At 36.4% G+C, this 60,948-nt stretch overlaps 3 protein-coding genes across 9 annotated transcripts in view; 2 read left to right on the top strand and 1 right to left on the bottom strand.

Annotated features, from left to right (window-relative positions):
• Window positions 1–1,205: 1,205 nt before the first annotated feature.
• Window positions 1,206–58,573, top strand: LOC306856858 (guanine nucleotide exchange factor DBS-like). Of its 3 annotated transcripts, none has more exons than XM_079396369.1 (29): window positions 1,206–1,465; window positions 12,126–12,209; window positions 17,039–17,153; window positions 17,315–17,405; window positions 18,658–18,771; window positions 19,729–19,845; window positions 19,980–20,129; window positions 20,412–20,536; window positions 22,191–22,305; window positions 22,423–22,542; window positions 23,863–24,054; window positions 25,020–25,211; window positions 25,866–26,043; window positions 27,163–27,269; window positions 28,025–28,113; window positions 38,137–38,203; window positions 39,374–39,489; window positions 40,640–40,709; window positions 40,806–40,898; window positions 41,223–41,315; window positions 41,501–41,626; window positions 41,761–41,982; window positions 42,473–42,565; window positions 42,852–42,930; window positions 43,343–43,397; window positions 44,464–44,561; window positions 50,339–50,454; window positions 51,863–51,978; window positions 57,156–58,573. In XM_079396369.1, coding segments are annotated over exons 1-29 (3,150 nt in total). In that variant the 5' UTR covers window positions 1,206–1,449; the 3' UTR covers window positions 57,157–58,573. The 3 variants fall into 3 exon arrangements, with proteins under 3 accessions (XP_079252495.1, XP_079252494.1, XP_079252496.1); XM_079396368.1 differs by having other exon boundaries at window positions 18,658–18,777; XM_079396370.1 differs by lacking the exons at window positions 50,339–50,454; window positions 51,863–51,978; window positions 57,156–58,573 and adding exons at window positions 48,579–48,696; window positions 49,988–50,078 and having other exon boundaries at window positions 18,658–18,777.
• Window positions 32,227–37,459, bottom strand: LOC306856859 (lactosylceramide 1,3-N-acetyl-beta-D-glucosaminyltransferase A-like). 2 transcript variants are annotated; one of them, XM_079396371.1, is made up of 2 exons: window positions 36,448–36,535; window positions 32,227–34,778 (listed from the first exon to the last, which is right to left on the bottom strand). In XM_079396371.1, the coding sequence occupies exon 2, from the start codon at window positions 34,538–34,540 to the stop codon at window positions 33,401–33,403; it is 1,140 nt and encodes a 379-aa protein (XP_079252497.1). In that variant the 5' UTR covers window positions 34,541–34,778; window positions 36,448–36,535; the 3' UTR covers window positions 32,227–33,400. The 2 variants fall into 2 exon arrangements, with proteins under 2 accessions (XP_079252497.1, XP_079252498.1); XM_079396372.1 differs by lacking the exon at window positions 36,448–36,535 and adding an exon at window positions 37,386–37,459 and having other exon boundaries at window positions 32,233–34,778.
• Window positions 58,574–60,067: 1,494 nt separating the features above from the next.
• Window positions 60,068–60,948, top strand: part of LOC306857181 (protein ECT2-like) — a 32,314-nt gene continuing 31,433 nt past the window's right edge. For 3 of the 4 annotated variants that reach the window (XM_079396960.1, XM_079396962.1, XM_079396961.1), the window contains exons 1-2: window positions 60,068–60,362; window positions 60,778–60,948. The exon at window positions 60,778–60,948 is cut by the window's right edge and continues 19 nt beyond it. In XM_079396960.1, coding sequence (XP_079253086.1) covers window positions 60,835–60,948 — 114 coding nt within the window. In that variant the 5' untranslated portion in view covers window positions 60,068–60,362; window positions 60,778–60,834. The remainder of the gene's footprint in view (window positions 60,363–60,777) is intronic. The other variant, XM_079396959.1, reaches the window with a different exon arrangement.

Below are 60,948 nucleotides of genomic sequence, written 5' to 3'. Positions count from 1 at the left end.
TAAAACATGAAAAAATTAAGGGGTATGAATACTTTCACAAGGCACTGTAATTATATAATATTGACATTTGTATATATTAATTATTAATATTTTGTATTATTATCATTCATTGTAATAATAATTATTAATAATATTTATATATTGTTTATTATTATGTTATTATTGTTGTTAATAATAATAATAATAATAATAATAATAATAATAAAATCAATAATAATAATACAAATTAAAACTATAGCAAGTCAATTAAGGAAAATTATACCAATAAAGTTATTAATGCTATAATATAAAAATCAGTAAGTGTATAACAACCATAATAATAATAAAAAATAAAACTATGGCTTGTCAATAAATGAAAATTACCCCAATAAAATGTTATAATATAAAAGTCGATAAATGTATAACAACAGCAACAACAACAACAACAATAATAATAATAATTGTTATTATTATAATTAATATTATTATTAATAAATTAATAATTTCTAATTATTATTATTGTTGTTAGTAAGATCATAAAATCATGTAAAGTCAATAGAATAAAATTAATTATGAATGCTATAATATCAAATTATATGTATGATATATGTATTAAATAATAATAATAATAATTTTCAAAAACATTAAAAAAAAAAAATTCACTGACCTCCTAGCACCAAAGATCACGAGAATGTTCAAGCAGTTATTGGATGTGACCATGCTGCTTGAGTGTACCTTATTGAAAAACAATTCTTACAATGAATCATTTTAAACAATAATTTTCTCAATTCAAGGACATTTTATATATGCTTACAAATGGGCTTATTTTCAAGTGCCAGACTGACTGTGATTTCCAGAGATCCAGATGGTTCCCAAGTAAAAGAGTGCCTTATTTTACATGCACAAGGCTTTCCATCCACAGGAATGTCTGATGTTATCCATGAAATATTAGCTCACTTACAAACGAGCTCTCAGACATCCATTAAATCACAGTGAGTTGGTTTCCTACTTCTCAATTTAGCACATTACATTTGTTTTCCACTGTGAAAGTGACTGAAAAAAGTAGAGTCCTCAGGTTTAGACTTAACAGTCAGTGCCACATGATGCCGTGTGAGGGTTACGGGGAGGGGTTTATGTGTGTGTGTGTGTGTGTGTGCGAGTGTAGCAGGGCTCTGTTTTGGGGTGGAGAGGGGAAAAGGAATCTGTGTGTTTGTGAGAACTTCTTCCTGACGTGCTTTAACCACAGAGCGCTGCGCAGTGATGAATGTCTCGCTGGGAGAGAGAGGAAGAGGAAACTACTGGTGCTTCTGGCATTCTCAGAGATATTTGTAGAAAGCATGTCAGTGTGTTACCTGCGCTTCAGAGGCACTGGTACCTCTCGTAACGTCTTGTTAGACACCCAGGAGTGATTGAGTTTGCAGGTCACTACGGCTCTTGGGACCTCTTGCGCGGCGCGGGACCGTCGGCACAATGGGTTCAGTTATGTGTAAGTCTGCGTTCTGTCTTTTAAAGCAGATTTTAACAGCATTTGTGCCTGAGGAAGACCTTTGTGTTTCTCGTTCTCTGTATTTCTGAGAATGATATATGGAGTCATTTCTGAGAGAGTTACAGCTCTGTTGGCTTTGGTCGGAAGCTATGAGGTGTTTCTGGAGGGCAAAAAGAGGTTTATGGGCTTAATAATGATTCGACACACAGCAATGTGACCAGAAAAATGTGCCAGTAGTTAACTTATAAGAAGATTTTTCTCTATTCCTCATATAAGCGTGTGGCTTCAGAAGATTTGAGTCACACAGATAATTTGTATGGCATTTTATGGCGTATTTTTGTCATTTGGAGCTTGACAGTCCCAGTCCTCATTTATATCCATAATATGGAATAACCTCCTTGAATAAACAATAACAGACTTTTCATTTTTGCATGAACTTCATCTATTTAAAAGCTTCTGACTTTCACCGCTTGACACACACACACAGTCAATCAAAAGCACTATATGCTGCAGCCAGGAAGTCTCTGGGGCAGTATGAATTATTATGATGCAGAAAGTTGTAAAGAAGTTGTACATTTCTCTGTAATTATTTGTGAAATTTACTAGCAATTTATTTTTTACTAGCAAGTGATATTTGCTTCAAAGTGAATCTTACACCAGATTTTTCACTTCTTCAGTGAAGATTTCGGTGAGTTCAGTTTTCACAGAATATATCTTTAGAGAATTGAGTTTTTTTCTTGCCCTATTAGAAAACATTTTAAAATAGATTAGATTAGATTAGATTACATAGAGTCTAAATGTTTGTTGTGTTAAGAATTTTGAAATGTAAGAAGTTGTAAGAATATGTGTTGAATATTATTTATTTACTTATTTAATCACACAGCTGTATATCATATAACATTGTGCAGATATCTGCTAAATTTTAATAAATATTTTTAAAATATATTAAATATTTATTTTGTATTCATTTTATATTTATTTTAATTCTAAAAAATAAACACATTTATAAAAATAAATAAATATAATTATTACAATACACTCTCCAAAAAATAAAAGAGCAAAAATTGTACATTTAGGGACGCGACAGCTTATCACTGGGGCCTTACACAGACAACTTTGTACATATACCTAATCTAAGGTACTAATACGCACCTTTTAGGGATAGATGAAGTACACTGTAGTACACGGTATAGTATGTTCTGGTTTAGATAAGTAAGGCTGTGTGTTTAGGATGTTATGTACTGGCAGCTCTGAGGGAGAGACAGTGCTCTCAGGTGGAGGTGTGTGTGTAAGTATATCCACCACAGGAGAAGTGTACTAGAATAGTTTTCTTAATCCAGAGACAGCAACGCTTCTGTCCACTTGCTCTGATCTCTCCTTCCTCTTCTGTGACCTTCGTCCAGCGAGCCGTAGTGAGGCAGGTTGGAGTATTGTGGGTTTGTGCTGCAGTATGGACGGCGATCGGACCGTCCCGTCCCACTGCTCGGTATGTGGACAGCACTCACGGGGAGCATCCTTTTCCTTGGTCCGCATCTCAGCTGGAGAAATGGAGTCCTATCATCGTTTGCTGGGAATGTGTCTGGAAACCGAATTAGCATCGAGGAGAAGTATGTCTTCCTCATACGTCCTCACCTTCCTCTTTCACTTTGGTTTGCTTCTGATGCAACTATAGCTAAAACATACTTCAGCGTTATTGCAGTGGGATCTGGAGAAGTGTGATGTTTTAGTGTGATGTGTGTGTGTGTGTGTGTGTGAGAGAGAGCTGCGGTGTTAACTGTCAGACGCTCTTAAAGAGGATTAAATGGCTGGGTCAGATTGCCTGCTTCATTCATCATTGTGGCTAATTTGCTTCTGAAAAGAGAAATGCCAGAGCAAGTTTGATAATATATATATATATTTTAATTGTTTTTGTATATTCATCTTTTTTGTGTGCATAAAAGAGGAACTGTAAATGATGTGGAGGTCAGCAATCAGACTGTTTCTATCAGACATGAAAGAGGACAATGAAATGATAGCACAAAGTCAAAGAAAATGTTTTTATTTTATATTTTTGATTTGAGATATTTATGGTAATTTTATTACTAAAATTTATAACACGCACACAAACGCACGCACAAGAATGACACACACATACACACACACACACACACACACACTAAACCAAGATTACCGTATGCTGCAGAGAGTCTCTAGGGGCAGTATGAATTATGATGATGCAGAGGATACTAAGTATGCACTGCAAAAGTCAATTTCTTATTATCAGTAATATTTTCCACCAGAAACATTATAACATCCTTAAAACAATCATGCAAAAATTGCATGCTGGAAATAAGTTGTAAACTCCTTTGTAGCTATTTGTGATATTTACTAGCGAGTTAAATTTATTTCAAAGTAAATCTAACACCATTTTTATCAGTGAAGTTAAATGTTTATTTTTATTTATATTAATTGTATTGAACACATTATGATTATGATTATATTATTTTGATTATTATGAACCATAACAAAATAAAAAAACATATAACACACACACAATTTTATATTAGTACATTATGATTATATGTATGTTATATCATTATTTTGTGAAAAATAATTAATCAAAAATAATACAAAAATTATATCATTATATTGATTATTAACTGATAGAAAAAATATATTTTTACTTTATATTTTTATGTGTTTTATTCTATTAATTATATTTTAGTTTTTATATAATTTTATATTGCATTATTATTATTTAATACATGCATCAAATTTGATATTATGGCAAGAATATTTGTTTTTCTGTTGACTTTACATGGTTTTATGTTTTTTTATATTTTATATCTTATTAACAACTACAACAATAATAGTAATAATAATAATAATTTTAATAATTAGATACATGTTTGTGTGTTGAGCCTTTTGTCTAAAGACAATGTTCTACCCCATTTGGGATGGACAATAAAGCTTTTGAATTGAATTGATTAAAAATCATGTTAATTCTAATAATAACAATATTATTAATAATTATTAATATAATAATATTATTTCTACTATCAACTGGCGTGTTTCTAGCCTATGCCACTAAAGAAAGAATTTGCTTCAAAAATGTTCTGTAAGTAAAAAAAAGAACTGACATTGTATCCATATATGCTTTCCCCTTCTGGAAACATTTTTAGACTAAATCCACACACACATTTGTGATTAGTTCAGAGGCCAGTGTCCTCAAAGTCTCTCGAGAGAGCCCCTTTAAAGCATGCCAGGGTAATCAAACGCACCTGTCCAGACTGGGTCAGACGTAGCTTTACACAACCCATATCTGAACATCCTAGTCAAACACATTTTTGTGGATGTGGGTCTTGTGCATAGTGGTTGTTTTCACACGAACAGTTCTGAATTAGGCCAGCTGGCTTACTCAAAGCTGTTTTCATCAATCAATCCAATACAAAATGATTCGGACTACTTTCTATTTGCAGAAAAACACCTCTACACTTATAGTCCAAACACTCTCTCACTTTATAATGATTTGTTTGTTGTGTGTCCTGCGTTGTGGGGTGGAGGTCTTGATTGTTCCAGGTGACAGGGTCTATCATATTAATCATTTTAAGGGAGTTTTTATTGTTCTGGCCAGATACAGGATCCTGTCTGACATCTGATTTGTATCCATGTGTGGCGGCTTCCTTTTCCGTAAGGATGTGTATCGAGAGGGATTTAGATAATGTATGCCGGAATTTGTTTTGGAATGCTCATTTTTGTGTGAACTTCAAGCAGCTCACATTGACATTTAATGAAAGTCAATGAGGTCCAGTGTTCTTATGACCTAACCCTTGTGCATCAATTTAATCAAGTTAAACAGAGGACAAAATTGTCTGTGTCAATAAAAATATAAAATATTATATATTGATATTTTCTTCCGCTTTCACTGACATCGATTTTTTTTTCAGTCCTAAACATAACTACCAAAAATTAATTCATTTTCAGGATTTTGACCCTTTAAATGCCAGTTTGTTTACATAATGCCACTGTTTTGTGTTAATGGGGGAGGGGGGGGGGGGGGGGGGGGGGCTGGATTATTACTCTAATATCATTCTGATATCTGATATCTCATACAAATACATCCACACAATTATTATTACATATTATAATTCAGTTGGCCTTTTTTTCAGCAGAAGCAGAAAAATAAAATGTGCCACATTGGCTTGTATAGCTTTGAAATAGATGCCTACAGGAATGTACATGTTTGTGTGTGGGTGTATGTGTGAGTGTTGGGAGCCCTGGGACTTCATGATAGATTGTGGGTCTTGCCTGCCATAAAATATTGAGATCCCATTTGTGAACAGCAGAGCCTTTGATAAAGCTTTACTGCAACCATTGACATTATTAAGCTCACAGGGCTTTGATTTTATGATTATATTATTTTGCTGCCTGACGCACGTTTCACACCGCAAGCGTGAGCAGCACGTATTTTTTCCGGCGTGCATGTTAACAAATGAGTGCATTCACACCAACAGCAGGAGCAGCACGTGAGCAGCAATGCAGCAATCGTTTCGGTCCCGAGTCTGTTTTTTCTGCGCCGCGTACGATGAATTAAAGTCACAGTGTTTTCTTCATCAAAATTGACCCGATTAACATTAAAAATAATAAATTTCACCATAAAATCATGTAAGTGATGTGTTTCGTGTTTCACAGTCACCATATGAAAACATAAATTGCACGAAAACACATCACTTCCACGAGTTATTGTCCAAACTTCTAAGGTCTGTTAAATTAATAAAACTAGAGGCATTTGTTAGCTTTAATATTACTTTATTTCAGTTATTCAATCCAATTACACTTTATTGTTGGAATTCTTTCCAAAATTTGTCTTGGGTCTCACAGCGTGCCTCACATCAATTCACATCGATAATTACTAAACAAACAATACAATAGATGCACCTTAATATAAAAAACAACAGTATATACATAAACACACGGCTACAGTGCATTTGAATAGTGAGTCCTTTCTATTTTCCAGAGCCCAGAGGCCTATTGGAACCCCCAATTATGATTTATTAATTTTACAGACTGATACACAAAAGATTTACTTAACATAGCCAATTCAATCTAGCAACTCTAAGCCTTTTGTTAGATGGCAAATATTAATATTCCTCATACAAAATGTGAGAAGGGTCGGCAATTTTTTTGTATACACATCTTGAAAACTTGGCTCAAGTTTATCGTGTAAACTACCTATGTATAATATATGTTATTTATATTTGTGTGTGGGACAGAGGGGGACACGGTCGCATCACAGAGTAGACTATGCTGGCCATCAAAGCACATGGCACACAGTGTTCAGAGGAGAACGCTGGAAAATATGACAGAAATGACGATACTTGTCTGTACTGCAGTACAAGCCATGATTCAGCTGCCAGTATGAAAGCACAATGGGCTCGCGCTGCTCCTGCTCTGCATACGCACCGCTTCTGCGCTGCTCACGCTTGCAGTGTGAAACGGGCGTGAGACTTGTCTTGAGATTCCTTTGTCATACAGTAGCACTAATTTATAAAGATCAGAGGGAAGCAGAGCGGGATAATGGTAAACATCTGCCATTGGGATTCAGACAGGCTGTGAAGTGAAGCTATCGTGTCTATTCTGTTATAGTCGCTCAGTGTGTCATGGAAGAGAAGGTACAAGTTTCTCAGAGCATGCACTGTAGGTGTTCAGATTCAGAACCACTTTGAGACCCCCTACGGCTCGCGATCGAGTTCCAAACTGGATTTATTTACATAATATGCAGCAGTGTCCGCTGTTTGACTGCAACCCTTGATGCATTGCCCCCAAATGAAACCATGAGTATGCTTTAGAAAAAGGAAGATGAAACCACCGAGAGCTGATTTGTGGTTTTTCTTCCAGCAGCTGATGATTGAATCCATTACAGTTCGTCCTCGCTTAGTTAGTACATAAGGGTGCTTTCCATACCAGTGGCCCTGGAGCAAGAGGTGTCAAGGTCAATGACCTTTAAGACTGTCCACAGAGCAGTGCCTTAATAGTGCCACAGATATTTGTCAACCTGCAAATGTCATAAAGACATGTCACATTCTTTTAAATATACTCTTTATATTTGTGTACTTTAGAAAAAAAAGAGATTTTATAGCATTTATAGTCATTTAATGACAAAAAAATGTAAATGTTTCAAATGTAACAATGTCATGTCGTTTAACCATCGTAAATAGTAATTCCAAGTACATAGTAATTCCTTACACCTTAAATACATGTCAATGTATCTTAATAAAAAAAAAAAACATTTTTTAAACATTTTGCCAGATGGCAAAGATTATGCCAAAATACAAACTACAACATTTCATACACACATATATACACACACACATACACACATACGTACATATATATATGTATGTATCAGATATAAGAACAGTTGGATCAAATTTGTTGTTGTATCAAAATTTATTAAAATAATTACTTCATTTCATGTTATTATTTTATATTATTTAGAAATACATAATTTTTTTTTACATATACATATTCAGAAGTTAAAATGCTTATGAAAGCATGCACTCAAGTCATTGTATGTATGATTTGTATTTCAAAATAAATTAATCTGGATAAATAATGAGCATCATGTCATTGACCCATCAGAAGAATATCAGGTCTTGCTGGCTTTGTGACTATTTCTCCTCACTTGTCTTTTACTGGATTCCTCACCTTTTGGACACTAACAGAAGGCTTTCTGCAGATCTCCACCCTCAGGCTACTTTGCTCCTCTCATGCCTCTCAGCTAATTTTGGTCACAGTGTCCTCACTGCATGAACTCCTCACTGCATGTGAATACAATCAGTGTTGAACTAAGTGTGCAAGTTAGTGTGTTTAGCAATTGCAACTGTAATTGAGTTTAACTTGGACTTAGTTCACACTGCAGGTCTAATGCTCAGATCCGATTTTTTTGCGCTGTTGTTCCCATTGTCATTTAAATGCGACTGGCATCAGCCTCATGTGTGAACCATATACGGCCCTGAAGTGACCCGCATGCGCAGAAGAAGACGTGACGTCAGATGCAGCACAATGTATTTGTGGAAATAAAAATGGATGCTGCTCGTGTTTAGCTATTTTTAAGTTAATGTGTAAATAACAAAGTGATATCATTGTCTATATATTGTCTGCCATTGTGATTTTAATCTTACTGCCTCCTCCAGCACAGAATTGTGACGTCCTGTCGCATTTCAATGACGTAAAAATCGCATGAAATGCGACATGGCCGTTCAGACTGACGTCGCATAGCAAAACATCGGATATGTATCCGATTTAGGACCACATATGAAAGTGACCTGGGCCTGATTTGAAAAAAATCGGATTTGTGCTGTTCAGACTGTCATAAGAAAATCAGATATGGGTCACATTTGGGCAAAAAAGTTGTATTTGGGCCACTTTAGCCTGCAGTGTGAACTAAGCCATATTTCTTCTGACATCTGACAAAAGCAAGTATTGTGGTGGTGGATGGCACAGGTGATTGACACTTGTTCATCTGACTTGCTGATGGGCTGAGTGAATAACGAGCTCTGTAATTACCCTGACAGATTGGATGAAGTCTCATTCATCATCCCTTTGTAACCAGATACTCTGATTGGGTTAACAGGACCTAGTGGCCCAAAGCAAACAAGCCTGAACAATCAACATAATGCTTCTTATGAACGTGCACAGTGTACCCTATTGAAACAATAAATTTACACAAATTTAGGTGTGTCCTGCTCTTTATGTGACCATATAAACCAAAAAGATGTGGGATTCAGTTCTCCATTGAACACTGCAGTTTTGTAAACTGGTATGGGAAGGAAAGGCGCAGAAAGGCCGTACAATGCCTGAGCTGAAAACACTAATGTTTGGGGGAAATGCTTCTTCTTGGTACATAAACATAATTGTTCTCTCAGGCTGTTCATGCTCAGTCCAGCTGGATTCCAGACTTTGCCGCATGGAATACATCTTATTCAAAACTTCCTTTTCATCTATACCACCTCTTCCTCCATCCAGATGCTCACTAGAGACTTTTTGCTAGAAGCTGGTAGGTTCTCTCGGTTCTCCATGGAGGAAATTCTTTTGAGACAGAGAGTCATGTGGCTGGAAAAAGTGAGTGGAGACAATACAGAGTCTTTCCACAAATTTCAGTCTCCCTCCATTAGTTATGCAGCTGCATTCAACACAAGAGATGTGATTGATAGTGGGAATCTCTGGATGAAGTGGTTTAAATTCAAATCACAGTGATCAAACAAGCTAAAGCAGTCATAGGTAGAGACTCATTTCCCTTCAGTATGTTGACATCCTGAGGAAAGCTTCTTTTTAAACCAAGGCCAGTGTATTTAAAGCATCTCACATCGTGAGTCCTTGGGTTATTGTGATCAATACTAATACTATTCTCAATCTGCTCTATGAACTGTGATCTTCATCCGTCAAACTCTGTGAATATAAAATTGACTGCTTGTTATGTAAGCAAACTCTTGGTATCATATTGAAATGTGTCTTTGAGAAACTTGCCAGTTTGTAAAAATTTTCCTGCTCTCAAAAGCACCTCTGGACAAATTCGGATCAGGGCCCGTATGAAAAATCTTAGTGCTGTGTGTGTGTGTGAGAGAGAGTCCCCAGCTAGGTAACTAGTTATGATATACAGTAGCTGGGGACTACTTTCAGGCGCTCCATAATATCACTGCGCCTGCTGCACCCCTGGTTCCTTGATTATTACGCCGGAATAAGAGTATAGTTCCTAGCCATATCGACCTAGAAAATCACAACTTTTAATTTTCCGTCAGTTTTAGTGCACGATGTAACTACAGAAGAGTCAAGTTTTAAATTGTAAAAATATTTTGTGAAATGTGCCAATCCACCAATAAACAGCTGTTTTGGCATTGTTCAGTGCTTCTGATGAATTTGTTCGGACAGTTTTCTTTTAAATGTGAAGTGTGGAATATCTCGTCTTCCATTGGTTGGCAAACAGATTGGCCCCGCCCCTAAACTCACCTCATTGGCTGAGCCAATGTTGCTGTTGTCGGGCTAGTTGGGATGTTCAAACGCACAGAGCAGTGTTTTGATAGTAACACAGATATTTATCAACCTACAAATATCTTAAATATTGCTAAGCTGGGACAGGTGAAAAAACACCATCCATTTAAGATAAGGGGTTTGTGGTTTGGCTTGGGTTGGTATTTTTCACAGCGCAGTCCTGCTTTCCAGACTTGTGTGGGTCAGAGTGGGATTTGTGGTCTAGTTTGACAATTAGCCAGCTTCACTGAACACAGAGGGCAGTGGACCAAGAGTCTGCATGAACTGTGTGTGTGTGTGTGTGTGTGTGTTTTATTTGCACGTGTCATGTGCTTAAGCCTGTGACTAACAGCAGGTTTTCTTTGGAGCTTAATCTCTTGGCAGGCCGGCCATCATCATGCCCTGCTACAGAAAACCTGCTTCTACGTAGGGAATTTAATGCTTAATAAAAAACTTTTTTTTTCATAGCATTTATCAAACAAGTAAACATTCTTAAAGTGGATTCTAATTCAAGTCAGGATTCAAATGAAAAAGAACAGCATTTATTCAAAATAGAAATCTTTTCTAGCAGTATAAGTCTTTACTATAACTTTTTTATCAATTTAACACATACTTGCGGAATAAAAGTATTAATTAAAAAGTATTAATAAAAAAATAAAAAATACTGGCCCCAAGCTTTTGAATTATACTGTATATTGAACAAAAGTGTATATTGTTTTCACACTCAAAAAAAAAAGAAAAAAAAAGAAATTGTAAGATCAAACTTGTTTATGACCCCCCTGCATGAATGTGTACATATTTTTTTTTCTAAAAATATTTGTTGCCTTTTTCTATGAATTGCATTTTTCTTTGAAAAGAGCAGATTTCAGTACATTATGATTTCAGTGTTTGTTTTTTTCTGTCGTTAGGAGTGGTGCTGTATGATCCGGTCATGGTGACTTTCCTCTGGGGAAGTCTTTGGCTTCTTATTGTAATTCATGTACATGTCAATGGTTGCGACTCCACAGCCAGCTGATAACATCTGGTTTTCACATGCTCCTTGACGCACATTGTTCTTCCTGTAGAACACACTCGACAAGGATGTGTGTGCGCTTGAAAAGAAAAAAAACATACTAATTTCTGTTGTTCTACGACATGCTGCCTGTCAAACATTTTGACTATATTAACTTCAGCTCATCGGCTTCAGACTTACTTCAGCACATCCCAAATACATCCCCAAAATTTCAGTAGTATAACTCATTGGCGTTGTTTGTAGCCCACAGCAAGTTTCAAGGGTTCACAAGACTTACCAGGGTCTGATAAAGAGAAGTCAATGTTAATGCTGTCTTTTGTTTACGTGTACAGAGGAACTTTTGTTCGTCTCCAGACTTCATCTGGCTTTAGGGTGACTCTCAGAAGATCAGCAGCGAATAGAAGCACTCGAGCGCTCTTTTGTAAAGCCAAGGGCATAAAAGAATGGCTTGTTTGAAGAAGCGCTTCCCTGATGAACGGATATAAACCAGAGGCTGTGTTAATGGCTAAAGGTCGTCTCTAAGGAAGCAGCTGTACAGACGGTCACTCTGAAGGGTCGAGCTACTGATGCACTTTGTGACTCTGTATCTTATGTATCTCTGTATCTAATGCTCCTGTACTTTCTTCTCTTTCCTCACAGATGAGATTATGCAGCAGGACATCAGGCCGTTACTGGCTGTCGACATAATCGAACAACTTCACAGGCAGTTTGCGCTTCTTTCAGGTGAGAAATGCATGTTTCTGTTTGGGATAAAAAGGTGTGTTTTAAAAAAAAAAAAAGCTATCTACTTTCCTTATCTATAGCTATTGGTGGTGCCTTTGAACCTTTCTCGTTTGAATGTGAGTCAGGTTTCTGGGGCGGCGCTTAATTGATGTTAATGCACACAAATCACATCCACTCATGTCAGTACTGTCGTACAATTCCCAGCCCTCCCATTTCCTCAGATGCTCATTAGCGCTTACAGTCTGTCACGTTGCACTTGCAGAAAGGAGCGAGGAAACACGGAGAATTTCAACAGCCAGGTTTATTTAGATCCAAAACATAGAACATGGAGCTTGGGGTATCGACGAACAATACAGGACATGGGAGACAGGGAGACACAGGGCTTAAGAACACTAGGGAATCAACGAGGAAGACCAGGAACAGGTGGGGAGTAATTAAACAGGGCTGGAGACAAAGGAACTAATGACAAACGAGGACAGGAACAGGAAGGCCAAATATGGGCACGAGAGGAGGGGGAAACAAGACACAGGACTGACATTACGCCCCCCCTCCGAAAGGCGGGTCCCCACGCCATACACCATCCAATGGGGAGGGGGGGTGGGTGCTCTGGAGGCCTCCAGGGATCAGTGGGCAGGGCTACCTGCCTCCAGAGCGGGGCCCGTTCTGGGGGCCATGGCGGGAGACTCGGGAGGCCATGGCGGGTCAGGGGACTCGGGAGGCCACGGCCCTATTTTTTCGGACCGCCTGAGGGGTTCTGTGGCCTTGGCCCGGCCACACAGGCTGTGACCCTCTTACCCCCCCCCAAAAATTTTCTTGGGGAAGCTCCCCCCTGGGAGCCACTGAGGAGCGGGCCTTGTGGGGCGCTCTTGCAGCACGGACTCTGTCGGGCACTCTTACAGCGCGGAGCTGGACGGAACGAGCGGAGACGCAGGAGGGCACGTGCGAAGAGCCGGCACTAGAGGGCACGTGCGAGGAGCCGGCACAGGAGGGCACGTGCGAGGAGCCGGCACTGGGAGCCGCTCTTGAAGCGCAGACACTTGGGGGCGCTCTTGAAGCGCAGACACTTGGGGGCACTCTTGAAGCGCAGACACTTGAGGGCACTCTTGAAGCGCAGACACTTGAGGGCACTCTTGAAGCGCGGACACTTGAGGGCACTCTTGAAGCGCAGACACTTGGGGGCGCTCTTGAGGAGCTGAGCTGGACGGGACCAGCGGAGACGCAGGAGAGCTGGACGGCATCAGCGGAGACGCAGGAGAGCTGGACGGGACCAGCGGAGACGCAGGAGAGCTGGACGGGACCAGCGGAGATGCAGGAGAGCTGGACGGGACCAGCGGAGACACAGGAGTGCACCTGCGAGGAGCAGGCACAGGAGGGCGCTCTGGAAGCGCGAGTTGCAGAGGGCTCGGGGAAGCCGCGAACGGCGGCAGGCTGGCTCGGGCCCAGACGCTTCCCAGACATCGGTAAATCCCCTCTCTCCAGCTCAGGCCGGTAGTGTCTGGGAGGTCCACGGGACAGTGGTAATTGGCCCCGACCCAGAACAGCTTATTTAGAGTGGCGTCATCCAACGCCGCCGATCTTGCAGAAGCCCTCTGCGAACTCGTAAAAGGGGAGATCCCCGCGGATCAGGGCGGCGAAGCGGGAGGCGGCGTCCATGCCGCGGAGCAAAAACTGGAACAAATAAAAACACTTTTTCAAAAAACAAAAAATGTTGGACGCCGCTTACTGTTGTTAGGTCCTGTATTACTGTCACGTTGCACTTGGAGCAAGGAGCGAGGAAACACAGAGAATTTGAACAGCCAGGTTTATTTAGATCCAAAACATAGAACATGGAGCTTGGGGTATCGACGAACAATACAGGCCATGGGAGACAGGGAGACACAGGGCTTAAGAACACTAGGAAATCAACGAGGAAGACCAGGAACAGGTGGGGAGTAATTAAACAGGGCTGGAGACAAAGGAACTAATGACAAACGATGACAGGAACAGGAAGGCCAAATATGGGCACGAGCGGAGGGGGAAACAAGACACAGGACTGACACAGTCAGAGAAAATAGACTTCTACTGTCTTATTTTCCCATGATGCATATTATATAATAATGAAATGAAAAATATCCTAGGGCTCCTTGGTGAATCTCCCTTTGTGGTTTACGAATCCACAGTCCAAAATTAACTTTTAGTGACACTGACGTGAGAATTGAGAAAGTATACCAGCCATAAATTTTCCTACTGGCTGTAACTTTGAATTTTTTGTTTATTGTTTTGATTCACAATGAGCCAGTCTGTATAAAAAAAAAAAAAAAAAAGATTTTTTTTCATAATGCAAAATATATTGAATCCATATTAATTAGCTGACAACTTTAGAGATTTTTCAGTTTATTGGTATTGGTTGATTTTGGATATTTAACTGTGCAAGCACATTTTTTATTTAATTTAATAATTATAATATTTTTATAAATTAAATGATAAAAGAATTAAAATCTATTAAAGAACAATTTTTTTTAAAAATAAATTTAATGACACTGTTTAGCAAATCTCAAAATGAATATCTATTTTCATATTGTACATTATAATGTTATCGTTCGTTATGTTTATTTTTTTTATCTATACGAAACAGTATAGAATTTTAATACCAGCTATTTATCGCTTATTATATGTTAAAATAGCTTTGTAAGCTATAATTTGATGATGCTAGATAAATCTTTGAAGGAACATGTGACCATGAAGTAATGGTCACATTTCTTTGGTAGATTGTTTGTAAGTCTTTTATTTCATTTGCTTGCATTTCTCAAGTCTGCAAGATCAGACTCATTCTCATAGTTTGATTTAATGAAACCATTTGTTATGTTATAGTTTCTCGTTAAATTACCAGCCAATTTATTTAATTTAACACTTACAGTTACAAATGGCTTTGATGAGTTTTCTTTGACCCTGTTTGAAACTGAAACTTCTTTGTTTACCAGCTCAGGTCTTTAACCACTAGGCTACGCCACAGTGCTGCTTTATATGTCTCAGATGAAAATGAAACGATTAGGCAACCACTCGAGCTGGTGACTACTGTTTGCGACGCATATACAATGAATTTGACTCTATTTATAAGTCATTTTAATCTGCCTTTGTCGTGAAGTTGCCAGGTGGTACTGAAGCATAGTTAACTATAAAAAACAATTCATATTAACTAATAAAACAGCAGTTTAACACTTTCAGCGCACACAGAGCTCTCTAAAAACAGGGTGGAAAAACTTACACGCTGAACTGATGTAAGTGGGAGGGACCTTGCAACTACAGACTCGCTGCTCCTTGGAGAGCTTTTCCATTCCTTCCCACCCCAGTCAGATCTCCTGAGGCCTGACCTGCCTCCCTGTCTCCTCATCTGCCAAGACGCCTGCACCAGCCATCAAAACTGCACCAGTTACGTAATGTTACATAAAAACAATGCCAGCATACTTTGTGCAATCTATTTAGCTGGCTCCTCTTGTCTCAAGTGCTGCTTTCCGCTGAAAAGCATGGTGTTGTTCATTAGGACTCTGTGAATCACAGGGGACCATCAGAAATTTACTAGAATAGACTTCAAATGTGTCTCGTTCACTAGCGATGCACCAAACAAATAAACCTGTCTGTTCAAGCAAGACAAAGCCAGAAGGATAGATAGATGATATGGATTTTATTTTGTAATTTGTTTATTTTTATTACATTGTTTATATGTGTGTGTGTGTGTGCTAATCAAGCCTGCATTTCCAAAATAGAGAAAAAACTGTAATATTATTATTATTATTATTATTGGGTTAAACATTTAACCCAACTGTTGAAAACAACCCAATCGCTGGGTTTGTCCATATTTAACCCAGCATTTTTATTAGATCAAATGGTAAAAAACATCCACCAGGAGGTTCTACAGAAATGAGTCATACTAGAATAATAATAATCAAGTGAAATCATTTGACTACAACAGGGCAGGTGAAAATTTTACAGTGACGTCGTAGTTCCAAATAAGACACTGGGTGTGGATGGGGGTTGCGGTTTGATTTGCATATTATAAATATAAATGGAATCCTGCAGACTATATACATCACCACAATGCTTCAGTGGTGGTTTCTAAAGTCTAAAAATGGATGAACATGTGACCTCTGAGTGGATCTGCCTCATTACTGCAAACAAACACATCTTTCTTCAAATTTCCCTCAGGAATGAGCACATTGCACAGTGTGTAAAAGAAAAAAAAGACTCTGAAAACATCTGTAAACATTGTCATGTGTGGCTCCTCTTTTATTTTGTCATGTTTATTTTAAGGAAGTTGAATTTTAGGTCACACTTTATATTAGGTGGCCTTAACTACTATGTACTAACATCAAAATATAAGTACAATGTACTTATTGTGTTCATATTGTATTGCAAAACACTTTTGCTGCCATTGAGGTGGGATACGGGTAAGGTTAGGGACAGGTTTGGTGGTATGGGTAGGTTTAAGGGTGGGTTTAGGTGTAAGGGATGGGTCAACAGTGTAATTATAAATGTAATTACAGAAATTAATTACAGATGTAATTACATAAAGGTATTATTAACAGTAGAAGTACAATGTAAGAACATGTATGTACACAATAAGTGCATTGTATCAAATTATTAATTTAAATGTAAGTACATAGTAGTTAAGGCCACCTAATATAAAGTGACACCAAATTTTATTTTAAATGTAAATATAATATACTTTTAGAAATATAATAAATTAGCAAATATAAATACATAAATCAAAATGCCAGAGTGCCATTTAACATGTTAAAACTTTTTTTTGCACTATTTTTAAATAAGCACTAAATTCCTCAACATTTTTGCAGGAGGAAGAGGAAAAGAAGGATCTCCCATCATCACCTTCCCAGAGTTCTCAGGATTTAATGAAGTGTCCGATGAGGATTTCGTTAATGTTGTCACATACCTGACCAGCATACCAAGGTGAAACCTCATTTATTTTTCTAAGGTTTTTAGCCATTGGTAATGTTTTTCCAAATGTTTAGTGAAACCAGCTGTAGGAACATGCACTTTTCTGCTTGATTTCTGTCTGATGGTTTTGGTTTTAATGCTTGACCTGTCTGTTTCTGTCCTTCATCCTTCAGCATGGATGCTGCTAGCATTGGCTTCATCATCATCCTGGACCGCAGGAAGGACAAATGGAACTCAGCAATCACTTCTCTGGCACGGATAGCGGTTTGTACAGGCTCTTGCTGAAGCTTTATGAAGTTAACATGACCTTTATAGATACAAGTAAAAAGAACAAGATGTACAGTATCAAGATGTAAAAATCGATAGGCCTATCAATTGAAATCTAGTTGAACAAAGTAGGTTCAGCTGGACTATTAAATTACTTTATGTATGTTTAATTGTCTAATTTGTATTTATGTATGTGCATACACACACACACACACACACAAATATATATATTTATTATTCTATTACAAGTTATACTATATATTACTATATATATATATATATATATATATATACACTATCTATATTATATTTTATTACAAGTTCTATTAGAAGTTCTGCTGTCATTGAAGCAAATGAGGACATAAAAATACTAAGACATTTGCTCATTTTTATTTGACTTTTTTTTAAGTTTTGAAATTTTATTTTACAGTAAGTGTTATTTAATAAGAGTGTTATTCTAATATTAGTAATATTTAGTGATTTAATTTTTGCAATTTAATAAAATAAAAGAATACTTTTAATAATATATATAACAACAATAATAAGAATACTTATTAAAATAAAAATTATATATTATATTATTATAATAAAAAACAGCAACTAAAATATACTTACAGCAAATGTACTTCTACAATCTCTTTTTTATTTACTACTTGGAAAAGTATTTTTTTTACTTTTTAATTATATACATTGTCACGGCACCGTGACAATGTATATAAAGACAGCAAGGATGATACAAGGAACACAGAGATGAGGAAAAACTCAAAATAACAGTCGTTAATGACTCCAAACAAGGCAGGGCAAAGCAAGGCAAGGCTGACTCAGACAGGAACACCAGGGAGTAACGAGAAGACCAGACGAAATCAAACTGAATAGACAGGAACTTAAATACACAGGCTAATTACACAAACACAGCTGGAACAGGATGAATGAATAATCACATTAAACAAGGACAGGAAACAAACCAAATATGGACACAAGAGGCGGGAACACATGACACACACGACTGACAGATATATTATACCTTTATAAATATTATGTTGATATCTTTATAAATATAATACTTTAACAAACATAAATATAGACATAAAATATAAATATAATATAAATTAATAATTTTTTAATCAGTTCCACAAGTTACAAAGACGTATCAGAAGTATTTATATGGTTTCACATATAGTTGATTTCACAGAATTGTCAAAGAAAGAAGTCAAAACTTGTATGTTTAATTTTCTTTCATGACCCGAAGGGCTCCTTTCCAGGAAATCTCCAGCTTGTTCTGGTTTTAAAACCCTCCCGTCTCCTCCAGAGGGCCATCGCTGATGTCAGTATGCGGTTACATAGGGATGACTTCAAATTGAAGGTACCGGTAAGCATGACTCTGTCTGTCTGTCTGTCTGTCTGGACCCTCAGCTTGTCATTCACGTTCATTCGACCATACGATGCGCATGGCTCCCCTGAAGTGTTTGTAACCATGATCACTCATCCACTAAATTATTGACACAGACAGTCACCCTGTTGCATTATGCATGTCTGAAAGGGTGTTAACCTACAGGTAATATCTAACCCTGTTTTAACACCACTTTAGAAGATCCAGGGGACAGTGTTACAAAAACTTTGAGGTTCCTGCACTGTGCAATAAAGCGATGCCTTATCACTGCTCACACATCAACGCAGTGGCGGGGAACGTGTGTAATGCAACTGTGTAAATCATGTGTCTATGGCAGTCATCTGCATGCTGCTACTCTTGTGACGCTAAGGAAATGAAGATTGTGCTGCCATATACAGTACATACTTCAATTTCACAAAATGCCATCAGCAGATGAGCTAGATAAGTTAGTCATAGATATCAGTGGGGAATTTACTAAGGAAATTAATGGGGCCAATCCGTAAACATTAAAAATACTCATTGTTTTAATAGTACAGCCGTAAACAGTGTGAGTGAATTTAGTGTGAACAACTGTTTATTAACCTATTTTGTGCCCAGTTTTACAACATTGTTGCCATTGCAGTGTAATGAGGATTTCAGCAGTTTTTCATCTTTAATTATACACAAGTTAACAGAAAAATAAATAGAAGTGCTTTTTTTTTACCATATATGTCTTGTAAAATGTTTGCATGCATATTTTAACAAACTCAAAGTTTGCAAAGTTGCGAAGTGTGATTTCCTGTGAAAGCATGAGTGGTTATCAGGCACGACTGTTAATGCAGTCTTCACCTGCAGCATTGTAGTAATGTAGAACAAACATTTAGTTTCGGGACCCCAAGTACAATTAATGTATATTATGGGTAATTCTTTGTTCCTTTCTCTTCTCTTTAGATTGTTATGCTAAATTCCCTGTCAGACTTGCATGGCTACATTGACAAAGGCCAGCTGACCTGCGATCTCGGGGGAACCCTGGACTACTGCCACAGTCAATGGATTCACCATCGCACAGTACGAAAGTTAAATATGAATGTTGTATTTACAGACAGACAAAAACATAAATGTGCTGTATGTACAACATAAAAAAATGTAACCTTCCCTATATATTATCTGTTCAGACTGTGTTCATGTGTTGTGCCCTATAGGCCATTGAGAACTTTGCATTAACGGTGAAGAGCACAGCACAGATGCTGCAGCAGTTTGGAACTGGCTTGGCAGAAACCGAACTTCCCAATGACGTGCAGTGCACCAAAGATTTACTCATCACACACACAGAAAAACACGATAAGCTCAAGGTAGCACATAACATTTATAAACAGTAGTTCGTGTTGGTTCTTATGTTGTCGTTTGATTTCTTTAATGCATGTTGTTATAGTTTTTCCTTTAATTTATTGCCTACTGTATTGCCTAATGTTAAATCAGTCAATTGTCTTTTAACGGTTCCGTGACCTTGGGAACCGTTTCTAGCATAGTGTGGAGCAACAAGACATGGCAACAGTATCTTGCCTATATTTATCTTTTGCATATATACAAATGATTTCAGTATTCATATGCCACGTTTCCTTCTCCCTGCATAGGAGGAGCTGAAATTGGCTATAAAGCAAGGAAATACTCTGCTGTCCTGTATCAAAGACCAGGCAAACAAAACCGAGAGCCACATTTTGAACCCAGATGAGGTAGAGAACCAAACAACTGTTGAGAGGTTTGTCAAAACATTTTGCCGAACACAAAAAGTAACACAATTCATTGACCGTATGTAAAATCCGCACCCACCCTTAGTTACTGTTGCCATGACCGACAAAAAATGCCCATCTCAAACTAAGTTACACATCATGTTCTCATGCAGAAACATGTGAAACCTATAAAAATTATGTGAAGCGTCACGGTTAACCTGCATTGATAACAGATGAGCGCTCATATGCATATACAGCTCCCGGGATTTTGTCCACAGCATGATAAGACCACACGTTTTAATGTATTATTTGATTATTTAATACTCAGTATTTAACTTAAGCGCTGCAAGCCATGCACATGCAAATTACAGATTTTCTGGTATGCAAAACAAATACTTTAAAGGAATACCTTAGCAGCTTATTGCCGTTACCTTGGCAGCCAGCAACAGCACAGCTTAACCCTCCACACATAATTATATTTAGTTATATTGACAAAGTCGATCTTTTTTTTTTACCCTGTTTTAACATGTATTTCTATGGAGACAGGCCGTATCTGGTAAGATGGCGGATAGCAGCGACAGCACATAATATCCACGTTCTGATTGGTCAGATCGCCTGTCAATCAAGCTCTTTGCGAACGATCAATTATAAAACTCTAGCTTAAAGGTGCTGTATGTAAGTTTTGGACTCTTCTAAAGCCAAAAAATAACATAATATGTTTGTAGATATTTAGGAAACATGTTACGTTTACATAGCAGTTTCTCTGAAAAATAATGCTCTGAAATGTGCGTTCCGGGAAAGTTCTGGGACGGAATGTCTTTGTTTTTGCAGTATCCATTTCAACCATAGATATATAAATACGTAGATGCCTCATTAGCGACTGTTTCTATGGGCCGCTATAGGTAAGCCGTTTGCCATATTGCAGCGGTAAACTTGACGTCATTCACCATACTGTAGGTTCGCACAGGTTTTTACATACTGCACCGTTAAGTAGAATCCCAGCTAACAAAAGAATGTTGGTAATGCAAACATTCCATTTGATCTTTTTCCATTAGCTTTTATCCTAACGTTTTGTGAACGTTAAGGGAACATTCCATTTTATCATTTTGCAAACATCATGGAGACGTTACTTCTTGAATCTTTGAATGTTCAAAATAAGTAGTAATATTTAAAAATGCCAGACAAATTTGGAACTAATACATTCTTTTTGAGAACATTATTACAGACCAGATAACTTTGAATAGCGTTTTATCATCGTTACTGCAAGAACATTTGTTTGAAACTTATTAGCTGGAATTATGCCGTAACGCATTTCTGGGTGGCTACGTGTTCATTCAGAATATGACATAGGCCTACGTAAGCAAAACAGAATATTGACTTTCTTGCAGATTTTAACCATCAGGAATGCAAATAAAGATCTTGATGGCGTCACCGAACAAGTTACATTCTGAAGAAAGATAATGAGCAATTTTTTAACTTGTACCATGAGTCAATAGGAACATAAAGTATTTTTGGATTTCATGTTGGATTTATGCCATTTCCTCTATTTTAACCAGACTTGAGTAGTTCTTGTTACAGTTGTGCTATTAAAGCCTGTTGTCATCTCATGTTTCTCTGTGAAATCTAATTCAGTTCAGCTCCTCTGACATGCACACTGTAAACGCGTTTGTTTGTTTGTCTCAGGTTGTTAGCACAGCTCGATGAGACGGAGAATGCGTTTGAACAGTTCTGGTCGAGGCATCACCTCAAATTAGAGCAGTGTTTACAATTACGCCACTTTGAGCAGGACTTCAGAGAGGTACGATGCAATGGATGTGCCTCTGTATACTTAGTTGGCAGTCATTATACCAAATATCCCTGGAGCGGTTGAGTAGTCAACCAAGCTGAAATTGGTCTGTTGCATCTGTTGTATCAGGTGAAAGTTTCTCTGGATGACCTGACGGAGAACTTGCTGGGCCTGTCTGACACTGGGGACTGTGTGGCTCGGGTGGATTATCTACTGGGGGATCTGAAAACTTTGGAGGACAAAGCTCAGGTCAAAATCTTTTGAATCCCAAATTAGGCCTGGTATCCAAAGCAGTCCATTGAGTTTACATAGTGGGCTTATCAATAACCAGTTGTTCCGCTGGCTGGGTTAAACCAGTAGTTTCCCCAAACACTGTATAAATGCATATTTATATAATCCTGTACACTGCTGGTCAAATTAATAATGAAAATAAATGAATAATACATCATTTTTAAAAGATATTTCTTTTGCTCACCAAGACTGCATTTATTTGATCAAAATGACAACAGAATAAAATAACTGTAAAATAACTGTTTTCCATTTTTATATATTGTAAAATATAATTTCTGTGATGGCAAGGATGCATTTTCATCAATCTTCAGTGTCACGTGATCCTTCAGAGATCATTCTAATTTGATGCTCAAGAAACATTTCTTATTATTGTATGTTGAAAACGGTTGTGCTGAGTAATATTTTTATTGAAGCCATGAAAGACTACCAGAAAGTTTGGATTAAGTAAAATAAGGAAAGTCAAGTGACATTTATAATATTTAAAAAATACGGTAACACTTTATTTCAATAGTCCACTAATAGTTTTAACTTTGCAACTACATGTCAACTAGCAGTCATTAGAGTATTAGTAGACTCTCTGCTTAATATCTTTTAACACTTTATTTTGATGGGTCCACAACATACAACATACTGACTATGAGAAACTTTGCAAGTTTATGTCAACTTATTCTACTAACCTAAACCTACTGAGAGTTAGTAGACATGTAGTTGCAAATTAATGAGAATTAGTTGACATGTAGTACAAAGTTACTTATAGTTAGTAGAATGTCTAAAGTGGACTAACAAAATAAAGTGTAACCAAAAAGACTATTTATTCACATTTATATATATTTGCATTTTTAAATGGTTTTATTAAAATTAATCTTTCTTTTGTTTTAGTTTAGACATATGTTTCCAAGAATTAAAACCACAAGTGTATCTTGAAAAGACCAGGAGTACTGGTTACCAGGGCAGGTTTTGATGCTGATTCTGAACATGGAATGTTGGTGGGAACATGGAATGTTGGTCACCGCCAAGATTTTTAACTAACTTAACACCACCAAGCTTATCTAGAAAGATAAAGCATGTTTCTTCTTGGCCTTTTTCAGAATGCCAAGAACGTGCAGGTATTGTGTGAAAGTATGCGGTAAATAGAACTGAACTTCAAGAATGAATAAAAGACACAAACATAACCCATTGTTGTTGTTATGACACTGCAAGTCAATTACTAGTAACAGTCAAGACAGCATTGTAAATCATTCTTCATATGTTGAGCTTTGTGTTTATTGATCTGTACAGGAGTCTTTGGAGAAAGCTCAGCTTCACGCTCAGCATGGTGACCAGCTGATTCAAAGTAACCACTACGCCGTGGACTCCATCCGGCCGAAGTGTGTTGAACTGCGTCGGATCTGTGACGACTTCAGCAATGAGGCCAAAAAGAAACGTGACATTCTGACCAAATCACTTGAAATCCACAAACGAATCGACGAGGTTCGTGAAACAACACACACCCTGTCAAATGACCACACAGGCACATTAACATTGAGTTTGTACCTTGGGGTGATTGATTCCAGACATGGAAAAGGTTTGATTTTGAGAGATGACATGCAGGTTGTCAGAAGACAAAGACATTTACAAAAAAAAAGAAAAAAGTTAAAACAGTAAGACTAGTTTCTGCATTATATATCTTTATTTAATTTTTTAATAATTTGCCTTTTTACAAAATTTTATTTCATATAAGAGTAAAACAAGAAAAAGGTTGAGGAAAATAAACAAAAATATAAACCAAATAATATTTTTCCGTGCAAAAATTGCGCTTATGCACTGTATATAGTATATTATTTATATACTATTATATTATCTATTAATATTCTGAATTAGCTTATTTTTATATTTTCTGTTTTCATTTTAAGTTTAATCAACGTTTTAATAATTTATGTGCTTTTGTTACTTTTATTTATTTTTAACTTTCAATTTCAACTTTATTTCAGATAGTTGCTAAGGCAACATCAGGTTTAATCTGATTTTTGTTTTAAATTTTCAGCTGTTTCAGTTAACAAAACAGTTTAGTTTTAGTTTTCCGCAGTAAAAAAAAAGAATTTTCAAGCAAAACCAAGATTACTGAAGTATGTTTTACAAGAAAATGCTAATTTTTCTGCTTTAAAATATTGTTTAATTCAGTGTGTTACTGCTTTGTAATTGTTTGTGACATTTACACAATAATAAATATGGTTTCTATAGCATTTTGTTTTTTCAGTGTAGATAACAAATAAAACACCATGTGTGGGTGACTTAAATTTGATCTGTGTTTGTCATAAAAATTATTATAACAGCTTTCTTTAATCAGTTTTATGGATATAATATCACCAAATTAAATGATTTTTCTAAATGAAATTTTAAATTGGGTCCAAGAGAAATAGATGCACTGATGTGCCTCTGTGTTTGTGTGTTGGCAGGTGAACCAGTGGTGTGAGAGTGGAGTGTATCTGTTGGCCTCTCAGGCTGTAGACAGATGCCAGACACAGGAAGGTGCAGAAGCAGCGCTGCAGGACATCGAGCGGTACATGAATTCAGCCAAAGAACAGCAGCTCAGTCACCTCAAAGACCTCAGCAACCAGTATGAGATCGTCCTCTCAGAGTGGGTCAAGGTACAAATGAATCAGTTTACAGTTGAACACTTTTGTATACAGTCAAATCTAAAATATACTTTTAGTAATTAATCAAATTGCTGGTAACACTTTACATTAAGATTCTATTTTTTTCAACTACATTAGTTAACATGAACATTTAATAAAGAATGTTATAGCTAATTTTAATTTCAACATGTACTAATAGATTTTTAAAATCAAAACTTTTATATTATATTATATTTAATGAACCTGAGGTAATATGAACTAACAAAGAACAGCTGCATTTTTATTAACTAACATTAATAAAGATTCTTATTGTGTTACCAAATGTTTACTATAAAATATTCTAAATGACATAATTATTATATTAAAAATATTGCATATTATATTAATTTGTGTTGAAATATTAACATCTCAGAATGTATAATTTTTTTTATATATCCTCCTTTTAGTGACTGCAGCAGTTATGCTGCCTTATTGTTCATTATTCAATGATTGAACTAGAAATAGTACTGAATATTAAATATTTATCATTTATTTCAAATTTGCTTTAAATTTTAAACTAGATGAATCCCAGATTTTAGAGCCCACTGTAGTTGTAATGATACCGTTCATCTGTTTCTGATAAACGACTGATTTTATGTATAATCACTGTTATCTCGTCCCATGCAGAGCAAAGCTCAAACTGCTCTGAAAAGGCTGGATGACGTTCAAGAGATGTTTGAGAAAAGACACGCGAGTCTGAAAAAGCTTTCTGCAAAGCAAACAAGGCCAGTGCAGACAGTAGCACCTCGACCAGAATCTTCACCAAAACGTACTTCACATAAAATCTCACATCACACTGCACCTAGTAAGTTTAAAAAAAAACAACAGGTCTATGTTGACTGAAATGCGTACATTTGTTTGTAATCTTATCACTTAACCTTTATTTTCCAGAAGCATGTCCTCGTTTCAGGTTTATAACCTGAGGATTAAATGCTCAGGCTTTATTTAAAGGTGATATATCATGAAAATCTGACTTATCCAAGTGCTATAATCAGGTCCTCAGTGCATCTACCAACCAAGGAAACGTGGAAAAGATTAACCCAGTAACTTTTTTAGTAAGCCTTTTTCTGCAAACTTCTGAAAAAAAACGAGCGTGTCTGATTTCGCTCCCTTTGGTGACGTGGCAAAGGGATCTCATTATAATATTACTGCCCCTTAATCTGTAAATTTCCACCCGCTGCGCCGTCATTTTGATTTCGCAAGCTACAACGGTGTACCAGTTCTAATGCCATGGCGAATGTTTGAGCAAAACATGCTAACTGTTCTGCCTTTGGCTGCACAGACGAGCACAGACCACTATTTAGTCCCAGCCTCAGAGACAGAGCAGTGGATTTATTGATTTATTTACTGTATGCTGCTGCCACACAGATCTAAAATAATCATGCCATTTATTTCCCAGCTGTTTACCTTCACAGACATAACTGACTGTTTTTGTAACTGGTGTGTGTTTTAACGTAAACCTGTGTGTGAACGAGAACTTAGTTTAGTGCTCACATGCTGTGACAGCCGCTTTCTGTCTGTGTGCGCTCAGAAAACCCTATATCAGAAGTTTAAAATAATATGGTTTAAAACGCATGATTTCATTGTGATAAGCATGATAATCAGAACCAAAACAGATGTTTTTAGCAGGTACGAGCTGAAATGGCGCAGCTCTATTCTGGAATGGGGCCGGGAGCAACATCTCATTTGGATTGAAAGAAACAGGCACGAAAATCAGAGTGTTTCTGCTTCCACTCAAAATAGGCATTTTCAAAATGATATAATAAATTATCTGTGGGGTATTTTGAGCTGAAACTTCACAGACACATTCTGGGGACACCAGAGACTTTATATCACATATTGTAAAAAGGGGTATAATATGTCTCCTTTAAGTGGAAAATATGAATGCATTCCAGCTTGTTTAACTCTGTTTTAAACTCAACAGCATCAAATCGCAAAGCTACAGAAAACTCCTGCGCCAGTAAGCAGCCCAGTGACGCAGAGCTGGCAAAAAGGAAGAATATTCGAGCCAAAGCCAAAGGTGGCATCAAGGTATATAAGTTTGTGTCATTTACATGGTCAAATCTGAAATAAATGCCAAGTTCTGTCATGAAACTCTAGATGGTGCATGCTGATGAGTCGTTTATTCAAACTGATGGTATTCCAGCGTTAAACTACTTGGCACAAGCTGATTGGTTCATGTTGCATACGCAGCCAATGAGCTTGCTGCTTTACAGTTAAATGGCTCGTTAGCATCCACTAAAGCATTTCGCAGCACGCTTTCAGAGTTCCTCTGAAATCCTCATCTCCTCAGCTCCACCTGTACAGATCTACTACGGATTATTATATATGCTGTTTGTGCAGCAGCAGTATGTCTTAAATACTCACAGCACCGTATCTGCATATGTATTAGGAGTAGCAAATTCCTGTACTTGCTTGCAGCAGAAGCAGCTGCAATAATCTACAACTACAGCAATAACCAACAGCAGTAGCAATTTAGCAGCAGAAGATGTAGCAAATCTATTCTGCCAAGACCAACTAGTGTACATTGTCTTATCGATTATCATGCTAAAATCTTCAGAGAGTTGTCATGATAGAAATATAATTTTTACACATCTAATAAGCATTTGTATGTATAAAAACCTAGTTAGCCTGGGATTAGATCTTGCCTCTAAAATATTTTACTGTATACATTCAATTCAAACAAAGCCATTTTCTTTCATTTGAATCTTATAAAGTTTTTGACCAGTGTCTAGTTGCAGTTACAGTGTCAGTGTATAGCTCTGTCTTCCTGTGGTTTCTCACAGATTGAGGTCATGCATGAAGGAGGGCAAGGGGGGTCGAGTCTTGTCCTCATGAACAATGAAACAGAAGAGTCACTTTCAAACAGACGCAGGTAAGAACATGTCTTCTGAGAAAGAGCGTCTCACAAAATATGGTCAAGTATATTTAGTGGTGTCAGAGATTCTCTTTATGAAAAGTACAACACTGTTTTACCCATCTGAATTGATTTTAAGGTACTTATTTTATAGCTAGATTAAAATGTGTCTTGAAGCTGTAAATTGAAATCAATCCAACCAATCCAATCCATTTCTTCTAATATTTATATATTTTATTAAGCCTTTTTTCCAGTTTAGTTATATAATAACTAAATATAGTATATACTATAAATAATCCTATATATAAATAACAGCAGAGCAACATTTATACATTCACCCGAAAATGAAAATTCACAACTCACTCAGCCTCAAGTTTTTCCTAACACATTCAACAACTCCTTGTGAAAATAGCCTATTCTGCTTATTGGGCAAAATGTTTTCATGAGAAACTGACACCACCAAAGCAGTGACTCAAAGTCTAATGGTTTGTGGTGACACACATTTGATCATACATCTGACGCAATTTCTGGATGTACAGTATTAACTAGTTTGGCAACATCTTATATCTCACTCAGAACATACAGTAAAGTAAATCACATATCTGGTTAATGGCTCAGGACACAGCATTTTTGACATCAAATAGGTCAAGCAACATTTAACTGATGGGTCTCCAATTGTCACGGTGCACACACGAGGGAGGACACAGGAACACGCAAATGAGGAGGTAAACTCAAATAACATACTTTACTGAAGACAGGACAGGGCAGGACAAGGCAAGGCAAACACAGACATCAAACACCGGGGATAACGAGTAGACCAGACGAAATGGCACTACACAGACAGGACTATAAATACACAGGTAAATTAACGGACACGGCTAGACTTGAATAAACTACTAATGACATGAAACAAGAACATGAAACAAACCAAATAAGGACACAAGAGGCAGGAACACATGACACACACGACAGAGGTCTGACACCAATACTGTTACTTTGCGTGATGCACTCTCTCTTGTATTTTGGACTACCCACGACTATGATCTCTAATTTTACAACTCGCCGCTTCTGCTTTTTACATTATATGCTGCTATATATAGGTTTTTTAAACTGTGAAATTTATATTGTGAAACATCTGTACTTTTGCCCTGTAAAACCAAAGTGTGATGTTGTTAACATTTTGGTTTTTGTAGCTTGTAGCTTATTTTTGATGTGATGGCTGAGCAAACTATCAGTCTTCTTGCTGGTATCTCACGCAACATACTTTTTCATGTGCATACTGATGTCTGTAAAAGCAACTGACCTTATGACCTCTGCTTGTAGAAATATCAGTCTTCCTGAAAAAGTTTTGCCAGGATGCGAACTTAACAGACGTTTTTTTAAAGGGGTCCTATTATGCTCTTTTACAAAGTCTTGATTTTGTTTTGGGGGTGTACTAGAAAATTTTCTTATGCTTGGTGGTTCGAAAAACTCATTATTTTTCACATAGTTTACATTATTACAATACCTTTCTCCCCAGCCTGGCACAAACGGCTTGATTAGTTCCAGGTTTGACGATGGCCCGTCTTCCGAAAAATTAAATGTGTTGTGATTGGTTAGCTGACCCAGTGCATTGTGATTGGCGAACAGCTTAGATGGTGTTTCAGTACTGCCCCGCCCCGCCCCTTGCCAAAGCAGCAAGTTCCATCTGCTCCGGTATAGTTAAGGATGGCGTCAATATTGCCATATCACTTTGAGCCAGATTCAGACCCCGAGAATATTGAACAAGAGGATCGCACAGAACCTTTGCATGCACGGATATAATCACATTTTAGATACAATGTCAACAACCGCTTAAAAATAACTCATTTACTATATACAGATAAGTGCAAAGGTAATATGTATTATGCTTATTGTTCTTTAATTCTAACATTATAACATGAATTGCAGTGAAACTCTTATACAGTTGAATTTATTTATACCATAGTCTCATAAGTGAAGTGTAAATTCTGCAGATTATATCATTGCCCTGTATTGTACTGTCAGTAATTTAAGTGGGAACTGTTTTATCTTTCAGCAAAGCTTTTTGGCGAAAACAGAACTGTACTCCCTCATGTTGTGGAAGCTGTCCTCAGTAAAATACACAGCACACAGTACCAAATTGGGGTTATAATACTCAGGAACAGAGTTAAAAAATAAATTCCAACCACTGTTTCCTGACATTGTCTGCTTTAGGAAGGAAAAAGACGTTTGGGGTAAAATAATCATTGTCATCTTGTCTGATGCACTCATCCAAGCTAACCAACTACGACCTTGAATATTCCCACCCCCCAACCATTCGAATTTCTGTTGATGGGATTTATTTTAATTATAAATTAAATTTTGTGATATCACAACACCCGAAAAAAAAGTCTGTAGTCCAAACAAGCCGTTCGTTGTCATTTTTGAAAAGGGATTTTTAAAAAAACGAAATATCTCCCTTTGGAGTGGACTTTGAGATTTGTAACTTTGTAGATCTTTTTTATGCCCAAACATACACACTACACACTGACTAAAATTCAAAAAGTGAAAAAGCATAATAGGACCCCTTTAATATTTGGTATATATTTTTAACTGCTCCCAAACGGAATAGATGTTTGTAATAAATTTGTTAAAGATATTTAAGAAAGAAGAGAATATACCCACTTCTTCCTTTTTACACATTTGGCAAGCTACAAAGTTTCATGCATTATGAAAAGTTCGGTAACACTTTAGAATAGGTAACACTTGTTAACTATTAACTATGACTTTTCCCTCAATAAATTCTTAATTTGCTGCTTATTAATAGTAAGGTAGTTGTTAAGTTTAGGTATTGGGTAGGATTAGGGATGTAGAATAAGGTCATGTAGAATAAGGCATTAATATGTGCTTAATTAGCACTAATACATGGCTAATATTCTAGTAATATGCATGCTAATAAGCAACTAATAGATGTAACCGTAAAATAAAGTGTTACCAAAAGTTCTACTCTCTGCTCGGTGTCACGGTGCACACAGCAGGGATGAACGAGGAACACGGAGATGAGGAGTAAACTCAAAATACAGTCTTTAATGACTCCAAACAAGGCAGGGCAAGACAAGGCAAGGCTGACACATACAGGAACACCGGGGAGTAACGAGTACACCAGACGACACGAAACTGATCAGGCAGGAACTTAAATACACAGGCTAATTACACAAACACACCTGGAACAGAATTAACTAATAATCACATTAAACAAGGACAGGAGACGCTGTTCCAAGTGTTGTAATGGCAGTGACTGGGTGTTGAGATTCAGTAGTCCAATAGAAGTCCAAGAAGGTGCATGCATCCATCATAAAAAGTGCTCCCCATGGCTCTGTGGGTTAATAAAGGCCTTCTGAAGTGAATTGATGCAAATGTGTTAGAATAATATGCATATTTTAAACTTTATAAACTGTAATCTCTAGCTTCTCTCTAACTGTTGCGTGTACATGAGAGAGTGGCGTTCCAGTAGATGATGTAGGCGTAGCGTAAGAATATGCTAGTCTCACAAGAGCCAAGTTGACAACAAAGGAAATCCAGTCTCCTCTTGGCTTATATCAAAATGATCTGTTATTTTTCTTTACAAATCCTCTGCGCTTCCGCGTTCAACACTTCTTACCGGAGCTTATGCTACGCCTATGTCCTATGTCATCTGCTGGAACGCCACTCTCTTGTGAACGCATGAACGGTCATTTTCATTTTTGGGTGAACTATCCTTTTCATTTTTAACCCTAAAACAAACAACAAGGGCGCTTGTGTTTAGGGTTCAGATCGTGGAGAATAATGCACGGCAATCGGTTTTTGCAAATAAACTCTTCCTATATATATATATATATATATATATATATATAACTTTGTTGGGAAATTACCCCCACGTGCCTAGAATGCTAGTGCATCAATCTGCTTGTGCATTTTAAGTGTGCATAAATTCATTGAACAAATAGGGAAATTACTTTATGCAGATGTCTTACTGAGTCAAACAACGTACACTTTATTCATGTCCCCACCCACAAGCTCTGCTCTTTAGCATTTAAACCACTAAAACTTAACCGTAACAAAAACTCTTTCAAATATCAAAGACTTAAATAAATAAATAACAAAACAGCACTTCATTTCTTCCCTGTTTAATTTTAGTTCATGCAACTAAAGTGATTCATGTAGTTTCAACACAAATGGTGTTTCTTTAGCATATTATAATTAACTAAACCGAATGCACCGCAAAAATAATTTGAGTATAGGTTTCGGCACTACTGTTGTTGTTAAAATAATCTAGAAAAAAATTATTTGGTACAAGAGTAGTCAAAGAGAGAATCAAACTGCTTTAAAAATGATGGAATTAACACTTTAATTGATTTTAATTCAGAATGATAGTGGGAAATAAAAACACTTATGTACATTTTTGGCAGTGTTTTCGCATTCTGAAGTTTCATTCTTCTTATTCTAATTATTCTCAGTTCTTATCACACATTACAGTATGAAGAATAATATTTTTTGTATTTGGTTGATGAGATTGAGGGTTAGTTGTCATGGTAATAATGTCACAATGCAATACATCTGAATAGGCTTAGATTTACTGTAGCAAAATGTAACTTGTTAAAATCTTCCTTCACAAGTAGCACCCTCAGTTCATTAAAATGTTTGAAAGCTTTAAGCAGAAGCATATGACCTTTGCAACATGACAGAAAGTTAAGACACACTCTCTAATAGCAAGCCACAGTGAAACATATACTTTCTTAGTAGCGAAATACAGTCTTAATGCACAGGAACTGAAACTAGAATATGCTAAAATGTCAAACCCCATTTCCTCCCATAAACGATGGCTTTTATTATGGTGTAAATGGTTTGGGGTTTTTGTTTTTTGGCCAAGTGGCAGTATGTTCACGATGATAAATTTTTAAAATAAATTAAATGCTAATATTGCTTTTAATATTAGTTTTACTAGTACTAAGTATTAATTAAATGTTATTATTCATTTTCTCCTTATCCTTTTTTAGTTTCATTCTCATTCTCAGTTCATGATAATTCTTGAGTATTTTTCATAACTGTAATCATACAACACAGTAAAATTACTATGATATTTTTTTCTACCATGACATATAAATTCTTTATTTGTCTTGCAATACAGAGATGAGAAATGGAAAAGAAAAGTGCAAAACAAATGCATAGGGCGCACAGCTTTTAACTTTATTGGGAACTGACAAAATATTTAACATTTAAAGCAAAAGTAAACAAAAGAGAGAGAGAGAGAGAAAAAAATGAAATACTGCTCGGACTTCATAGCGCGTCATGTAAAAGCTGCCATGCATGAATACGTGTTTGTAAAGTACGGCTTACAAAGCAGCCTCATTTTCACAGCCGTACAATAGAGTTTCCCAACCAGTCCAGATGAAATACTTTTTACTTGCGGGGCGGTCGCAACCTTCCATAGGTACCTAATATCGTCCTCGTGTCCATGAGAGGTGATCATTTTTTCATAGATGCATGGGTGATAGGGCGTTTTCCCTTCACCCGAGAAATAAACGTGTTCCTGAGGCGAGACACCTGCTGCAATGGCACAGATACCCATGAAGACGTCATCGATATACATAGAGGCGTTCAGAGACAGTGTGGCCTGATAGATTTTGGCTGCCACGTCGCCAGAGACCACGTACCCCGCACCGGCGGTGTAATCTGGGTAGGAAGACCACTGGTACATGTCGAAGGGCATGTAGTATTTACTGTTCCTGCGGCGCACGGGAGGCGCCCCCCTATGAACGTGGCCGACCCAAAGGTTGCGCACGTTCTGTCTTCTGAGGTCCTGAAGGTAGCGCACCAGGTTGGGCAAATGGATGAAGACATCGTCATCCGCAGTCATGAGGAAGCTGGCATGGGCGCAGTTTTCGTGCGTCCAGCGGAACTGAAGCAGCAGTTTCACAGTGAGGTTGTGGAATGTGTCAAGGAAATCCTGCTGAACCAGGTCACCGTGGTTCATGTGCTCCTTGTGCAATATGTCCTGCAGTGAGCTAACAAAGCGCGCCACAGGGTGAACTCCCATAGCAAACACTACTTTGACGTTAACGCCCAGCTTGTGACTTATGTAGGACTCGTTGCCCCAAGTGGAGCGAATAGCCTGTCGTCTTCTGAAGTTTCCTGGGGAGGACTTCACGAAAAGGAGAAGCAGCACGTCTTTGTCTTTACAAATGTCCTCGTTGTTTAGCAAATAAGGGAAGCTACCAAACCTGGAGGCCTGCTTTGGGCTGACGCTGAGGCTTTTGTTGATGAAATCGTAGCTGTTGATTAGGTAGCGGTAGGAGTATGATTTCACGTGGCTCACAACGCTGTGGTCTACATGGTCCCAGCAAACCATAAGGACTGACATGACACAGCACATGGAGACAAGCTGTAGAAAACGCCATTTTCTCACCCTTCTGCAATTCATGAACATTCTGCTTAGCTGCGCACGATCTCAACCCGTCTCTCTTGTCAAGTCCATTAATGCAATCCAGGTATACTGCTCTCGATGATTTTCCAGGACTGGGTTTGCCAGTCGTAGTCATCTCCGTGCAGATGTGCTGGTAACCCAAAACATTTTCCACCTTTTTGTGTCCTTTTTCTTAAACTTTACGCAAAACGTCAGTCAGTCAAGAAAATCCACTGTATGGCATTAACAATGCATTTGTGTTCTGTAAAGAAAGAAGAAAATTTTGATTTCAAAACAGGGATTGCAATGATTTAAAACTAAAAATAATTAAAAAAATTTAATGTATATACTATATATTTAAACTCTAAACACTGTGTGCGTGTGTGTGTGTGTGTGTGTGTGTGTATTTACACACACTACAATTAATGAAAAATTGGGGTCAGTAAGATTAATTTTTTTTTTAAAGAAGCTTCTTAGATGCTAACCTGCTAACCAGGGATGCTTTTATTTGATCAAAAAATACAGTAAAAATATAAACTATTACTATTAATATAAAATATTATTACAATTTAAAATAACTGTTTTATATATTTTAGATTCCTGTGATGGCAAAGCTGACTTTTCAGCAGCCAGAGGTCTTCAGTGTCACTTGATCCTTCAGAAATAATTTCTGATATTTTCAATCCTTCCGAATTCTTTTTTTCAGGATTCTTTGCTGAATAGAAATTGAAAAAGAACTGTGTTTATTTGAACTACAAATCTTTTGAAGACTTTACTGTCACTTTTGATCAATTTAATGCATCCTTGCTAAAAAAAAACCCCAAAAACCTTTTAATTTCTAAAACTTAATTTTTGTTAATTGCAGTCACATATAAGCCATTTGCTTTCAAAACAACATTCCTCTTTAACAAATGCTGCCTGTTTGCATAATTTTTTACGAGAGCTCATTGAAAACCTTGACCATGTGGGGAGACTCGGTGAATCGATCTTGTGAATGAAAGCAATTGTCGACTCAGCGCTACACTGAATAAAAGGATTTAAACCACCGAACACGCTGATCTGCTGAGTGCTGTACAAAACATTCACGACCGCGAAAAGATCATTACAGCAGCAAATCTACTCAAAAGGCACAACCCAACAACAATGCATGTCATAATATCCCACAGCCTAAACAGCTGAGTGCCAGGAGCAGAATGGATCGTCTGATAAACTGGATCACCTGCTCACACCAGCCGCTCCATGCAATTATTAGTTTCACATTAATCTGCATGACCGTCCATCCCATTGTTAGTCATTTTGATCAAAACTTGCCTAAGAATGAAATGCGTATATTTCATTATGTATTACAAATAAAGTTATATGTAAAAAGATTGTTAATGTAGATTTTAATACATTTTGCATTGCTTTACAAGTGAAACTGGTTTCCTTATTCTAACCTTCACTTCATTTTCACATGTGAATTTATTCAGCAATTTCAACATTGTTTGACTTGCCTTTAAACAGTACATTTATACTGTGTTTAATATAACACATCACCTTAGCTAACAGTGTTGCCCATTATATCCCAGCCATCACACCCTCTCTTTTGACGTTATCAGTAACGATTCTCGGTTATGTGTGGATTTAATTTTATATATCACTGAACACTCCCTAAGTGACTCCTATGAAAAACACTCCAAGCAAAAATTCATATTTTAACACAGTCAATCATATGATACTGACAGCGTGTTTAAAAGAACAGACTGATTTCATCAGAAAAAAGTCTTTTTTTTTAGCTCCACAGTAACGGTGTAAATTTAGCATGAGGTCTCGGAGCCTCGACCAGTGGAAAGACTTTTTGTACATGGCGTCCAAAAGTCAAATCTCTTAGCTTTTTTTTCAGAAAAGATCTCCACACAGAAACTCTGATTAGTCAAAAACAAATGACTTACCATTGAGGCCCATCCATGGTGTAGTAAAAAAATTTTAAGCCCTGGACCTCAGTTGTATTGTGGCCATCTGTACTGAAAGCAGTAGTGTGTAGCTGCTGGTGGAGCTTGTATTTGAATGGGGGTGTTTCCTTATGGGTGGGGGTGGGAGTACATGCCTCTTTTTAAACATTGGCCAATTTTATCATACGAACAAACTGTGAAAAGAGAGACTTCTCTGACAGAATTCGGGTCATCTGATTCCTCAGCACTATAAATGCAAGTCATCGTGTTATTGGAGAAGTGGATAAGACCAAATAAGATGCAATAAAATCTGATTTCTGAAGGGTCATTCCAGGTGTTATAGTAGCTAGGATGTTATAGGAAGAACAAAATATTTAAAGGAAAGGGAAGTTTCACCACACTGACCACACACCACTTCCCTTTCCCATACTCAGAATTTGTGCTCTGCTTTAACACACCCAACATTAACTGAGACAGAAGTGAAAACTGAGCTGCCCTTTTGTCTGTTATTTCCAGATGATGTTTCATTAACATTTGACATTTAGCAGACGCTTTTATCCAAAGCGACTTACAAATGAGGACAATGGAAGCAATCAAAATCAACAAAAGAGTAATGATATGCAAGCCTGTAACAATAGGCCCAGTTAGCTTAACGCAGTACCCATAGCAAGGTTTGTTTATGAAATTATATAATAAATAATAAGAAAGCAGATGGAAAAAGAATAGAGCAAGCCTTTTTTGATTTTGTTAATAGTATAATAAATGAAAAGAAAACAAATAGAATACGAAACGATTAGAAAAGCTAGTTTTTTTTTTTTTTTAAGAATAACGTTAGAATTAGTATAGAGAGAGCTAGAGTTAAGAGGGTCAAATAAAGATGGAAGAGGGCTCCAAATTGGCAAAAATGCCAAAAAGTTCAAATATTTTACAAACGTTACCTTCTGCTATATAGTAACTGAGACCTCGAGGGGGAGTTTTGTTAGGCGACCGTTATTTTAGAATGTTTAGCCTTATTGTTTCCATGGCGACGCGTCATGCTTGTCATGTATGACACCTGGGTCGTTTTGACTTTTTATTAGTAATATTCACAAATATATATTATGATATTATAAAATATCTGATATTCCGATTCTGAAATATGTGCAAGTAAATGTATTTGGTACAGTGTTTAAACACTTTTATAATGACCGTGTTAGTTGGGGTAAAGGGCGCCGCCATGTTAGTTCGCGCTGAATCCTAACTTAACGTTACCTGTGTTATTAACAACACGTAAATTCATCCTCTCCTCCCGACACGCGTTAAAGTAAGTCTCCGGTAAACTGGGAGAAGAGCAGAGTAAACTTTATAGTTACCGACACAATCTGTATGTGATATCAGTAAAACATGTCGTCAGATTATATTTGTAAGGATCATTATTGCTGTTTCCACAGAAGTCAGAGTGTATTTTACAAACTATACATGTATGGTTTTGCTAGTACTTAAATGCCTGAGGCCTAAAATAAGCATTATATGGTTGAAAACACTGAATGGTTGTGATAAAGCGAGAAATTAAGCAAATTTGAATTCAGCAGTTGATCACGTGATGCACTGAATGTTGTAATCAAACCATTGTGTCTCTCATCACACCAAAGTGCTGACGTTTGTTTGACAAAACACTGAAAGCTTTTTTCTTTTGCCCTTTCTCAACAGCCACATAATGAATGAGTTGATTGAGACTGAGAGGCTGTACGTGGAAGAGCTGCAGAGCATTATAGAGGTACAAGATTCAAGAGTTTTTATTTGTCACATACACAATTATACAGGGTATAACCAGCAGTGAAATGTAGGTGTTACATGTGTCGGAATGAAAGAAACAGGAAATGTTGTTGCAAAGGTGTTGTACATTGTAAATTCATGTAGCCTACTGTTGAAAAGTTTGGTGTTAGTAAGATTTATTTAATTTTTTTTAGAGAAATTGACCCTTTTATTTAGCAGTGATGCATTAAATTGATCATTGGCGATATAGACTTTACAATGAATTCAAATGGTTTTGATTTTGTTGTTCATCTGACAATCTTGCAGCACAATTGTTTTCAACATTGATAATAAGAATGTCTCTTGAGCAGAAAATCAGCATATTAGAATGATTTCTAAAGAATCACGTGGCGCTAAAAATAGAGTAATGGATGCTGAAAATTCAGTTTTGCATCAATTAATTACATTTTTAAAACATATTTAAATGTTGTAATAAAATCTCACACAAATCACAAAAAAAGACTGATTTTTAGCAGCCGGCCCTAGTCCGTAATTTGTCAGATTAATAAGTATTTGCTGAAGTTCAGTTGTTCATGTAATGAAAATGTACGTCAAAACAAGTGCATCAGCTATAGTTACACTGCCCTCCAAAAGTTTGGAAACACCCCTGGCTAAGTGTGGTTTTGGACGATATCAGCATAAATCCTTGTCATTTTTTGGTGCAAATACATTAAAGTAACTTGACATTAGCATTGAAGACCAGCAATAAAACATAATAATGGCAAGATATACATGTCAAAGTCAGACATGCCCCTTTGCCAGCTGTGATGCCTGGCTACTGGTTTAAACTTGGCCCAGGTTTTTAAAAGATTTTTGGGTCAGCACACCTTAATACTGTAGCTTCAACAATTGATTGCCAATTCAAAGTCAATGTTTGAATAAACTGACAGCTCGGATGCCCAGATTTTTTTCTATGTATAAACTGTTTATGTAATAAAATATATTTTGTGTTTGTCCCTTATCAGTGCAAAATTATAACAAATTAAAAAGGATTCATGCCAATATTGCCCAAACCCCACTTTTCTAGGGTGTTTCCAAACTTTTGGAGGGCAGTGTATATCAGTTAAATATCTGTGGTGCAGTGTTGAAATATTTGACTGCGGTTTTGTTTGTCGTGTTTATTTTTGTGCAGGGATATGCCGCTGCACTGGATGACCCTGAACTGATCTATTTGATCCCACCATCTTTGGAAAACAAGAAAGAAGTACTCTTTGGAAACCTGACTGAAATCTACGAATTTCACCAGAAGTAAGGAAAATGATTTTCTGACACATGTTGTACTTTCCAACATTATAGGCAGTTTCTAGCTGCTCAGAACTAAGGTAGAGCACCTATGACAAGCAACAAACTTGCTACCGTACCAGTTGGTTGATCAGTTTGCACCAGCTACGTGGAAACCAGCTGCCGTTTCAAAACCCGCTAGCAGCTCAAGATGGATTTTCCAGAAGGGACTGTTCCCATGTCCGGTATGAACTACACCCTTCCCCAACATGACTCCACATTCCTGACGAGGCTCTTAGGACAACTGGTTAGGTTAGTTTCTTTTCCGATGCTTCCCGATAGAGGAAACTTCACACCCAAATCATCTTATCCAAAAGGTTTTTTTGTATAGTGAGCCAGAGACGACACAATAGTGTGTCGGGAATGGGGGTGTGGTGGACCATAGGGGTTGGCTGGCCCGTTGTTCGGCTGGCCTCATGCTACCAATTATTGTTGTACAGTTCATTGTCTCTCACCTGGCGTCGAGTTACAACACAGTGCAGGATTGTGACAATACCAACCCCCATAGCGGGTTTGTATGTCTCCCCATCTTTCCTCAGCACCTGTTTCTATCGCGTCAATCGGGTGCAGACAAACAGCCGCTTATCATTGCCCATCATTCCCAGCTGTAGCCTTGTTTTTGTGCTTTTACAGTCACTGAAACATGTCATCAGGTCAGTAATGAAAACCGTGAGTCCTCAAAGGCTTTTGTGTTTGTTGTTGATATTGGATATTCTGTATTGATTTGTTTGACGGAGATGAAAAATAAACAGGCTTTTCTTAGAAATAATCATGTAATGATTCAGTGGAAGGAGAGCAGAGGGATTGTTCACCCAAAATAATAATAATAGGAACATTAACGATTACAATAGGTGCCTACGCACCTTCGGTGCTTGGCCCCTAATAAAAGGAGAAGTTTAGAAGAATGATAATGCTACGCTTTTCTATATAATGAAAGTGAATGGTGACCGAAAATGAGACTTAAAATGTTTTATTATATTATATTATATTAATATCTGCTGGTCCTGGAAAAGAGTTGTGTGAACTGCTTTTCCCTGCCTTTTGTCCTCTCATTACCTTCAGTCTTTTATTTGTTTCTGTCCTCATTTGTTCCGTTATATAACTTATATTTTGACAGGACTTTTCTCAAAGAGCTAGAAAATTCTGTGGAAAAGCCGGAGTTAGTAGGAACGTGTTTTTTGAAGCGGGTGAGTGTCATAATTCTGATGTGCTCTATGAAATACAGTACAACTACAGTATGTGAAATGGGATACTAAAGCTTGTCTCCGTCTGCTGTCTTACAGAAGGAAGAGTTACAGATTTATGAGAAATATTGTCAGAATAAGCCACGATCGGAGGCTTTGTGGCGGCAGTGTGGGGACAGTATGTTCTTTCAGGTGAGGCTTATATAAACAAACCTATATATATACAGTATACTATTCAAAAGTTTGGGGTCTGTAAGATTTCCTAATGTTTTTGTACACATTTATCTAATCAACAATACAGAAATATTGTGATTTTCCTCTGATGCAAAGCTGCATTTTCAACATCACTACTCTAGTCTTTAGTATTGCAGGTTCATTCTGATATCCTGATTTGCTGATCAAGAAACAATTGTTAATATATTGACCCCTTAACTCTAAACAACAGTCCCTTTCCTAGTAGAAGAAAACTAGCTACCTTTCCAATGTTAAAAGAGTTTTAATGATTTTTGATTGTAGGAGTGTCAGAAAAGGTTGGACCACAAGCTTTCATTAGATGCATATCTGCTAAAGCCTGTGCAGAGAATCACCAAGTACAATCTGATGTTAAAGGTAAGTCTTTTCCCATCTTTTTCCAGTTTGCTGCATATGTTTGTATATCAAGGTGGAGATTTCTCAGTTGACTTTTTATTGATTTTAAATTACGCTAATGTACTAACACTTAACTTCCACCCATTTTATATGCAAAATAAGACATCATTTTTTCACACACATTTCTCAATCCACTTATTTTACAGGAAATGCTGAAGTGCAGTAAGAACTCAGAGGGCACCACAGAACTGGAGGAAGCTCTGGCCACAATGCTGGATATCATCAAATCAGTCAATGACTCTATGCATCAGATCGCCATAACTGGTTTTGAGGTTTCTGCACATCACATTATGTGGATCACAGTAATTTGCATGTTGAACAGATACAGTATTTGAAGGTTAGTATTTTGCACGTTGTGCACCTGCTTTTGTGTGTGTGCTAATTTAAGTCTTGTATATTATTTCAGGGCAATCTGAATGATTTGGGAAAACTGCTCATGCAGGGGTCGTTCAATGTTTGGACAGACCATAAAAAAGGTCACAGTAAAGTGAAGGACTTGGCGCGCTTCAAACCCATGCAAAGACATCTCTTCCTCTACCACAAAATGCTTTTGTTCTGCAAGAAACGTGAGGAGACGTCCGATGGCCATGAGAAATCCCCCTCCTACAGTTTTAAACACTCATTAAAGGTGGGACCGACACCATCAGAGATTAGTGCATGGAAGTAATCAAATGGTTAACATCTGGCTATACAGAATGAGCTTCATATCTTACACTGAATGCACATTTTGTTTTTGAATAACGTGGCAACTTCCTATTTGCTTTAAGTTTTCAGAGCAAATATTTGACATCTTGATTGTGACATTAGACATGAATTAAAAAAAAAATTCCTTCTAGAGTGGCCTTGTCAATGTGGCTAATTTTGAATCAGGACTTGCCTATAGAGCAGACATTTACATCGAAATCATCATTATCAGTGTATCAAAATGATGAATATGTGGGGCAAGCTAAAAAATAAATACATTTTTGATAATATCCTTGTTGAAAAAAACCCAGCATACGCCGGTTAGGCATGTTTTGAAGCTTGGTAGCTGGTTTAAGCTTAGTTGGTCAATGAGCGTATCTAACCAGCATATGCTGTTTTTCAACAGGAATTACATTTGTTTTTTTCTCTCCCAGATGAGCTCGGTGGGAATCACAGAAAATGTAAAGGGAGACATCAAGAAGTTTGAAATCTGGTACAATGGCAGAGAGGAAGTTTACATCGTTCAGGTACAGGACACGAAAAATTGTTTTATTAACATAAATAATTTTGAGTATACAAAATGGTGTCCAAACATATAAAAATGTTTCTTTTGACCAAATGTGAGGCTATTTTCATATTGTATGCTGTTGTGAAAGTTCCTGTGTGTTTAATAGGTCAGCCTTTATCGTTTCATCTAATCTACTGTAGTTTCTGAAAGCACCATGTTGTCCCATCTATTGGCCACGAGAGGGAACTGTTGTCCCACAGCAGAAAGGCTCCCATTGTTATAATGTGTCCTAAATTCTCTGTCAGGCCCCGTCGATGGTAGTGAAGAACACGTGGGTGTCAGAGATCCGCAAAGTCTTAACAAGCCAGCTGGAAGCCTGCCGAGGTATTTCTGAGCAAACTTCCTTAAACTCTTCCTTCACGCAAACTCAGTCTACTAAAAAACCTGTTGCAAACTACTCTGGAGAAAACATAACTCATCTACCACGTACAGCCAAAATTAACTGTGAATTCACAATGACAAACTGAAACAACCTTATCTTCCTAACTTTTTTTGCATAAATATATTTACACAGCTCTTCTCAGAGCTTCGAAACACCTAAAGAGAGAATTGGGCTGTGATGTGTGGAGACGACACAATGTTATCTCAAGTTTTTAGTTTTCATGGTTGCTTAGAAAAGGCACTAAAATCAACATCAAAGACCAAACGAATAATAGGTGTTTTGTGTGCTGTGTGAATATAGTACGTGAACATTGAATAACCTCTGTATGACCTCTCTCTCGCTCACGTGGCATAGAAGCCAGTCAGCTCCATCAGAAGATTACAGAGAACATCTACCATGCTTCTATGAGGTATTTTTATAGCTATTTATTCATCTAACTGGCCCCAATGTGGTGTATAGTGGATGTACTGTAAAGTCAACTTCCCTTATATTTACACATAAGTGTTGAGTAACCATGGGTGCAGTTCTTCACATTAATGTTTGACACCCAGATATTTTTTATAAATAATTGTATATTTTGAACAGCATATCATTTTGCTATAATACTGTAGTTTTATCTCTTCCTCGCTCCAAAAATGTCTCTATTCAGTAACTTTATTTTCACAGCTGTCTGCATCTTATAACAAACCAAATTACTCTTTGTTTGTTCATGCAAACAAAATAATATTTAATTATTGTGGATATAATAGTGTTTGTGACTCACACTTCTGATTAATGCCGTATTAAGCACATTATCTGTTTTATTTAGATTTCAACTACAATATCGTTTTATGGAAATTAGGCTAATCTGTTTACTTGATCTAATGTAAGAATATGACCAAATCCTTATTAATATTGAAATATTATTGTGTATTTAAATGCAGTCAGTGTTCTTGTCAACTAAACATCAAAAGTTTGGGGTCTTCTTTTAATATGTTATAATATATTCATGTGATGGCAAAGCTGAATTTTCAGCATCATTTCTCCAGTCTTCAAGGTCACATGGTCCTTCAGAAATCATTCTGATATGCTGATTTGCTGCTCAAGAAGCATTTCTTCTTCTTATCAGTATTGAAAACAATTGTGCTGCTTCATATTTTTGTGGATTCATTGATGAATAGAAAGTTTAGAAGTATTTATTTGCAATAAAATTATTTGAACTTTTGATCAGTTGAATACATCCTTGCTGAATAAAAATATTCATTAAAAAAAAAAAAAAAAACTTCCTGAACCCAAACTTGTGAACAGTAGTGTATATATGCATATATAGGTTTTATAGTTTTAAATGGTAAACGTTTTGGTGAAATACTTTGATTGAAAATTGATTGTGCTCTTTTTCTGCATGGGGCCACCGTATGCATGCATATGCATATTCTTGTGACATTTGCGTTTGTTTTTTTACCGTTGTGTTCTGCTGACTTTGCTTTTATTAACAGAAATATGCGCAAAACAGCTCTCCGGCAGTCTGACTCTTCCAGTCCCGAAACAGGCTACAGGCGGGGTGATGCAGGCCCAAATATGCGTCAGAAACGAGGTGAGAGCCCTTATAAATCTCTCATAAATCCTACCGTTTCTTTAACCAACCAAACAAGCAGAAGTATTTGCCCTTCAGAGCCTGCAGCGGTCAACAAGCACTATAATGTTCACTACTCATTTGTAGTGAAAGGCTATTTATCACAGGATGTTGTCGGTCTTCTTCTCTCCTACTTTTTAACCATTTAGTGCATTTTCCTCAATTAGGCCATTGTCTCTAATCTCTGCTGTAATGGCTGTAAAATTGCCAACGGGTAATTGGTTACTGGTAAGCACTTCAAAGCTCTATTCCCCTTGGCAAGGTATTTTGAGATGAAGCTCCGTTATAATGCTGAACGTATTGAGTCCTCTGCCGTGTCTGTCGGTCGGTCTGACCTGGACTGCTCTTGTGGAGGTGGTTTGGGGTAAATACCAGTTTGGTCTTACAGTCCTGTCAGGTTGCAGATTCTGAGTGAGTAAAGAAGTGTGACAGGTGTTTAGTTCCTCTGAGGATAGAAGTCCTCTCTGTGCTGACCCAGCGCCTCTAAGAAACCGAGCCTGGAGGCAGAGGATTATGAGTCTCTGACCTGAGCTGGAGATGTTTTACACTTCTAAACATGTCTCACCTTAGTCTTTCTTTGATGCCTCAGATACATCCATTATGGTATAGATTGATGATTTTTTTCAAAGGCCGCTGCGATTGCAATATCTACAGAGCATAATATAATGTAATGGAGATACTGTACAATTTATTCACACAAATGAAATGAACATGAGATATTTATTTACTTAAATATGTTTTAGGAATTTTTTTAGGATAACTGTACTTAAAGTGCCGTACTTGCTATTAATCCTTAAAATCAAAATATGCAAATCAAAATATAAAAGTTAGATTTTAAAGAGTGGATTTCAAGATTTAAGGTCATTGCACAATGAGTCCGAAATTTTCGCACGTTAAAAAATAAATTCGACCTCACGTTCATGTTTACACATGTTTACACAGAAACTTTCATCCGTCATAAAAAAATTTGGATCATGTTGGATTTTCTGCATTTTCGCATCCGTAGCATGCATTTTGATAGGAAAGGATGAGGAATACACACATAAAAATTTCGGACTCTGTGTGCAATGGCCTTAACAGTTGTGTAATTTTGAAAAGTGTAATTTTGAAAAATGTGTTTTAAGCTCACCAATACTGCATTTATTTGATCAAAATGCATTAAAATGGTGAATTGTGAAATATTTAAAATAACTGTTTTCGATATTAATACATTTTAAAACATAATTTATTTCTGTCATGTCAACGCTGAATTTTCAGTGTCATTACGCTAGTCTTCACTGTCACATGATTCTTTAGAAATCATTCTAATATGCTGATTTGCTGTTCAAGACATGTTTATTATTATGATAAATGTTCCTATTTTTATCAAGCAAACAGTTGTGCTGATTAACAGTTTTGCGGAATCCATTATATATATTTTTTAGGATTCTTTGATGAGCAGATAGTTCAAAAGAACAGTAGTTATTTATAATAATACAAAAACGTTTGTAGCATAAAAAATGTCTTTACTTATTTGAAGCCCAGTTTTATTGTTCAATCAAACCTCCAGGAACTTTTCTTTTAATTGTCAATTATTACATGTAGTGAAATCCAAAAACATCTTGTTTTGTTTCCAAGATGGTCTAATAGCTGGATAAAAGGGGCAACATAACATCCAATAGCTGAAGGGGTTAATACAACATAAACCACATATATGGGCCGCTCCGTCACAGACAGAATGATTATTTTTCATGACAGATCCTTTTCCCTGCTGTTCACCTCACCCTCCACCATTTTCTACCTGCTGCTTTAACCGCAGCCCTGTCCTCCTCTCCTCTTCTAGCTGACGCTTCCGCCAGCCTCGGCTCGGAGCGATCTGCTCTAGCTAGAAAGCGCTTCACCTTACAGGGGCTGTCAAACCGCAGGTCTCTCCCCGCAGGTAACGGCACAGTATCATGGCTCATCTCTATTCGGACTCATCCATCATCTCATCCTGGTGTGTGCCTACTGTCCCTGTTGTTAAAATTCATTGTCATCACCCTGTCAGTCGTCTCCAAGATCACTTGAGCCTTTTTTCTGATGTTAGTGACTTCTGAAAGCAAAACGTGGGACTCACAAGAGCTTTGTCATCGCAGAATATTTGAATTCTCAGAGAAATCTGAATTGTAGACAACAGAAGAACTGAGACACTTCAAGCTCAAGAAAACATCATAGTGTTACACCGAGCTTACACTATTCTCCCTACATTTTCAAAACAGTATTGGCATTTTCCAGTTGTCTGTCTGTCTGTCTGTCTTCATTAGATGACCTACTATTATCACTTTATTTTGGTAGACGGGGAAGTAGAGCGAGATTTGCAGGAAAGCCATTACAGACAGTACTGAGAAATGACGTGAGGCTTGATGTGAGCACCATTGTTAAACATAACTAACTTTAGTTCACCTCAAATAGGTTTTCGCAGTCAAACTTCTGTCTCTCATTTGACCACTTCATCCTGTTTTCTTATTAACCAGACTAACTACTAACCCATCCCTGCCTTTCACTTCAGAACCCGCACCTAAGGAGACAGAGGTCACACGCCGCTTTTCTTTAGCCTCGACTGTCAGCTCTGCCTCTGCACCGCGCAATAAAGGTACTAAAACCGCTTGTGGTTTGCTGCAGGATCACCTCTAAGCATGTTTCTAAATTGTTTTAGCAGGGTCAGAAGACCTAAAACCCCTACAAGCGACACAACAACGTAGAACACTCCCATTATAATAGTAGAGTACGATATTTTATAGTTTTATAGTTTGCTTGCTCCTTTAAATCTCTTTGAGAAAACCTATTCAGTGGTCATAACAGTAACAAAATGACCAAAAAGTATTTGATACCAGTTCAGGTGACATTTTATCCCCCCACCACATTTTTTATAAAATAAATCAATTAAGATGAGTAGTTTAAGAGTAATCAGTATTGATGTTTTATACATGTATACAATAATACAGTGTATAATACAGTAACACAGTTTTTGAAAGAAGTCCCTTATGCTTCTCACCAAGTAAATTTTACAGTATTGTGAAAATAACTTTTTTTATTATTATTTTTAATGTATTTTTCAGCATAATTTCTCCACTCCTCATTTTAATATGCTCACTTGGTTATGCTAAATATTATTGTGGAAACTGTAATACATTTTTTTTCTGGATTCTTTGATGATAGAAAGTTTAAAAGAGCAACATTTATTTAAAATAGAGATCTTTTGTAACATTATGCTTTTATTGTCATTTTTGATTAGTTTAATGCATGCTTGTTGAATTAAAGTATACATTTCTTTTAAAGTAATAAATTGTACTGACCCTGAACCTTAAACATTTAGTGAATCTGCGAAAAAGTGGCTGCATTCAAAGTAGCCACCTGTCACTCCAAATGTAGTCATTGTTCAACTCCATCGATACTACTGTTACTGAATGTCCTGCTCCAAAGGAGGTCGGGGTGGGCCTGTCCCACTTATTCAAAAGCTGAGAACACCCAACTCAGAGTTTCTCAACTCTCTGGCCTGCCCTGAAAGTCTTGTGGTGCTCCTTACACCCGGGCCTTTTACACAGAGACTGGCATTGTTACATATTTCATATTTTACTATGAACCTTTGACATCCCAAGCTTCTTCATTACAGCTCGTATGAAATCAAACTGTGCACTTCACAGCAAATGAATCCCCTAAAAACATGAAGGGACAGCTGCACTGAATAATAAATACTGACTTGATAAGCTGACATTTGGGATGTGGCGTGACATTTAGCAGTGTAGCCCTGCTGCACAGCTCTGGGAATGTAAATGAGAATTTAGATGCACATGAGCCTTTTGTTTCTTGTGGCCCCATTATTCTCTTTTATTGTAATGAAACTGCAAGGGAATAATGAAAGATTATTGTGATAATTAATCTTGGATGGATGGATAGGTTGAGGGATTGTGATAGATGAGCTGGACTTCTTTTCTAAAAGAAATGCATGTTTGTGCTTAGTTCCTCTTTCCTCTAGCCTTAAGAGCAAGAGGCATCAGATCAAGAGTGACCCTACACCCTTTGGCTTTGAAGGTACCACGTGGACAGCACGGCATGCTGCATGTTGAACATAATTCTTGTAAGATGTTTGTGGGTTTGTTTTTATTCATGTATTGTTTATAATAAGTGGCCAGATGGTTTTTATTCAAAGCGGCCACACACTGGTTGCAAGGACAATTGCTCTGGAACAATTTGGAGATGAGGGTACAATGCAAATTTGTGATCTTAAAAAATCTGTTTGTTTTTCTATATTATTAATGATCATTTCATATTTATTTTTTTACATGCATTTATTTTGCACTTTATTATTTAAAAAAATAAAACTAATAATTATGAATAATTTAATATTTACATATACACAAATTTATTTATTAGATGTTTATTTATTAGTGTTGTTGATATTAATTAAAAGGATATTATTTTCATGTGTTTATTTCTGAAATTATTTTGTAAAAATTGCTTTTTATTATTTTTATATATAAAAAAAAATATATATATAATATATGAATAATGTAATATTTATATATCTTTACATGCATTTTTTTAGCAAGTGTTTTATTATTGTTTTTTATTGTTATTAATTAAAAAAAAATCACATTTATTAATATTTATTTCTTAAATTATTTAGTAAATATCACTTTTTCTTATTTACATAACAGTGCTCAAAAATATTTTAAAATGTTTTTTAATAATAATATTTATATTTTTAACATGCATTAGTTTAGCAAGTGTTTATCATTTTATGATTAATATTATTAAAAATCATTTTTATAAATACTTTTTCATTTGAAAAACATTTTACATGTATTTTTTACATTTTAATATATATTTTTGCTTTTTTAAATCATTTTTTTTCTTTCACCGAATAGTAGGTTTACTTTAATAAATGCATTAATAGATTTAAACTCCACAGTTAGTATAATTATACAAGAAACTCCAAGACCAAGATTTCTGATTTGTCATTTCCAAACTCATTATTACCAATTTCGAAAAAGTCTCATTTGTTGCTGAACCTGCATTAATTTCAACCATCAGGCCACCAGATTTCATTTGATGCTTGTTTTGTTTATCTGTTCCGTGTTTTTGCACTGTGGTGGTTTTCAGCTCTTCTTAAGTGTGTATCATCCTCCAAATCTATCGTGTTTCCTTCCCCTCTGCTTTCTGAATTTGAGCTGTGCCTTGTTTTATCATGCTCTCTCTCGTTCAGATAAGGCTGTGTGTAGTTTTCTGTTGGTGCGAGAGACATCCTGTGGTTATTTTTTCAGAGGTTGACTGTTATTGATTCATGCATGCTAATGTGAGGTTCCGTTTCACTTGCAATGCTGCCATTAAAGAGGTCATGTTTGATAAGACAGTGAATTTCCTCACAGGCACCATGCGAGGTGCACTTCCCGCTGAGAGCAAAAGTAAAGGTACTGCCGGTACCAAGCCCGCTGTGCCGAGGTCTGCGTCTCAACCAGGTAATCATGTGAAAAGAGGCAGTGATATGCCAATCATATTGAGTTCTCGCGGGTGTTTTCGTCTATTTTCATTCCTCATTCGATGCCTGACAGTGACAGAATCCGTCAGAGTTATTTTCTTTGAGTGCTTCAGCAGCTTGTCTTCCTTTCACAGAAGATTTTTCTGGCAAACTCGAGCACTAGACACTAGACTATTTCCTAAGCATCGTCTCTCATAAGGTTTTTATTGAATGATGTTAACTCATGTGTGCTATTTTTCAGGCTGGAGTCAACGGCGTCTCCCATCAATGGACGCTGAGGATTTTGAGACCATTCCATCAAGTGCTGAAGAACTCTCCATTTCCTCAGATGGAGAAGATGAAGGACAGAACAAAAACGTATGTGTCTGGGTCTACAACTGGGTCTACTTCTGGCCACATATTTCATTCATTCACTTGAAAACTTTAAAATTTGTATGAAGGAGGAAACACTCTCATGCCATCCCAAACTAGGACTTTCTTTCTTCTGTGGAATGCTAAATAATAACCATAATAATAATTAATTATTAATACCTCTACATTTATTTCATATGTATTTGTAAATTACTTTTTATTTTTCACGCATTAAATACTTTCATAGAATATTATGTTTTCTTTGCTCTGGTTTTTGCAGTAATGCCGATAGTTTGAAACTATACAGTTTTAACAGTTTGTAAAGATATTTAAAAAAAAATGTCTCAAGGTCCACCATCATTGGGACCTCATTTCAATTTATTTTCAAATATTTATACATTTGCATTTTAATTTTAAAAGTACAATGATTTAATATGTATTTTAAAATATTTTTCACACACATGCAATATTTTCATTGGCAACTAAGTTTTTTTCCTAATAATTTTTCAAGAATACTAATAGTTTGACAATGCAGTTTAAACCATTTAAAAAAAAAATATATATATGTGTATATATATATATATATATATATATATATATATATATATATATATATATATATATATATATTGAAAAATGTCTCAGGTTTCGATGTCTTTTGGATCTCAATAGCTTTTAAAATATCTTTTCAAAATATATATACATTTGCATTTTTTTTTTTAAGTATACATTTTACATTTAATATTTTTTTAATTATTATTTATTATTTTTCACACACAAATTAAATATTTTCATAGGCTATTGATTTTCTTTAATTTATTTTTTGCAAGAATATCAATAGTTTGAAATCATACAGTTTTAACAATTTGTAAAAAAAAAAAAAAAAAAAATGAAAAATGTCAAAAAAGATTGAATACATGATGACATAATTTTCACTTTAAAACAAAAAAGTATCACAACTGAGAGATTTGACCGATTTTTAGGGAGCTCAGATAAAAGATATGGTCTAGCAATGTTTCACATTTAACACAGAAAGGAGGTCAGATTATCTTAAACTCCCAGAGGAGTTTCTTTGTTTAATCCTTCTGCTTGATGCATGAGGAGAGGAGATCTGCTTCAGTAAGGAATCTTAATAACAGCTACAAAGCGCAAAGTCAGCCAGAACCTATTTAACAGCAGCCAGAGGGTCTTAAATGTTATATACACGGTTCCTACCACCAGAGGGCATACTTGAATAAACAACAGATAAGATTTCTATTGACTAAACACACACACACACACACACACACACACAGACACACACATCCCTGATTGTATCTAACTTTCCTAGCAATTTCTTCCCAGTTCCAAGTAAAGCCAAGAAATTGGTGCCATGACCCTGAAATAAATCATGCTCTTCTTTCTTTCTCTTAAGGGGGATAATGATCGCTATCAGGTGCAGCTGACGTACGAGTCAGGTACTGCTCAGGAACTTTCGGTCGAGGCAGGAGATTTAGTACAGTTCCTAGAAGAGTCAGAGAACGGCCACTGGTGAGTATTGAGTACAGTCTCCATCCAGATACTGTATGTTCCTGCAGGCGTCACATGCTGCAGTCAGAGGCCTTCACTAAAGACCTGACAGTCATTAGTGAAAGTTGCTTTAAAAAGCCACAATTTTAAAATAGGATCAGAATTAGTTATTTTGTTGATTTATTTCAGCCAATTTAGTCTCTAAAAAGACAGCTTATTGGACAACTTAGAAATTGGGTTAATGATGTGATTGTTTCTTTTGTCACGGTTTCTCATTTTTAATTTATTTAAAAATAAATAAAAAATGTAATGAACTGAATTCAGGTTTTTTATGAGTCTGTTTTTAATTTCTGTATTAAAATGAATTTTTGTTAGGGTGATACAGCTATCCTGATGTCAAAAGCATGTTAAAAAGAATAATTTTCTTGATTTCTTAAAAAGAAACCTTATTAAGTAGTTTGCCATATTGATTTATTATTGCTCAAGAATAAGTATTTTACCAAAACTGCTTCTGCTTAATTTTTAATATTTAGAAAAACCCAAAGGCATGTATTGCAACCAACATGCAGAAACATGAAAAAAAGCATAAAACAGGAAATTCTATCACAGCGATGCCTGCTGACCATATATCCCTTAAGATATAATTTGACCTTTTTATGTCAAGGCAAGTTTGTTCATGCTGTAAAATATCATGTGGTAAGACTTCCCCAAAAAACATTATATTTATGAATAATTCGTATTATTTGTTTAAAATATTCATGTTTAAAAATATATTTAAAAAATAATAAATAATGATCAAGATGATTAAGGTGTGATTAAGGTGTAAACTTCTTAAAGGTTTTTCAAAAACACATGAAATCAGTGCATTTCTAAGAACTTGGCACATGTGCTTATTTAGTTATTTTTTCATCATGGACACATTTTTCATTTATCCAGTTGTCTGCCAAGCCAAGATGGAAGAGTGGTTTCACAGAGGTCTAATGCACCCCCTTTTGGTGTAGAATACCACCTAATCTGCACTTAGTAACATTTCTAAAATGAAATGAAAAAGCCAGCAGTATGCTGAAGTCTCTCATACATATTTAATCTTGGAAACTGTCTCCAGTCATTTTCAGCGCTTGAGTTTCTGCTTTATAAAGTGTTTCAAAGTTTTCTTTGCTCACCAATCAACCCCCTCAAACCCTTCATAAGAAGTTTTCAAGCTTTCATGGATGTGGATGTTTTGACATTGTGCCGAGCTGAGCTAAAGTTTAGGTAGCTGGCTTCACATCTTGAGCCACTGGATGCTTTGGAGTTTGCTCAGTTGTGTCAGGAGTGTATGAAATATAATACATACAGTCAAGAAACTGGTTGTGGTTGTGCTGTTTTTTTCTGCATTGATACTGATCACCAATATCACAACGTAATCCCAACGTCTCCCAGTATAACCAATAAACTTCAAAATTGTATCCTATAAAAACTTTCACAGTGCGCCAAACTTGCCCCGAGTAGGACATGTTCTTGTATTATCAATCTGTCGTGGTCCTGGAAAATTATTCAGATCCGGTCTGAAAATTCAGGGATTAAATCAGCAATTATTTTAATTGACAAGCTATATATTGATCAGCTCTGAAATGTAATTACACCATTTAAAAAAATAGCATGGAGTTCATCAAATCTAATAATTAATTTATAATATTGACTCTGCAGTACTCAGAGCATTGTTGCTTGTGCATTTCTCCCAAAACATTTGTTCCCCGAAAAAAAACATGTTTTGCCTGAAAAACTTTTGTGTTCCCTTGCAAAAATATTGTCATTCCCCAAAAGTATTGTGATTTATCTTCACTCAAAATCATTGAAATATTTTTGCCTCCCACTTTATTTTCATCACCCATTTTCCATTCACTCACAAAACATAGTTCCTTGGGAAAATGCAAAAGTAATATGAAAAAACATTGAAGTTTTGCAAGAAAATGCAGTATTTCTTGAAGGAATGTGAAGGTTTTGCAAGCAAATGCAATGTTTCTTAGGGGAACATAAATGTTTTACAAGCAAATGCAAAAGCGTAGAATTAGAAATTTTACCTCTCATCTAATTTCTCCCATTTCCATGTCCTTTTAGGTGCTCCATAACAAGTGAATAAAACTTAATTGCATTAATGTGGCTAAACCTGTAACTATGGTGGCCTGTGGTGCACAACACAACGTTTAAGGTGCAAAGACATTTTCAAAATACAATGGCAGAAATTCTCCTGACCACAAGAGGGCAGTTCCAACCTGGAAAATCAAGATTTTTCAAAACCTGTAATATCAATATTAGAGATTTAAGTTTATAGATTAGTTTGTCCAGTGGATCAGATATGGATACTATTATCCTCCAATTCCAGTTGCGTTTCGGATTTCAGTTGCATTTGGGCTTAATTTTATTGTGTTTTGTTGGCCACCACATATAACAGGTCAGTCAAACTTTTTTTTGTTGTCTGAATTTCAGTTCCAAGCAGTCAGCCGATCATATTGAACCCTTGTTGAGCTCCAGGTTCTCTAGCACAAAACTGTAAGTTCATGCTGCCGTTGAAGATGAACACTCTCTCTCATGTTCTAGGCTAGTCAAGAACCTTAGAACTCAGAAGACAGGACTGGTGCCGCCCATTGTCCTGCAGTCCACAGCAGAAGGAGTAGACCTTTACAGTAACTCTGGTACCGCACACCAATCCCAGGATGAGCAGCAGAAGGGCATGACTGACATCCTGGCTCTGGACACACTTGACCATCTGACTGATGGTCACCATAAAATTCACTCGTAGCTATTGGACACACTGCTAGCTGCTGCACTGTATGTGCATTACATCTGCTTTAGATGATCATGCACTTTGACCTCTGATGTCACTCAGTCCCTTCTCACTCAACACATACTGTACCTTACATGTGATTGCACACAAGACACCGTCGTATAAGACAAGCCGGCTGTAGTTTGAGATCTAGGTCAGCAGACCGCGAGACTGACAGAGGCACCTGTTTGCGCAATCTGCTTTTTTAAAGAGGTGTGCATGACATCACCTCCACAGGCATGCACTTCATTCCATGAAAACCTTTGGTCTTGTTTGTCTGGTTTTCTCCAACACTTGCTGTCCTATAATAACAAGGTGCTGCTTATTCTTTAAAGCTTTGACTGAAGTGCAGAGGCGGCTCTGGACTCAACTATAAGGATTTTTGCCCTGCTGGCATTTTACCTATACAACAGACATGCATACATGAATACAAAGTATTATTACAATTGAAATCTTTTCTATTTTAATACTGTTATCTATTTTAAAATGTAATTTATTCCTGCAATGTTTAATTTTTAAGAGCAATTAGTCCAGTCTTCAGTGTCATGTGATCCTTCAGAAATCATGCTAATAATGTTGAAAACAGTTGAAATGCTTGGTATTTTATGTAAACCCTGAAATGTCAAAAGAACAGAATTTATTTAGAAATACAAATCTTTTGTAATAATGTTAATGCATCCTTGTTAAATAAAATTATTAATTTATGCAAAAACGTTTTGAACAGTAGTGTTACTAGTGTAATGTATAAAACATATTGATGCATACATAACATGTTTTATCATAATAATTATGTAGAAATATTAAAGTGCGTGTGTATAAATATATATACATGTATATAATTTGCAAAAACAACTCTTTTTAACAATTTTCAAAAATCAAGTTTTTTCATTGTGCATTCCAATTAATTTCAATCAAACTGCAGTTGGGTTATTTTGATTAGGTGCAAAATTACTAAAAAAATACTAGCTAACTAACACAATAAAACAAAAACATGATAGCATAATAAAAAACACGATTTTTTAATCATCAGAGTTGTCTGTTTTGCAAATAAACTTCATATATACTGTGTTAGGGAAAATGTATAATTTATGAATATATTATATTCCATTATATTTTGTGTGACAGGAAAACACATTAATATATTTTTATAATTTAATCAGAATGAAAAGTTTTCTTCACAGAACGCACATACTCATATATAATTCTTGTATAATCCCATATATATATATAAATCCTGTGATTTTGCCATCATATTTAGGAAAATGTTAGAAAAAATATACACTTATATATATGTATGTGTATATATATATGTGTATATATATGTATATATGTATGTGTGTGTGTGTGTGTGTGTGTATATATATATATATTATTATATATATGTATTAGTGCTGTCAAACGATTAATCGCGATTAATCACATCCAAAATAAAAGTGTTTGTTTACATAATATGTGTGTGTATTGTGTATGTTTATTGTCTAAAATACACACACATACTTAGGGCTGGGCGATATATTGAACACGATTGTCATGCGATCACTGACAAGCTAGGCAATATCGAGTTCATTATCGTAGATGAATCGCCTTAGATAATGAACGTGATATTGCGTAGCTTGTCAGTGATCTACGGCTCTGTGGATTAAATGCCGCTCCATTTGAAAGCAAGTGATGGAGATTTACCGCTTATCACGGAACCGGCTTTACTGACGAGATGCGCATGACAATCATGTTCGATATATCGCTCAGCCCTAATACATGTATATATTTAAGAAAAATGTTGTTTATATATTAAATATATTTATCTATAATATAAATAAATACATGTAAATATTTTCTAAATATATATACTGTATGTCTGTGTATTTATATATACAGAATAAATATACACAGTGTACACGCATATTATGTAAACAAAAACTTTTATTTTGGATGCGATTAATCGTTTGACAACACTTTTATATAGAGAGAGAGAGAGAGCGAGCGATAGATACTCTTAAAATGAAAGGTTTCTTTTCAAAAATATTTTTAATGCTTCATCCTTATCATCTCATAGATGCATCCTTATTGTTGAGCCCTGCAGCTGTTTGGAGCTGAATATACTATTGTGTTTGTATGCTTTTCATGCTGCGCTTTATGCTTCTCCACCTGTGCTTACTGGCAGAAACAAAATACCCTCATCCCATTTAAAAAGATGTAAAGCACAGGAATGACTCTGAAGGTTTGCGTCTTTGTCATGCCATTTATTTTTTCTTGTTTGTACGGATTTTGTCCTTGCTGTGATCGAGGGCTGTTGCAAGGTCTGGTTTTATTTTGCCACCCATTTCCTCTTGCTCTCGATGGAAAAAGAAAACTGTACATTAAGTCACTCATCTTCTCATTCTCTGCTTTTTAGATATTTTCAGTGACCTCTGCACTGCTGCCCTCACCGACACAGAGGAGGCAGACGACAGCACCGCTCAGGACGGCAGATTTGCATGCTGAACCTGCCGTGATGTGTCCTCACCTTCCGTAGCGTCGTGCGTAAACACCATACTCAACAACAGCTCCATATCTTTTGTAATACAACACATACATCTGCTCCGCTGAAGGAATAGGTGAAGTGACCGATCAGAACGGATTCCAGTCCTTTCTGGCCTTCTGACATAACATTGACAACATTCTCCAGCCGTTACTCAGAAATTCAGCATGCAGCCTTCGCTCTTTCACTCTGCTGTGCCTTAGCAGCAAATGCAGAGGCATTTGAAAAGAAAATCTGTGTGAACGCAGGACGCTGATATCTGCACCGAAGCTGTCATTTGAAAACACTGAGAAGAAGAGACTCGAGACTTTTCTGTCCTGCTGAAAATTTCACTGAAATGCTTAAAGGGATAGTTCACCCAAAAATGATCATTTACTCACCCTCGTGTTATTCCAAACCTCTATGAATTTCTTTCTTCTTCAAGAAATAGCCATTGACTTCCATAGTATTTTTTCCCCCAGTACTATATAAGTCAATGGTTTTCATTTTTGGGTGAACTGTCCCTTTAAATATACTTGATTGTTTTGTTGTTTATTGCTTGTTTGATTATTGGACTGTTGGTCAGAAACACAGCACTTTTGATGAATTAATATTCTCTAATGTAATGTACAATATTTATACTCTGTTTTATATTCTGACATGAAAACTGTATAAGCCATCTGTAAAGCTTGGTTCCTCCGCTGTTTGTAAAGCTGAATATCTTTAATCCTCTTCAAATATTTGCCTCTACTTGATGTATTAATCTGTATCATGGTCTGCTTGTATTTAAATAATCTCAAAATGTAGTAAAATGTGGGATATATTTACTGTGGAAATGTTTTTATATATATTTCAGAAAATATGATTGTTGTAGCATAAATATTCCAGCTGTACTGTAAAAGCATCTGATACTGTTATTTTACAGTATTGCTCATGAATGGTGTCAGTTTGTGCAGAAACTATTATAGAAATCAGATGTACTGTATCCTTCCTGCTTTGACACGAAGAATTGGATGACAGTGAATGTAGTAGTAATGATGCCAAAAGTTTCATCTCATAACTGCCAGTATCCGCATATGATTGCGATATAACGATGGTGTAGTTTATTTACTTTCCCATAGTTTCTTAAATGTAAATATCTAAGCACAACAATTTGATATTGAATGCTGATGTGATTCTCGGTAGTACCATCATTCTGTTCATATGTGAATATTTTGCTTTTCACAGCTTGCTTACGGACGATATTCCAGCTGATGTGAATATGTATTACATAATTGTACATTTCCAAATGCATAATGAAATACATTCATTATAAAACGATGTCTGTGACTTTGCATATGAAGGCTATTAAACCCAACCCAAGTTTGTGACACAAAAGTGTGCATCTAAGAGGAGGACAGAAACGAGAGAGAGGGCCGGGCAAGATTCACTGACTTTGTTCTACAGAGGGTGTCTTTCAAACTCTCCAAAACTCCTGAGGGGCGGCTGGAGAGTAAAGCAGAAGAGAGTGGAGAGAGCAGGACACAAAGACCCAGAGAGATGTGACAAGCATTGAAACTGAATAAAAAAAACAAGAAAAGTGCACTGCCTTCACTTTGTCCTTGGGTTTGGCTTCAGGTGACTAAAGATTTTGAAGACACCTGACAGTCTATTTATCATGAGTCGTGGTCCCCTGAAAGCAGGCCGGGCAGAAGAAAGAAGGAGCCTTCTGTCGGCAGGAAAGGGGCTGCTCTTTTGGATAAACGGAGGGCAGGCTGAGTCTCATTGCTCAATTTCAATGGAAGTTAATGGAGCGATATCACATCGGGACAGTGCAGGATGATGGGTTTTATTTTTATAACATGGCTTTTTTTGGACAAGAGTGTTCAGATTTAAGATGTGAATGAATGAGAAGGAAGGAAACTACATTTCATAACTAAATCATGCATTCACTTGTTCAATAAAACATTGAATTTATTTGGTATGATTCACACCACAATCATAGTTTCTGTTAATATTATTACAGTATGTGTTACCATAATAAACCATAAGGAGTTATTATGGGGTTTTCAAGAGTAGAAGTAAAGTATATAATATGTGACCCTGGACCACAAAACCAGTTTTCAGTAGGCTAGTACAGGTATATTAGTAGCAATAGCCAATACACTGTATGGGTCAAAATGATTTTATGCAAAAAAAAAAATTAAATAATCATCAGGATATTAAGTAAATATCGATTTTCTCAATATTTTGTTTTGCACCCAGTTGTATATCGGCCAAATATGGTCCTAACAAACCATACATCAATGGAAAGCTTATTTATTCAGCTTTCATATGATTTATAAATCTCAATTAAAAATATATATATATAATATAATTAAATTAATATATTAAAATATATTACTAATGCTTTTACACTTGAAAACCCCATATTATATTATTTTATGTATAGAAGCATAATATAATAAATTATAATACTAATACTTTTGAAAACCCATTATTGTATTATATTATATTAATGACAATTTACAATAATGGAGAAGTTGACGACGAACAATAAGTGTCTATTTTTATTTGTTAAACATTCTCATTTAGTTCGCGTGTAACTTTTTCCTGGATGTTTTATGAGTCGCATTGCAGTATTGTGTTTACATCAGTATGTTGTGTTTTAATCATAACGTTAAATACAGTTAACTAAAACGTGTCTGATTCACGGACAGAGCCGCAGACTCCAAAGCGTGCATCGCTGTTTGAATTCACCAGCCAATCAGAGGCGTCGCTTTAGAACTTCCGCCGAGCTCTTCACTCTCAGCCAATCAGCGTTGGGCTCTCACGTTTGCGTGCTTTTTTGAATTCAGTGAGCGAGTTGAACGGAGCCACCGCATACAATGGGCATACAATTCTATCAAAACGTGTTTTCCTAACTTAATCGTTTTATTTTGCTCCTTAGACAAACTTTACGTGCCATTGCGATCATAATAATAATTACGTACGTACGTTTTAGTTTGAATCAATTGTTCGGCTAACCCAGATTGCCCAGCTGGTTCAGCAGCCAGCTGAACTCTGTTTCTTCTTCATCAAAGCCTTTCCAGCACATATCTGGACCTATCTCATTTTCATACGGTGAGTTTTCATCGTGCATCTGCTTAATTCTAAATACAAGAATTTATTTTGTTTAGAAGTTGCAGCTGTCACCACATGACTCTCTAAATCCCTGACAGATCTTTACAATATTTGATGCTTTATTTCATTACCTGTTAAAATATGCGTTCTAATTCATGCATTTAATATGTTGTTTCTCATTTGGACGTTAATGAACTGCAACTGCTTTTTATAAATGTAATGTTGCACTCAGATTAACTATTCACTGCATTTATGCAGCTGCAAAAGACCTTAAAGAATAAACTCTGATCAATTTTGGTATATATTTAATATGTATATTTATTCTCTCCTCCCTTTAACCTTCATAATTCCCTCTTAGGAACTCAAATGTTGGTTTCTTATTTCTGTGCCGCCCTTGTTCACTCTTTTCTGTCAGGCCGCCAGCTTTTGATATTCTGGACAGGACTGGGTCGCCACCCCTTGTCACAGCACCATGGCTGACAGCAGCATAGTTACTTTAGGGCCGGGCCGCAGCCTGCTGGTGGACTCCTCTGTATACGACTCCCGGATGGCTGAGACCTCAAAGGAGCTATTTTTCATGGGTCTA

This window comes from Barbus barbus (genome assembly GCF_936440315.1).
Source record: "Barbus barbus genome assembly, chromosome: 37".
Lineage (NCBI taxonomy): Eukaryota > Metazoa > Chordata > Actinopteri > Cypriniformes > Cyprinidae > Barbus > Barbus barbus.
This window is presented reverse-complemented; position numbering and strand designations above follow the sequence as displayed.

Excerpts from the sequence above, each read along its gene's own strand:
- LOC306856858 (XM_079396368.1), top strand. Across the intron at positions 20,130-20,411 it reads AAAAACACGATAAGCTCAAG|GAGGAGCTGAAATTGGCTAT; the intron begins GTAGCACATAAC and ends CTCCCTGCATAG. Across the intron at positions 25,212-25,865 it reads TCCTCTCAGAGTGGGTCAAG|AGCAAAGCTCAAACTGCTCT; the intron begins GTACAAATGAAT and ends CGTCCCATGCAG.
- LOC306856859 (XM_079396372.1), bottom strand. The coding sequence starts at position 34,540 with ATGTTCATGAATTGCAGAAGGGTGAGAAAATGGCGTTTTCTACAGCTT.